The sequence below is a fragment of the Odocoileus virginianus genome, unplaced genomic scaffold (assembly GCF_023699985.2).
Source record: "Odocoileus virginianus isolate 20LAN1187 ecotype Illinois unplaced genomic scaffold, Ovbor_1.2 Unplaced_Scaffold_2, whole genome shotgun sequence".
In the NCBI taxonomy this organism is placed as follows: Eukaryota; Metazoa; Chordata; class Mammalia; order Artiodactyla; family Cervidae; genus Odocoileus; species Odocoileus virginianus.
Genome location: NW_027224264.1, coordinates 5,044,329 through 5,116,417, shown reverse-complemented (window position 1 = coordinate 5,116,417; position 72,089 = coordinate 5,044,329). Strand labels below are relative to the sequence as shown.

At 42.8% G+C, this 72,089-nt stretch overlaps 1 protein-coding gene across 5 annotated transcripts; it reads right to left on the bottom strand.

The window, feature by feature from the left end:
- Window positions 1-20,452: 20,452 nt before the first annotated feature.
- OCRL (OCRL inositol polyphosphate-5-phosphatase) lies at window positions 20,453-71,162 on the bottom strand. Of its 5 annotated transcripts, none has more exons than XM_020889683.2 (24): window positions 70,505-70,748; window positions 70,163-70,242; window positions 65,709-65,788; window positions 62,956-62,994; window positions 54,553-54,663; window positions 54,003-54,092; window positions 53,173-53,293; window positions 52,923-53,084; window positions 51,482-51,583; window positions 50,852-50,966; window positions 49,653-49,769; window positions 49,359-49,546; window positions 47,288-47,399; window positions 45,672-45,781; window positions 42,966-43,101; window positions 38,097-38,207; window positions 37,346-37,511; window positions 36,830-37,065; window positions 28,573-28,596; window positions 25,685-25,801; window positions 24,710-24,794; window positions 23,999-24,126; window positions 23,111-23,222; window positions 20,453-22,905 (listed from the first exon to the last, which is right to left on the bottom strand). In XM_020889683.2, the coding sequence occupies exons 1-24, from the start codon at window positions 70,541-70,543 to the stop codon at window positions 22,781-22,783; spliced, it is 2,706 nt and encodes a 901-aa protein (XP_020745342.2). In that variant the 5' UTR covers window positions 70,544-70,748; the 3' UTR covers window positions 20,453-22,780. The 5 variants fall into 5 exon arrangements, with proteins under 5 accessions (XP_020745342.2, XP_020745343.2, XP_020745345.2 ...); XM_020889684.2 differs by having other exon boundaries at window positions 70,163-70,233; XM_020889686.2 differs by lacking the exons at window positions 70,163-70,242; window positions 70,505-70,748 and adding an exon at window positions 71,100-71,162.
- Between the last annotated feature and the right edge of the window lie 927 nt (window positions 71,163-72,089).

The window sequence follows — 72,089 nt, the reverse complement described above, 5'->3', positions numbered from 1 at the left end:
TGGAGATTGTGATCATTGATATAATACCAAAGAAATAAACCTACTGATGATAAAGAGTGTCTATGTGGTGGCTAGGGGAGGGTGGGAGACTTTATGGCTTTTTATGGGTAGTCAGACCTCTATGAGGTGGTCTGAACTTAGACTTGAAAGATGAAAAGGACGCACACTGCAAAGATCTGGGAGAAGAACATTCCAGGGAGAGGGAACAGTAAACACAGAGGCCCCAGAGCAGCCAAGGGTTTGAAGTCTCTGGAAATAGAATGGAGGCCAGCGAACCTGGGTCTCTAGGCAGAGGGGTGAGGTTGGAGAGGCAGGTGTGGGCCCTATGAGCCTCCAGGAGGGAAGCCGTGATCCATACTCTCTCCTCAAACAACCTGTCAGAATACATTGCTCAAGTATCTAGTCTTTAAGGCAGCTTCCTGAAGACTTGTCCTTGGCAGCGTTTGTTAACTCCCTTGAATGTATATGTGTAGTGGAACATGAGGGCTTCCCAGGTGGCGCTAGGGGTAAAGAACCTGCTTGCCAATTCAGGAGACACAGGAGGCTCGGGTTTGACCCCTGGGTCAGGAAGATCCCCTGGAAGAGGGCATGGCAACTCACTCCAGTATTCTTGCCTGGAGAATCCCCATGGACAGAGGAGCCTGGCAGTGTCTACAGTCCATGGGGTCACAAAGAGTCAGACACAACTGAAGTGACTTAGCACGCATGCACGCAGTAGAACATGAATTTATAAAAAATAAGAAACAGAGCTTTGGGAAGGGAAATATGCAATATGTCAGTTTAAAAAAATGGAATCCAAAGCCTGTCTCTGCCCAATTCATCTGAATTTCCTGAGTCCCTATTGATATAACTGTGAGGAAACGTTTGTGTCCACATCCTGGGCAGGAGACAGAGTAAAACCTCAAAATATCCCAACCACAGGGACAAGTTTCCTACCTTCCCACCCCCACCCCCAAGAATCCTATTCAGAATTGGGTTCCATGTCTTGGCTCCTCAGACCTGCCTGGAAGGTCATGTCAGGAGTTTGTTTCCTCCCTTATATCTCAGTGCTGCTGCTCTGACTCTCAAAATGTTTCTTCTTCACCTGACCCTATCCAGCAGACCATGTGTGAGAAGCATCGTGCTCAGCAGATATCTGCTTGCTCCCCTATGCTTCCCAGCCTCCCTTGGAGTTAAGTTTGGTCTACGTGATGAATTCTGACCGAGGGAGAGTTGTTGGAAGCCATGTACATCACTTTGGGAGCTGAGGGGCTTAAGACTTGTTATGAGCTATGACTGATTTGTGTCTCTGCTTCATATGTTGAGGGCCTAACTCTCAGGGTGGCTATATTTGGGTTCAGGAAGGAATTACGGTTAAATGAGGTCATGAGCAGGGGACCTTAATCTGATGGGACCGTTGCTCTGATAAGAGGAGACACCAGGAAGCTCGCAGTGAGAAGGTGGCCGTCTGCAAGCCAGGAAGAGAGCTTGTTGTTGTTGTTCAGTTGCCAAGTCATGTCCAACTCTTTGCGACCCCATGAACTGCAGCACACCAGGCGTCCCTGTCCTTCACTGTCTCCCGAAGTTTGCTGAAACTCGTGTCCATTGAGAGTTTTTACCAGGAATCAAATCAGCCAGCACCTTGATCTTGGCCTTCCCAGCCTCCAGAGCTGTGGGGAGTAGATTTCTGTTGTGTCAGCCACCCAGTCTGTGGTAGTTTGTCATGGCCGCCCCAGATGACTAAGATTCGAGCTTCCCTGTCTCTCCTCCCTGCTGTGGAGCTCTCAGAGGACACATGTTCCAGACAGCCCAGATACCTGTCACTCAACCTGCATCACACTCTGGGTGAACAAGAAACAAGCCTTTCCTGTGGTAAGCCACTGAGATTTCAGGGCTTCTGTGTCTCTGCTGCAAATCTGGCCTACCTCAAGCAACACACAGCGGCAGAGAGAGGACGCGGAGTAGACCATGTTTCTCCAAACAAGAGCAGAAGTGGAGGAGCGCCACCAGTGCTTCTCCCTCTGGCCCAGCTTGCCCCTTACGACTGTGTGTGGATCCAGTGAGCCCAGGGTATTCAAACAGACTCAAATCAAATCATGCTTTCTGGGTCCCAGGATTCAGCCAACAATGAAGATGTAAACTGCTCCAGGAATTCATGGAGCTCTCAAGTGAGAAAACAAGAGTTCTTGCTACTAAAAAGTTGGGAAACCCTGGAAGATAAGGCATTGTCTCCAGACAGCCCCCATTGAAATGCAGACTAGTTCCCTGGAAGGGGTCACTCATTTATCCACTAATGATCAGGAGGCACTTTCTTAGGGATCCATTTCTCAGGGAGGGCTGGAGGGACAGGCAGACCACACAGCTTGGCCCGGGATTACCCCTCCTCTACCCATGGGGAGCTTTGAATTTCATCAGGAGTAGGAAGGTCATTTCAAGACTTCAGTTTCCCTGTGACTTCTCAGTGGTATACCCTTCTTGGGTCAGGCCACCTGTGTGACCATGTCTTCAGGCCATCCATGAGAGAGGATGGAAGTGAAATTTGAGGCCTTGCTTTTACTTACTTATTCATTCATTCATTCATTCAAATGCTTGGCAAGATTTACAAGAATCTTCTTCTATCTAACCTTCCAAATTCACCTCCCCATTTAAAGCCAAGCTTAACCCTAACCTTCCCTAACAAGCCTTTCCTTACTCCCCCTTCCCTTCTTCTATCTAACCTTCCAAATTCATCTCCCCATTTAAAGACAAGCTTAACCCTAACCTTCCCTAACAAGCCTTTCCTTACTCCCCCTTCCCTTCTAATTCCTGCTAATCTAAGACCAATAGCTCTAACCAACATTTACCTCATACCACTACACACCAAGCCCTTCACTAGTTCATACGACCTGAATGCCATCTCATCTGATCCTCTGGATCCTAAGTGGGGAGGGTGTTATCAACCCTACTTTAAATCTGAGATAATAGGTTCAGAGAGGGCAAGTGACTTATCCAGAGTCACCCAGTAGGGAATTCCCTGGCAGTCCAGTGGTTAGGACTCTGAGCTTTCACTGCCAAGGGCCCAGGTTTGATCTCTCTTTGAGGAGCTAAGATCCTGCAAGAGTGGCATGGCCATAAAAACAAAACAAAGCAAAAAAGCTCAAACAAATAAGGTCATACAGCAGAACCTGCAAGATTCCAGGTGTATCCAATTCTAAGACCCCCTATTATAACCACCACACTATCCTGCCCTTCAACTTCCGTTATCATCTGTTTTTTTTTTTTTTTTACAGTTGCAGATTTTATTTTCTTGGGCTCCAAAATCACTGCACACAGTGACTGCAGAAATGAAATTAAAACGTGCTTGCTTCTTGAAAGAAAAACCATGACAAACCTAGACATTGTATTAAAATGCAGAGATGTCACTCTGCCAACAAAAGTCTGTATAGTCAAAGCTATGGTTTTTCTTTTTTTCTTCCCAATTATTTTTATTAGTTGGAGGCTAATTACTTTACAATATTGTAGTGGTTTTTGCCATACATTGACATGAATCAGCCATGGATTTACATGTGTTCCCCATCCTGAGCCCCCTCCCACCTCCCTCCCCATCCCATCCCTCTGGATCATCCCAGTGCACCAGCCCCGAGCACTTGTCTCATGCATCCAACCTGGACTGGCGATCTGTTTCACACTTGATAATAAACATGTTTCGATGCTGTTCTCTCAGATCATCCCACCCTCGCCTTCTCCCATAGAGTCGAAAAGTCTGTTCTATACATCGGTGTCTCTTTTTCTGTCTTGCATATAGGGTTATCGTTACCATGTTTCTAAATTTCATATATATGTGTTAGTATACTGTGTTGCTGTTTTTCTTTCTGGCTTACTTCACTCTGTATAATGGGCTCTAGTTTCATCCACCTAATTAGAACTGACTTGAATTCTTTTTAATGGCTGAGTAATATTCCATTGTGTCTATGTACCACAGCTTTCTTATCCATTCGTCTGCTGATGGGCATCTAGGTTGCTTCCATGTCCTGGCTGTTATAAACAGTGCTGCGATGAACATTGGGGTACACATAACATCTGTTTTGAATTGCACTCCCCCTACCCAATCCCTATAAGCTCTTTGAGGAAATGAACAGTTTCCTCTGGGCTTCCGTGGTGGCTCAGTTGGTAAAGAATACGCCTACAATGCAGGAGACCCAGGTTTGATCCCTGGGTGAGGAAGATCCCCTGGAGAAGGGCATGGCAACCCACTCCAGTATTCTTGCTGGAGAATCCCGTGGACAGAGGAGCCCAGTGAGCTATAGTTCATGGGGTCTCAAAAGAATCAGACATGACTGAGCCACTAACACACACACACACACACACAGCTTCTTCTAATTGGTTAATAATTAGCACTTCTCCTTGGACCAGCACTTCACAGTTCCTATAGGGCTTCTACATACTTGATGTCATTTGTATGGCTGACCAGCTTCTTCCACTTGGGAATTCTGACATGGGGAGGCCCCCAGACGGTTCCCAGGTTGGGAGTAGTGACTGAAGAAAAAGAAAAGCTCTGTGTGTCTGTACCCCACTGAGTCAAGACTCCACAACAAAGCAGTTACACGGTGTGAGGCTCCATCCCCGAAAACCTTCCATCCCTCTGAGCTTTTTTCACAGAGCTCTCGTTTCCTTGTGGCTGTGGTTTTCTTGTGGCCCCACTGGGGTGAGGCTGAGCCAGCAGCTGGAGGAATGGAGGACAGGGTCTGGGGCTGGCATGGCAACCGACCTTGCCTTATACGTGCAGGCCCAGAATATAGACTTTCCTTCAGGGGGAGCCCAGATGAGGCCTGCAAGGAAGTTGCTGGAGAATAGCACCCCTTACCTCTAACCCTCGCACTCTCAAAAAAAGTCAAGCAAAGTTTTGTGACTGTGAGGGAGGTAAGAGCAGTGGAAAGGAAGGTTGGAGACCTGTGTCTGAGGCCCAGCTCTCCCACTGACTGACTCGGCTAAAGAACGACTTCTCTGTGTGTGTCCTCAGGCGGAAGGTGACGGTGGTGCCGCCCTCAGAGGGCGGCAGGAGAAGCCAATGAGATGCCATTGGCTAAACCGTGGGCCACAGGCCTTCTTGTTTCATCTCTTGCTGTATAATTTGTAGTAGGTCTCCTAAGCTCCCTGTGATAATCTATAAGAAACCAAAGAATGTTTTAAACTATCTGAAGTGAAAGTCGCTCAGTCGTGTCCGACTCTTTGCCACCCCCATGGACTATACAGTCCATGGAATTCTCCAGGGCAGAATACTGGAGTGGGCTAGCTGTTCCTTCTCCAGGGGATCTTCCCAACCCAGGGATTGAACCCAGGTCTCCCTCATTGCAGGCAGGTTCTTTACCAGCTGAGCCACCAGGGAAGACCAACTGTCTGAAAGCAGCTATTAAATGGAAATACAATTTTTTTAAACTATCTGAAAGCAGAGGGCTGGTCTGTATAGTCTCACAAGGTCCCTTCCTGTTCTGTGTTTCCATGATTTCAAAACAAAACAAAACTAAACATAAACAAAAACTTGGAACTGGGAAAGGGAGCCGAATGCCAGGGAGGCAGCTTTCTGTACCACTCCTTCAAGCCAAACAAAACTGAGGTTATTCTGTCCTCTGGTGGACTGTCCTGCTACTGCAGCCACTGCCGGGGCCTGCTAGGTTTCAGATCTAGAATCGCTTACGGCCGTTCACCCATTCATTCAGGCCTCACAGGAATCGAGAGCCCCGCTCTGGGTCAAGCTCTGCTGTACACTGTAGGAACAAAGATGAATCACGTTAGGACTCCTCCTTGAAGGGGCCTTGTTATGATGTGATTTCCTTTGTCTTGTAATTCCTACTCATCTTCTGTGAAACACAGGATTTAAGATATGTTTGTTCAGCTATCCTTATGGCAGAAAGTGAAGAGCTAAAGAGCCTCTTGATGAAAGTGAAAGAGGAGAGTGAAAAAGTTGGCTTAAAACTCAAAATTCAGAAAACTAAGATCATGGCATCCGGTCCCATCACTTCATGGCAAATAGATGGGGAAACAGTGGAAACAGTGGCTGACTTTATTTTTCTGGGCTTCAAAATCACTGTGGATGGTGACTGCAGCCATGAAATTAAAAGATGCTTACTCCTTGGAAAGAAAGTTATGACCAACCTAGACAGCATATTAAAAAGCAGAGACATTACTTTGCCAGACAAAGGTCTGTCTAGTCAAGGCTATGGTTTTTCCAGTAGTCATGTATGGATGTGAGAGGTGGATTATGAAGAAAGCTGAGCGCCAAAAAATTGATGCTTTTGAACTGTGGTGTTGGAGAAGACTCTTGAGAGTCCCTTGGACAGCAAGGAGATCCAGCCAGTCCATCCTAAAAGAGATCAGTCCTGGGTGTTCATTGGAAGGACTGATGTCGAAGCTGAAACTCCAATACTTTGGTCACCTGATGCGAAGAGCTGACTCATTTGAAAAGACCTTGATGCTGGGAAAGATTGAGGGCAGGAAGAGAAGGGGACAACAGAGGATGAGACTGTTGGATGGCATCACCAACGCAATGGACATAGATTTGGGTGGACTCTGAGAGTTGGTGATGGATAGGGAAGCCTGGCGTGCTGTGGTTCATGGGGTCGCAAAGAGTCGGACTCGACTGAGCGACTGAACTGAACTGAACTGTTCAGCTATCTTAAGCAGTTTAAATGGAGTCACAGTGGCCAATGTGAGCTTCCATATTAGTGGTTTTAAAGCATGTGGTATAGGACTGCGAGTGTCTTAGAGTGTCTTAAATCAAAGAGTGTTACTTACATAAGAAATTTGTTTGGCAATGTCCACAGAAAGACTTCACTGGAACAAGAGCAGCTGATAGAGACAAGACACCCTGGGGCATGACTGTGACGCCCTACTGATGGGCTTCTTTAAAAGGGGCCACTGAGCTGAGCGACTTGAAGTTTCCTCATTGGAAGACCGGGCTCTGTGTTGCTGAGAGCTGTTCACAGGGTCGCTGCTGGAGGCACTATGCGAGCAGAGGGTGATCCCCGCTCACGCATGTGAGACCCATGGCCAGATCTGTTGCTGAACCTGAGACAGTGGCTCCTGTGGTGATGCCTCATCCCCGGGCTCCTCCTTGGAGCGGTTCCTTACTCCCCTTTCTATTTTCCCCACTCTGACCAACCTGTGCAATAAACTGGGTGAGTCGTGAACTGAATATTGGCTACATCGCCTTTTTATCTACAATTCCGTACTTCTTCCCTGACTTCATTGCTGGGCCTTGATTAGGGGGCTGCAGTCTTGAGGGACAGACAGACACACAGAGAGATCATTTTGATACAATGAAATAAAGGCTGTTAAAGGTCGTTATGTTTGGCTTGCAGGAGGGACATGGAACATGTCAGGAAGAGCTTGGCAAGAAGAGGTGGTGGTTGAGTTTGATGACTGGCTTTATGTTCTCAAGGGCCTTCTGGACAGAGATGGGTGTGGGTGTGAAGGCATGGGACATATGCAAGTGATGACAGAATGTTTCATATGCTGGTGCCATAGTGTGGGTTGGGGGGAACAGTGGGAGATGGCTGGTATTCAAGGGGTGGAGGGTCTCATGTGCCATTTGGATGGCTTAGACCCTATCCCAGGGCAACTGGGAAATCCTTGAAGGGCTCCGAGCAGAGTAGTGACAGGTGAATTTCCATGAGTTCGTTCTGGCTGCTTTGTAGAGAATGGGCTGTAGGAGTGTAAGGCTGGTGAAGCTCTTGGGAGGGTGGCCAGATTAAAAAAAAAAAAACAGAAGAAAAAAAAAACAGGATGTCCACTAAAATTGACATTTCAGACAGAGAACAATTTTTAGTGTAAGTCTATCTTAAATGTTGTATGTGATATACAAAGAATCATTGTGTATCTGAAATTCAAATTTAACTGAGCATCTTATATTTTATCTGGAAATCCTATCCTAGAGTCATCAAGGCGAGATGATGGAGGCTTGGACTAGCGTGGAGGCAGTAGAGTTGGGATTGAAGTGGAAAAATTCAAGAAGTATTCTGGAGACAGAAATTGAAGAACTTGGAGATGCCGTGGATGAGGGAAAATGAGAAGGAAGCATCAGACATCATATCCACTCTCAGTCTGAGCTGCTTGCTCTGTGTCTGGTCCTCTAATTGCACCCCATCCCAAACACCACACACACCGAGGTCAAGGGTTCTTCCTAAAACCTCCTAGATATCCCTGAACCCAGGAGCCAAGATACCCTGCAGGTTGCCGTACGCCTCTGCCCAGCTCTTTCGCTTCCGTATCTGCTTGGTTCTGATTTTGGTCCCACCCTTTATTTGGTCCAGTTTATCAGCCATGGAGTGTCATCTGGGCCACCTTCAGGCTTCTGTTCTTTGCCTCTCTGTTCCACGCTCCACAACGACTGGCATGGGGTACCCAGCCCAGGCCTCTGTGGTTGATTAGGACACATCTTTCCTGCCAGGGAGGAAAATCCCAAACAATTCCCCAAAGCCACAGGTTTCCTTAGGGCCTTTCTCACCACCCAAGGCTAGGACTGGAATGGTGGCCAGGCTTCTCAGAGCTTCTTGTGAGCCAGCAGCACCTCCCAGTGGTCACACAGCACACTGCAGGCTGAGGTGAGAGGACATGAAATTCGCTCAGTCCTGTCCAACTTTTTGCGACCCCATGGACTGTAGCCCGCCAGGCACCTCTGTCCATGGGGATTCTCCCAGGCAAGAATACTGGAATGGGTTGCCATGGCCTCCTCCAGGGGATCTTCCCAACCCAGGGGTCAAACCCAGGTCTCCCACATTGCAGGCGAATTCTTTACCGTCTGAGCCACAAGGAAGCCCGAGGTGAGATGGGAGACTGGTCTTTGGACTGGTTTACGGGGAGAGGTTAACCATCCTGATCTCTCCCCTGGCAGGATGCAGAGGTCCTGCCCCTTCTGGTGGCCATTCATCCGGACTTCTGCTGGCACTCCTTGGCTCTTACGGATCTGAACAACACATCTGTTCAGTGAACCTGCTGGTAGAGAGGTGGCCCAAGGTTACACCTGAAGAATTGAACAACCAGGCCCTGAGGTCTCTGTCCTTGTCAGGACTCACGGTTGAACTGGTTAGAGTCCCTTAAATTCTCAGTCTTCCATATTTGATAAAAACCAATAAAGGTAGCTGTGTTTGAGGATCCCCTCCCCATACATGCCTGTGGAGGGGTGGCGGCTCTGACAGATGGGTTCCCCACAGTGGACATGTTGCCAGCTGCGCAGTGGGCCTTGCCACCGTCAAGGGCGACTGTCCAGCTCTCCAGCATGCTGCTACCCTCTCTGGGGTCTTGGCCAGAGAAAGAAAGAAACAAGCAAATATCCTGCCCACTCTCTCTTCCACACCAGAGGCTTTGAGTGTGCAGCCAGAGCCAAGGTTCTGGGCCTCAAGCTGGGGAGCTGAGAGACCTGGGGCCTCAGATGACCCTGCAGGCAGGAGCAGAAGACTAGTCTGGAGGAATTTAAAAAGGAACTCAGCTCCAGAAATTCAGCTTCTAACCTTTTCTCTCTGACTCAAGACACTTGCTTGGGGCCTGGGAATACCCCAGGCTGTTGGGGGTGGAGGAGGCTGAGGTGACCACTGACCAAGTGCTATCTGGCTGGAGATGGTGAACTACCCTCCAGGAATAGCACACCCTTTGCTTTCTAGCAGGATTTTGGCCATCAGCATTTGCCATGACCCCTGGGGGCCCTGGACTCTATTTTCCAGGACTTTGGACAAATATGCAACTTGTCATGTGCCTCATCTGTAAAATGGGACTAACAATAACATTCACCTCATCACTATATGAGTTAATACCTGCTTTGTTATTGTTGTTAAGGCGAGCACTTCTCAGAGTCTGAGATTGAGTCTCTGCAAGGATGTAGACACCAGCTAGGGTCTAAAGCGCCTCAAGCTCTCTCCCTTTCACTTCATCGCTGGGTCTCCAGTTGTCCACTTGAAAAATGAAACAGCCCATCTTTTCCGTGGACTGAGAATCTCTCAGAATGAGGACCCCTTGAGGTTCTGTGTATGTGGGTGGGCTGTGGGTGGAGACCATGGTCATGGTCATCGAGCAGTGCAGCGTCCCAGTTATCACCCAGTAACTCATGAGCAACAGTTTGCCTGACCTCCTGGGCTGACGGGCTGCGATCTGCTTGTGATGTTAACATATGCTCTGGAGTCTTCCACCTTGCATGAGCCACTGGCCTGCTCCATCCTAGATGGTGTTTTAGCCCCACTTCCTGGCCAGTGCTGAGAGATACACAGGTGAAAAGCCCAAGGGGGCCATGTTCTATTCAGCAAGGGGGCCACCTGCTGCAGACCAACTCCATCAATGCAATTCCTTGCCATCACTGGGTTCCACAAGGCATCAGTCATCATTCATGTCTCCAACCTGACCTCCTCAGGTGGGGAAAGAATTTCTCAGTCTCTGATGAGGGGCATTTATCTTGGTTTATGTGCGAGGTCTGGATCCAGCTCTATGGTGCCCCAACACGGCTTGAAAGTGAGAGTGTCAGTATCTCCGTCGTGTCTGACTCTTTGCGACTTCATCGACTGTAGCCCACCAGGCTCCTCTGTCCATGAGGTTCTCCAGGCAAGAATACTGCAGTGGGTTGCCATGCCCTTCTCCAGGGGATCTTCCTGACCCAGGGACTGAACCCAGATCTCCTGCATTGCCAGTGGATTCTTTACTGTTTGAGCCACCAGCGGGTAGCTTAGCTAAGAGTCAACACTAGAATTGTGCACAGCCCCGGGGGAGTTGCTCATGCAAGGGACGTACATGAGCACTGAGACAGAGGGAACAGCAGAGTCATAATTCCCATGAATCTCATGCTCTGCCGAGCTATCTGCTCGTTGAGTGGTAGAGGGTGAAATTGCTGCCCCAAATAGTGATTTTTATCTCTCTTTCTGTTCTGAGCACTTACATGTGAATTCCTGCAGTTTAAATGCCATGCAATATGTAACTACCACCAGGGCCAACCTCTGGGTTTGCGGGTACTTTGTTAAGGGGACACAGCCTCTAGTGGTGGGCGGCTCAGACCACCCCAGTCTAGAGGAGGGGTCAGCAATTTTTTTGTGTGAAGGGCCACAGGTACTACATATCTTAGACTTTCTGGGCCATATGGTCTCTCTTGCGACTACTCAGCACTGATTTTGCCACACAGCAGAAGCCATAGACAACACACAAAGAAGTGAGCATGGCTGTGTTCCAATAAAACTTTATTTACAAGAACAGCTGGTGGGTCTTCTCTGGCAGTCCAGTGGTTAAGAGTCCACCTTGCAATGCAGGGGACACAGGTTCCATTCCTGTTCGGGGAAGATCCCACAAGCCTTGCAGCAACTAAGATCCTTGGGGTTAGGACTTAACTCAAATTTATTGGAAGTGGGGAGACATAAGTCAACCCATAGCCAGCCATTTGGTCTCCTTTGTTTTCACTTCCTCTCCAACTGGCTGGCCAGAGATCATTCTGTCTCTCCCCATTCACATCTGTGTCTCCCCCGCCTCTGACCGCTTCATCACCTCCAGCCCTCTTTCCCAGGTTACCTGTCTCCAGAGAAGATCTAACTCCTCAGCTTGCAGTGACAAATTCGCCTCCCCACTGACTGTCCGAGAAAATTTCTAAATAACTTGGAAGAGGGGCGGTGGAGGAGCCAAGGGAGGAAAATGCTATTTAATTCCACCTGGTTTTCAGCAAAAGAGAAGGCTGACACCTCTATGGACTTTAGATGATTACAATGTAGTCTTGAAAAGATGTTTTTGTGGATTTTTCAGGCCATAAGTAAGAGATTATAAGAATAGTCACACTCCTCCAAATAGAAAGAAATGATCAGAAAATGAGAAGACTCTGCAACTTTAAATACCAGTTTTACAACTAGGGACAGTCATTCTCTGCCATCTACTGGCCACAGCTGCAATCGGTAAATGATCTTTGCTCTTTGGAGCCAGGGCCACCATAATTAAAGGTAGCGCAGTGGCCCAAGATCACTGAACGGCCCTTGTAAGTGTCTTTGTGCATGGACACAACTTACGGTGACATGTCCCATGGAGCCCCATGGCCCACAGTCAGGATGGGACCCTGGCCAGCCAGGGAGCCCTGAGGCTGCCTGGTGGTGCTCTGGTCTGAAGCGCCAGAAGCCAGAGGAGAGAAGGCTGCGGATGAGAAGGACAGAGCAGGCCTGGGATGCGAGGAAGCCGCGAGCAGTGGGCCCGGCTTTGTGCCCAGGAGGCCCTCTCCAGCCGCCTACATGCCTGAGCAGGACACTGTGTCTGTTCATTCAACACACAGACATCTCTTTCTTTTATGGAGTAATGTTTTCTTTAATCTTTTCCTGATGTAAAAAGTAAAGCATGCTCATTGTAAAACATTTAGAAAACCAAACAAATATAAAAGTAGAAAAACATCATTTAGCTTGGCACCAGAGGGTGGCTTGGGGGGCTTTACCACAACCTCCATCAGCACCCCCAAAGTCACTCCAAATACACATGCAACTTAAGGGAAACCTCTGCTTGCCTAGCAGAGCAGCTTGCAGTTTGAGGAGAAAGTCCCTAGCCCCTCTTCGAATGGCTTCTAAAGCATCCATTATAGACTTCCTGCAGGGCCCACTGCCCACAGTGCCACCAAACCTGGAGGTGACTACTGTCTGTCATTTTTGTGCCTGCGTGTTATCTTTTCTTAAATTTATTTTTTATTGAGATACAACTAACAGATAACTATATTAGTTTCAGGTGTACAACATAATGATTCAATATTTGTATATATTGTGAAATGATCACAATAAGCCTACTTAGCATCCATTGCTGCACACGGGACTTCCATGGTAGTCCAGAGGTTAAGACTCTGTGTCTAAGATCATACCTGCCGAGTGGCCAAAAAAAGAAAAAAAATTCCACTGCTGCACAGAGTTCCATTTTTTTTCCTGTGATGACAACTTTTAAGACTTAGTCTCTTAGCTACTTTCAAATATACAATAAAGTATTGTTCACTATGGTCATCATGCTATACATTATATGTCTTATTTTTATATACTATCTTTATATCTGATTTTTAAAGATTTAGGACATTTGGTACATATCTGCTTATGTTTTATTTTCCACTCAGTGGCACATCTTAGCATGTTTCCATGTCACCATTCCTCTGAAACATTATTTGTAAAGGCTACATAGTATTTTATCCATAAAAATCTGCCATGTGTAGATTCACCTTACAGTTTGGTGGAAAACCTGCTTACATGTTTTGCCCTGATGGATAATGTTGGAATGAACTTCCATGAATCTATGTCTGTGTGCTCCTCTAGGATCATTTCTTTTTTTAAAATATTTAATTCATCTATGAAATTAATTTTTTAAAATTTATTTGGCTTCATTGGGTCTTAGTTGAGGCAGAGAGGGATCTTCATTGCAGTGTACAGACTCTCTAGTTGTGTCTTGCAGGTTTCAGAGCATGTGGGCTTAGTAGTTGTGGCACACAGGCTTAGTTGCCCCTTGGCATGTGGGATCTTCCTGGACCAGGGATCGAACCTATGTCCCCTGCATTGGAAAGTGGATTCCTAACCACTGAATCACCAGGATCATTTCTTAAAAGAGGAATTACCATCAATAGTACAGATGTTTCCAGGCTCTTTGATATACATGGCCATATTGCTTCTAGCAAGGTGAGTCTCCTTTACCCTTTGACAAACAGTAGACGTGTGGATTTTTCTTCGCCTGTGCCTATGCTAGACATATGCTACTGGGTGCCAAACAGTAGGCTACGTGCTGGAGACACCTTAGCAAGAAAATTACAAAAAAAAAAGAAGGTGGTGTCTGCCTCCCCAGATTTTCTGATTTGGCGGGAGAGAGCAACCCTGATCAAATAATGAATGTAGAATTACAAACTGGGAGGAGTCCTCTGGGAGAGAGGAAAGGGTGTGAGGAGAGTGTAGGGCGTGGCGGGGGTGAGGGAGGCAGAGAGCAGTCAAAGACAGAAGTTCCAAAGTTCCATGTGGCTGAAGCCCAGAGGATCCGGGTGGCCGAATGTGGGTGGAGGCTGCAGGCGAACTGCTCAGAACCGCTGGGCCTTTTATTGACAGATCCCAGGAAAACTTCCAGAGAACCACTAAATAGTTTTAAACACCAGGGTGGTGTGGTCAAAATTGCCTTTTGAGGATCACTATTTTTAAAATAAAAAATTTACATAGTGGTTAAAAAAAAACAACTAACATAAGATTTACCACTATTGGTTGATTTTATTTTTTTCCCTTTTGAGTGGTTAGGGTTCAGTAGTGTGCAACAGATTCCCAAAATTTTTCATCTTGCAAGACTGAAACTCTGTCTCCATTAAATAACAACTTCCCACTTCTCCCTCCCCTCAGTCCCTGGCCACCACCTTTCTACTTTCCATGTCTATAAAGCGGACTATGCATCTCAGGTAAGTGTGATTATGTAGTGTTTGTCTTTTTGTGGCTGGCTTATTTCACTTGGCACAATGTCCTCAAGGGTCATTTATATTGTAGCATGTGCCAGAATTTCCTTCCTTTTTAAGGCTGAATAATATTCCATTGTATGTATATATCACATTTTGTTTCATTCATCTGTCAATGCACACTTGGGTTGCTTCTGTGTTCTGGCTATTGTGAATAATGGGTGTGCAAATATGTGTTTAAGTTCTTGATTTCAATTCTTTTGGATCTATTCCCAGAAGTGGGATTGCTGGATCATATGACTGCCAGGGAAATCTCTCCTATGGTAGCTCTATTTTTAAAATTTTGAGGAACTTTGAGGACTCTTAGGAAGCAAATTCAGCAAGGCTAATTCTCTTGTCTACAAAATAATAGAAAATTGTACTGGATATTGCTGAAAGCTATCATCTTCTTGTATTACATTACTATACTTTACTAACTACACAAACACTTAAGTGTCTCCAAAGTTAAAAGAGCTCAATTTGAATAATTAAATGTTTACACATTTCAGGAACACCTTTTGTATACAGACTTGTGTCTTTAAGTGCTTTGAGGGACAATATTTGTTAACCAGATGTTGTTGAGCTCTTGGTCTCTGTGAGGCATCATGGGGAAACCCGAAATATGCCTAGCTTGGGTTTCTGGTAAACCCCCACTCTCACGAAGGTGGCAACACCACCCTTTGTTGTGTGGTGTGTTAGAAATAGAGGTACAAAGGGAAGGTTCTAAGAGTTCAAGGGAGGCAGGAGTCATGGGGAAAGGCTTCCAGGAGGAGGTGACAGTGGCTGCGGTGGGGTTTGGGCAGGTGGAGGGGTAGGGGCCAGAGGGTTCTAGGTGACTGACACAGACATGAGAAGATCAACAGAGGGAGATTCTGTGGGTGAGATGGGCAGAAGAGATCCAGAGCTTTAATGCCAGGCTGAAGAATTGGAACTTCTGTGGTAAGCAGGGGTGAGGGGCCCAGAGGGGTTTAGGGGAATGACATCAAGCTGTGCAGTGATGTGTGCAGAGTAGACTGAAAAGGAGAGGTATGGGCAGCTGAGAAATTAGTTAGAAAGGGATTAGGTAATGAGGGTTTGAGTTTGGTGGTGTGGCACAGGAGGTGGGGAGTGACAAGGAGGGGCCGAATGGAGACTGTGAATGACTTGACCTTAGCTTCTTTTCTGTGGATGTCCCATCCCACCTTTTCTCCCTTCCTCTCTGCTCTCCTCTCCTCCTTCCCTCTTTCCTTTCTCCCTCTTTCCTTTTAAAAAAGTATTACATGTGTCTTACCTTATGATAATCAGACTTACTCATCTAGGTTTCCTTCTGAACCTTGCATAGTGGCCTACACTTACCAGAAACCTAATACTTGTTGGATTGCCAGTGGTGACTGATTAGAAGTGGGGCAGGTGCCAAGGCATGGAGTCAAGTCTGAGTGGTGGGAGAGAGCAGGATGCCAGGGAAAGCTGGTCAGGATCAATGTCAGGTTGAATCTGAGCTACTGGCAGGTTACACAGCTGACTTGAAATCTTGGGATGTGCTGGGAAAGATTGAAGGCAAAAGGAGGAAAAGGGTAACAGAGGATGAGATGGTTGGATGGCATCACAGACAGGGAAGTCTGGTATGCCGAGTCGGACTGAACAACAACAAGCTAGAAAAGAGAGAGATTTTAAGGAACATTGCTGCCTTCACCCCCACTCCAGCTGGGGTGATAGTGTCTGTTTCAGAGCACAAATTTTGGTCTGGGGTCATATTTTGGTCTGCCACTATCCAAGTACCAAATTAGGTAGTCTTTCTGAGCCTCTGGTGGCTCAGATGGTAAAGCGTCTGCCTACAGTGCGGGAGACCCGGGTTTGATCCCTGGGTCGGGAAGATCTCCTGGAGAAGGAAATGCAACCCAACTCCAGTATTCTTGCCTGGAAAATCCCATAGATGGAAGAGCCTGGTAGGCTACAGATCCATGGGGTCACAGAGTCGGACATGATTGAGCGACTTCACTTTCACTTTCTGAGCCTCAGGTTTTTTTTCACCTGTGAAATTGGGATAAAGTGGTACCCTATAAGGTGGTTGTCAAGGCTAAGGTGAGGTTAAATGTATTCATACAGCACTTGGGGCAAAGAATAGCTATAGTTATGAGTTATTACTATTATTAAGGTTTGGAGAGGGAGCATAAATCCCATGACTCCTGAGTAACACCATCACGACTTCCCGCTGCATGGTGAGTAAGACAGCCTCCTTCCCGGGCTCCACGCTTGGTCAGGTCCCTGCCTGCCTCTTGTCCAACCCCTCAGCTGTGTTCTGCCTGCCTGCCCCCTGAACTCGGCAAGCTCTCTGCTGCCTTAGGACCTTTGCATTTGCTCCTTCCTTTGCTTGGAAGGTTCTTTGCCAGATCTTGTGCAGCTAGCTTTTTTCTGGGACAGGGGAGTGTGTATGCTTTGTAATCCTCATTGAAATCGAGATATGGGATCTTTTGGCTTCCTGAGACTTAGATCTCAGCTCAGACATCATGACTTCAAAGCAAAGGTCCATGAGCAAGCCCCCTTGCCATGCCCTCTGGCACATCATCCTGCTTTATTCTCTCTAGAGCACTCATCGCGATCTCCAGTTACCTTGTGCATGGCTTACTTCTATGTCCACCTACCCTGCTCTGCCTCACCCTCCCGGAGAAAGTACCGCAAGAGCAGCCACTTTACTGTGTTTACTTCTACATCCTCAGCACCTTGAACAGCACCTGCTGCAAGGGAGAGACTCAGCAAACACTTGAATGAATGCCTGGTGCAGAAGATGAGAAAGGAGGGGTGATGGTGACAGGAACAAGGCCAGTGAGGGTGGAGGAGGTGGGGAGGGAGGGGTGGCCTGGGCAGGGGAGATCACTGACTTCCAAGACAGGAGGGAAGGGGGAGGGATGAGGGGACCCTGGAGATATTTTGATATGCAGTGCAGGGCTTCAAGTGCGCTGCTTCAGCTGACCGCTTTGACATTTTCACAAAGGAAAGGGTGCAGTCACCTGCTGAGAGCTGAAGGGCAGCAAAAGAGGGGTCTGGGCTCTGAGGCTGGCGGAGGGTTTTGGAATAATTGTACTAGTTGCCATTTATTTAGCACTTATGCACCAGGCACTGTTCCAAGGCTCTCAGACTAGTTGATTTCATCTCGTGACAATCTTGTGAGGAAAGGTACTATCATTACTTCTGTTTTAAGATGTGGAAAGTGAGGTCCAGAAAGGTCAATTCACTTTTTCCCAAGGTCAGACATTTAGGACATGGCAGTCTGGCTGCTGGAGCCTGGTGAAGAACCTCTGCAATTCCCTGCCTCCCTGGCCCCCAAGGCATGGGTATATGAAGGATCAGGAGGAGATGAAGAGGATTGTGGAATAAGTGGCGCATGGCAGGCCCAGGGGCAGCCAGCCAGCCAGTATGCTGTGCCAGGAACCTAGGAATGGGAGCACAGAGTGAAGGGGACCACGGGGTGGGGCAGGTGGTGACTCACAGCTAACCATGGCAAAGATGGAGGCTGAGGCTTTCTGAAGTACATGAGGGAGGGGGTTTCTGGACAGAGAAAACAGCATCTGCAAAGGCCCTGGGGCGGGAAAGAGCTTAGCTCACTGGGAGGAGTGAAAGGACAGTGTCACAGTATAGTGGCAGGGATGGGGGATGGTGACTGGTTGGCATGCAAACAGTCCAAAGTGGAGCCCAGGCATTGGTACTTTTTAAAGTACCCCAGGTTATGCAGTCAGTGTTGAGAACCGCTGATTTAGACCAGTTTCCAGGTATTGGTGGTTGGGGGCCTGCTTGTAGATGGCAGGGATTATATTTATTGAATTCATTTCACAGTGCTCAGCATGGTGGTTTGGGGCCCACTCTTTGAGAAACATGGTCTAGATGATTCTAGTAAGTAGCCAAGATGGGGTCATTGACCAGCACAGAGCCATGGCTTCAAAGTGTGATCTTATCTCCTCCCAGGGAACCAGCACCGAGGTGAGGAAGAAGGCAGCATCGGTCGGGAAAGAATCAACTTAGGTGAGCAGCAAAGGTGGTAACTGGGTGGGGGGGGGGCACTTTATCCCAGGCACAGGCAGAGGAAGTGGGGCTAGGAACCAGGCACTGAGGGTGGACAGTGCAGGAAGGAGCAAAAGGAAGCCAGTGGTGGGCATGGGCAGAGCCATGGGTAAGGTTCCAAGGTTCAAGGCTCACCGCAATCAGGTGTGACATGCTGGTGATGGCGCCTCATTATTCATCCTTTAATTGACACTTCAGCCCCACTCCCAAAAAGATGTGTGGTGGAACTGAAATCTGGAAGTATGGAAGGGGACTGGATGGTGTGTCTGTGGTCGGGGGAGGAGGGACGCAGAGCAGGCTGAGCAGGTGTCAGATTTTACTGAGCCAAGGTTGTTAACAGCACATGAGTGCAAAAACCCTGGGTAGGGCAGCAGAGCCAGCATCATATGGTCTGGTGCAGAGTGGGGGCGGGGGTGGGGATGGCTAACATCCACACAGCACCCACTATGTGCCAGGCACCAGGTTTGCCACTTTGTTTCTTTCTCATTTAATAACGCAAGGCCGGGTGGGCCATAGGAAAGTCTGGCCTTTTTTCTTAAGTGCACTGGGAAGTAACTGAAGTGTTTTCAGGAGAGAAGTGATGAAAGTGAAGTAGTTAAGTCATACAAGACTGGTACTCTGCCCATTCTATTTGATAGGCCAGGAAACTAGAGGTGAGTTAGTCCAGGACCACGCACAAGGAGGTGGTGGCCAAACCCAGATTGAAACCAGGCCCCTCTGAGATAAAGCAGTTAGGGCAGAATGTTAACAGTTGGTGAGCACAGGTTAGGGGTCTAGCGTGTTCATGTTCTCTTCTTTCAGCTTTTCTATATGTTTGAAAAGTTTTGTAAAAAAAAAAAAAAAAATAGAAATAAGAACTAGGTCTAACTCCAAAGCTGGAGGGAGCTCTTTTCTTCCCCAGTATGCCATGCTCTGTCACTAACCTAAGTGACATTAAGTCACTCACCATCCCCTCTGAGCCTGACTTAGACCATCAGAAAAAACAGGATTGGATTAGACCACCACCAAGGTTCTCTAACTTAGCAGCAATCTTGCCGGGGCAACATGTAGCTTTAGGTTGCTAGGCTACACTAAGAGACAGGGCTTCCACCTGCCCAGCACTCAGGAAGGCCGCCATGGGTCTCCAGTAACAGCAGCTCGCAGGCAGTTTCTAATCTCTGGGAGGTAGTCACTGAGGCTGCCCTGTCGCACTGCCTGCTGCTCCATCCACTGTGTGGAATCATTGCAAAAGGAAACACCTTCTTCTGCCAAGGCTTTGGGTGGGGCTACAAAAACTGTTCATGACAACACTGAATCAGCACACGCATTTGGGTCAAGTTCACAGAGCAGACTGGAAGAGGGCCCTGGTTGAAAAGAAGCCTCCTGCTGAGGCCTCTTCAGTCCTGAAGGGAAAGGAATCAGAATGCCCAAATCCATACCAGAGATTGGAGGCAGGGGAATAAAGGCACTATGTTCAAATGAGGGGCAGCTTCCTCTTCCAAGTGATGGAGCTCAGATTCGAGTTCAAAAAAGCACAACTAACTTTATGGGCTTTGTCACCCCAAAGAGGTACTACAAGTTCAAAACTGATTTTTTAAGAGTTGCAAATGAATGATGTGAAAACAGGCTCTTTGGGAGGCAAGTCTAAACTACTGAGGTTATGGTGCCAAGGCCAATGCGGTTCTCCAAAAATGCATACGACAGAGCCTGTCAGATTCCTGGGGCTGGCGCAATCATGGATCTGACTCAGTGTGACATTTATGGCCATCAAGAATCAACATCTTTTCTTCTAACATTGTTATTTTGTTGCCTGAATCCCCAGGGTCAAAATAAGAATCCTTGGCTGGCTTCTGAAAGCACTGTAACTGCTTTGTTTATTTCTGATAATATGTGGTTTCTTCTCCTCTCCATGGGCAAGTACACTGAGAATTCTGATGCTATTTCCTTTCAAGATAGGAAATGCTACTCCAGGCATAGCTGGGGGGATGGCAGCAGTCATGTGGGACCTGGTGACATAAGCCACCCCCTCAGTTCTTCCTAAGATCACACTTTGGTTTTTCACACAACATATATTTATTCAGAAAAAATTTGCAATAAATTATAATAAAAAAGATGACACGAAATACAGAATCCCACTAGCAGCTTTGCTTAGTGACCAAGACATTTTGGGGAAATATAACAAACCATTCATTACAGGATAAAAATTAGGAAACAGTGAAAAGGAGACTAATGCAACATCATCACAAGGGGTTAAACCATTTCTTCCCTAAAACGATAGCTGCAGAGTCTTTCCTTACCAGCTGGATCTAAACTCCTTACTTCAGAGGCGCTAGGAAATAGCACATTAGAGGTACCTAGGGGTTAGAGAGTGGGGTGCTGGAGTAGGCAGGGAAACAGATTTCTTATGTCTGCTCTGTTTCTGATCTCCCGTCCCGAGAGATTGTCTAAAACCCTTGACCCTGTGTACATCCCAGGACCAGAGGTGGACAGAAGGTGGAGGCAATGAAGCAACCGAGTGCACCTGCCTTAGAGAGCAAGCCGGACGCTGCCCACGGTCCCCACCAACCACAGCCCTGACCACATGAAGGCCCCAGGTGGTAGCTGACTGGGAAATGTGTCTAGGACAGGCACTTCCCTGTCTTTGTGTGACCACCTTGCCCCAGCGTCTATCTATCACCTGCCTCTCCTCAGATCCCTTTCTGACCTAGTGGACATGACAAAAGGGTTGTGCTCAGTCGGCCAGTAACTGAGTTCAGCACCCAGCCCCTGACTGACCAGGTCTGCAGCTATTTGGTACCAATAACTTGACTCCTACTTCCATAATTCCCAGTCAGGAAAGGCTTTAGGCAGAATATCACAGGATACATACCTTTTCTTCCCCCAAAGAACTCAATGCATGGGAGACAGGGGAGTTGAAGAACCACTCAATGGCAGTGCTTTCCTGGCTCTCTGCTTCAATGCTCTAGAAGAGTCAGGAGTCAATGCCTAAGACCTTGCACACAGCCTATACACACGGCTCTGGGGTTTCCATGTGAACATGTGACAATGAGTCAACTCAGGGTGGTTTTAATGAAAGAAAACCAGGAGGAAGTCAATTACATCAGGCAGTTTTGCAGTCAGTGGCTGGTTTGCCAACCAACATAGATTAATTTTTTTTAAAAGGGCTGCCCCACAGGAGCTTGGGTAAATGACAAGCTCAGAGGGTTGTCTTGGGAGCTAGAGAAGGTGCTTGCTTTGTCCCACTGCACAGTCTCTTTCACGCAGCACTGGACAGGTGACTGGGAGCTGAGGGCAGCTGGCTGCAGGGCCCCAGTCAGTCCTGATGTGGGAGGGGGTGATGGTACATCAGGAGAGCAGAGAGGGGATTCTCGGGGTTATCCTTAATTCCCCTGCTGGGGGAAGGAACAGTTTCTGTAGAGAGGGCCACTTGGGGTGCAGCCTCCCTTTTTGACTGTGGTACAAGCGTTGCTCTGGAGGTGGATTTCTAAGTGGGGTATGGGCCCCACAGACACCCAGGGTTGGTTTTTGTGTACAATTTGCATAAGAACCAAAAGGGATGGTAGGAAGCAGGACCTGTCGAACATGAATACTCTCACTCCTGAAACATTCAAGAGTGCTTCCACTCTGTGATTCTCTCACATCAATGAGACGTCATCTCTAATAGTCCCTAATGTTCTGCTACTAAGTGTGGTCTGAGACAAGAGAATATGCTTCTACTCATCACAGATCCATAAAAGGCCAATGTTAGGGAGGGACACAGATACCATTGTGGTAGGAATGCACAGATGCATGTAAAAGCCACATGGAGATGGTTAACTCATTGTTGGAGATACCCAAGGAGTCACAGCCTCACTGACTTTCTTTGACATGGTAGTATTAGTGGAGTAGAGCACAAAGGGATGATACAGGGAGGCGGTAGGGCCAAAGTGCTTTAGACCAAGGACTGCGGACAAGTCTGAGCTACGGCAAGTAGTGCTTGTGGGCCTAGAAGGGGAACACCTCAGAATCTAGCTCTCAGGTGCTAAGGACAATCATGATGGCTGGGCTGGAGGGCAACACACACATCCCCAGGGAAAGGAGTGTAAATACAGGTCTCTTTGCCTTATGAAGAGAGAACACAAAAACACCAAAATATGGTTAACTTTGGCTTGGCAATATAAGTCTAAAAGTATCTTGCTGCGTAGGATATGGCAAGGGAGGGGTTAAGAGACTCTTTTCCTTTCACACTAGAAACAGAACTATTTCACGCCAACAGCCTCGAAATTCTGCAACGGACCCTTCCTGTGGCATGACTTTTGAAATCATTCTGAAATACTCGAGGCCCAAGATCTTCTGCCTCTAGAACCTCGGAGAGTAGTAAGAGGAAAAGGCTTATCATTAGTCTTCATCACTCCCAAGTAGAAAAGTCAGAAGGAACTGGGTAGCACGCTGGCGGTCACTTGGAGTCTGTCTTGCCATAAGGTTGGGTGGAGGCCTTAGGAGGAGACTAGTGAAGAGAGTAGCTAGAGGGAGAGAGAAAGAAAAGGGGAAAACCCTCAGTCAGACACAACCTAAGCAAAACCTCAGGGATGGGGGCCAGGGGATGAGGGCAGTGGGAGGAAGTGACTGTTACACGCCTGGACACAAAGAAGGGAATACATGTGTCCACCATCCACGGACAATCCTGACCAATGCTCCCATGTGGCCATTCCTAGGAAGTGTTCTTACCGATCATGTTGGCGTTGACATTGTTGTACTCGGAGAATTTTAAGAGTTCTCGAAGGAATGCCATCAAATAACGAAAAACATTTCTATGGCATCCTGGAAGCTGGGAAATCACCTGTATTTTTTTTTAAAAAAAAAAGGGGGGGGTGGGCAGTGAGGATAACAGATGGAGGAAGGGAATAAGAAGAGCTTGCAGCTGCCATGAAAGCAGTTTATAATTCAACCCTTACAGGACCCCTCCCTTATTAACTCATGACCAATACTACCTGTTGAATGGTAACTCACATGGCAGAATGGTCATCCTGTTTGGCCCGTGTCCACTCAATGAGCAGGCCACATTAACACATAGTCATACGCACGCCCTGCCTCAGGTGCAGATGGGTATCAGTCTGGTTTCTCCCAACCTCCCCAGGAAGGTGGCGGTGGCATCTGCCAAGCTGAATGGTTTTCCATGCAATGCCATTTGGCATGGGTGGGAGCACCTCCCGATACTCACTAGTCTGATTCAGAGGTATTCTTAGCTATTGTGCCTCAAAAGCATTTAAAGATTAAAAACAAACACCGAGAAGACAAAAAGAAAGGCTCACGAGTGTCACCCACCCTTCCTGGTCTTGCCGGCCAGAATGCTGCATGTGATCAGTTTTACCAATTTTACCCTGGAGAAGAGGTGTGCACCCTACTCAATGGGCTAACTGGAAGAGGGTGGCAAATATAATAGGAAATAACACAGACTACAGTTGAAGAGTCCCAACTTTCAATGCTGGTGTCCTGCTCTGAACAGATCGAGACCCATCCTAGTACACAGCTGGTTGTCCAGCTGGCTTTGTAAAAATGGTGATTTCTCTGTGGGAGAACTTGCCTCAAACACATTCTCAGAGCAACAAGACTCACCTGTCGGCAGATGCGGGGATCCTGAGCAGAGTCGAGGCATCGCTGATAGAGCTCATAACAGATGACAGGTTCCGGCAGGGCTTCTAGGAAAATGAGCAGTGCCTCAGCCACTGAGTGGTTACTGCCAGCTGGATGGCCTTCTGTCAAGGGAAAGAGGCTCCAGGAGAAAGGCCACACTTAGATGCAATGTGCTCCCTCCCTCAAGCTCCCTCAGGGGTGGTTTTCTTCCTCTTAATTCAGGGCACCCCGATCCTAATTGGGGTTTGATATTTTAGTGGTCCAGGTATGCTGCAGCTGAGTTGTTAGAGGAGTGATCGAACACCCTTGGGAGGTTTGGCCTGACTCGAGAGTCAAGGGAACGTGGCCTGCAGAATGACAGTTCACACTGGAAACTCATCACCAAGGTTTCCCATCCTCCTCCCTGTGGTGTGGTGGCAGGAGTGATCACTGGCCTAAAGCAGAGCAGCACCACGGCTGTAGGTTATACGTCCCATGCCAATTACAATTCATGGTTATCTACCCTTTGATTCCTTTTCATAAGTGTCTCATACAGAGAAAGCGTGAAAGTTCCTAAAGGGAATTGAAAACTGTACAGTCAAAAGACAGTTACAAATAAAATAAATATGGAAAACACAAAAATCACACGCAGGTGGGAAGAAGAGATTGAGCGAGTGCACATCCAGCTTCCTAAGCCTTTGTCGAAAAGGATACGGATTGTCTTGGGAATGCTGGTGTCCAGACAATCAATGATCTGCTGTAACTCCTCCTGCATTCCAGGGGTTTGGAACAGATCCTCCTACCAAAGAGGTTACAATGAATGGAAAAACACAAAATGACCAGCCCTAAGGTTCTGATGATTACCCAGGGATCAGGAGAGCAGCAGGAAGTGAGGGGAAGGAAGAGGCATCATCCATGATGAGGAACAGAGGTGTGACAATTATATCATCTCTATAATCCGTGTGAAATTTTCTTTCAAACTGGGAGCTTATTGTCAAAGGTTTCAGTCTGCACCTGACAGGGCAGGGGACTGGATGACTTGACGGGGACATCAGGCATTCCCACTTCCAGGCTCCTGACAGGTACAGAAGGTGGAGTCCAAACAGGGGACCATATCCAAATATCGACACACAGACTGCTAGGGCAGGAGTCAAGGGTATGTCCGCATCAAACCTTGCTTTCAAGTTCTGTTACTTTTCAGTAGTAAGACATTATATTTCAATGTAGTCCCAAGAAAATTTTCTTTTTTGGGAGGATGGGTTGGGGATGGTAGGTATTTTAGATGGGACTGAAAAGTAAGGACAAACTTTAAAAATGGGATGGAAGTTTGCTTTGGACTTTGAAATCTGTGATGCCAAGGTGACAGCTGAAGCAGGTGCTCCAGACTCAGGTGCTGAGTGGTCCAGGGGAAAGCGTGTGTGGCCAGGGGACAGGGGAGCTCACTTGGGCCCTACTCTGCCACTACACTTATGCCATGGTCTTAGGTAAATCCCCGAGCCTGCCTGCTTCAGCTCTCACAGTTATACATGGGAATACTTCCACTTGCCCAGGTGCTCTCATGTGACAGTGCTGTTCTGCAGAAGTGGCTTGGGAAAGTTAAAAGCACTATCTATACTGACACGAAGTACTATCATTTCCCAGTGGACTCAGGTGCCTTCCAAAGGTGCCCGGAGGCCTGCCCTCACTCACCTGGTGACAGGCGTATCTGAATAAATGGTCTACCAGGAGCCAGATCTCCTTGGGGACCTTAAGAGGTCTCTCACTGGCACCTTCATCCAAGGGAACCATCTGTAGAAGGGATTTCTCCTAATAGATGAAAAAGAGTGAGAGTCAAAAGGGTCTCAATAAAAATTCCTGTGTGAAACCATCTCCTCCACCCCGCCCCCTGCCAAGTTCTGCCTTTGTGGGTATTATCTGATCTTCAGCTCATAAGATTGTTTTTTTCTCACTGGGACGCTCCTGGTCACAAGGCACTCGATATGGATTTCCACAGTTAAATGATCTCTTTTTCTAACAAGACGCTTCACTTAACCGTTAAGCGTTCCTTCTGGGTTTACTATGTTTCTCACGTCGATGCACTGTGCACTGTAAATCCTTTCAAGGATGACACTGAGAACCAGCAATACAGTCACGGTAGAGTCCACACACTACTGGAGACCCACGGACCATTAAGTTACAATTGTCAACAGAGCACCTGGAGAGAGCAGCAGCTACTGAGGTTTTTTTTTTTACTTTAATTTATTCTTCTTTTAGGTCTTACCACAAGTATCAGAGCTTGCATTGTTGATTTAAATGGCATTCTCTGATCCTCAAGAATGAAAGACAATTCACATTAGACCTACATGCATGAATATTTCAGGCTTGATAGAAGATCTAATTTTAAGACACTTAAAACTCAAAGTCCCAAGATCCAAAAATAGTAAACTGAACACAGCATACCAAGAGCCAGAAATACCATGAAAAGTCTAGGCTCTGAGTCCAGAAGTTATTCTTTATAGTAACAGTTCAGCGAAGAGTTCTCAGGCCTTTGACTCCATTCACCTAACTTTCTACTCTCTCTTAGATTCTCCTGAAGGAACCTCAGAGGAAAACCCAGAAGCGACATAAGTTAGATCAGTAACTAAATCTGAACTGGAAAATGGGGAATAAACTCAATGATTTCATGTTTATACAGTCAAATATAAAATATATCACAAAGATTTCTGAAATAGGTTAAAAGGCATCTGAAGGCAGCCTTCATACAAAATCCAGTGCAGAAAATGGTGACAAGTTTTTGGCATCTTCCACCTCCTCCTACACCTCTGGCTTAAGGTCACATATTATATATACTCAAACTTAGGAAGTGCTGTAAATTTGATCCACAACCCTTAGCTGTGTCACTTGAAGGGAAAGAAGAGAAGTATTTCACTACTTTCAGAGAGCGTGTACACTAGAACAGACAGAGGGCTAAGAAGAGCATTCTGTTCTTCAACATGCACGGGTGACCTTTTAAAGCCGCTGTGCCTTTCTACGGGCATCAGGAAGAGAAGGGAGCATGACAGTTGGTGAGCATTTAAAATCTATCTTCTTCACATTCATTTTGTTTCCTTTCTTTCCCTGGGAATCTATCACTTTATATTCACATCTCCGAGAGCTGCCAGACCTCCAATCATGGCTCATCCATTAACTTCTTTCCACTTGCAAGTATTAAATCCAGGCATCCACATGATACCTGAGCCAAAACACTGTCCATAATGCACTCTGCTCACTTTCTGGACCAAATGCAACACATGTACAGATTCTTCAGCAGAATAAATTATTCAGCACCAATTCATGTAGTTTTTAAAAAATCTGACATCCAATTAGCACTTTGCCTGTACTAAGGCATTAAGGCAACACGAGGCACTGTTCAAGATGAAAAGACACATGGCCTGCTATTAACAGGAAAGGATTGGGAAGCAGAGCCGTCTCAATCCTTAGTGGTTTAAAAAGGTTAATAAAATGCCACCAGGTTACATACACCATCCACTATCCATTTTCAAATTCATGTGTGCTAATATGAAATGTCATGCTTGTTGTCTCTTAAGTCTAGAGAAAGATTACGCCCAAGAAACAAACTTTAAAAAAAGTCCACAAATGATCCTGAACTCTAATTTTTCAAAGAGAAACCAGGCATGCTGTGTCTTCTTTCAATGGGAGACATTCAGTGCTTGATAAGTCCACACTCTGTAACCTTCGTGATATTAACTGAAGCACAAAAACAGTATGCCGTGCCTACCATCAAAACACATTAAACTCCACCAAATGGGGAGGTCACATTAGATACTGTGTGAAAGTGTTTTAAGAATGGTTTTCAAGCCCATGTTTCTCTATTAGATGACCCTCTGTGGAGCTGGGCACCCTCCAGCTTGAGGATGGAAAGGTGGCAAAGGACCATAGAAGGAGTGCTCACTTGGTTCCTGCACTGGATATGCAGGAGACCCAGGTTCTAGTCCCCTGTGCCCCACACCCTTGATGTCAGGAGCAGGATGACTTCAGCGAGGATCTCAACCTTCCTGGGTTGTCTATTAGAATGGAGATGACATCTTACCCTGTCTGAAGGCAGGGAACTCTACCACATGATCCCTATGATCTCATTCAGGTCTAGGATTCTATTCAATGCTCTATTCTTGACCACATCTGTGTATTCTTTTGGTAATTACTCTTATCACTTTCCCCAAATCACTCTTAACGCAACAGAAATTCACTTCTGCTTTTACTATCATTGAAAATGGAGAATGGCTAAGCGGTACCCTCCTCTATCTTATGAGCTTTCATATACATTGAGACAGATCTTCAGTTACTTCTCATTTCAAAAAACAGTAATCTGGAACTTTGGGTCCTATTGCTTTCATGTTCTGGGTCTCAACGATTTGGCAGGTGTAATAAGTATCTTTCCTGTACTTTAGACACACTTAAACACAGCTGGCAGAATTTGGGGGAATTCTCATGGAGTCAGAGATCTCTGATATGGGAAAGCTGAGGGATAAATTCCAAGGACCATGGTTAAATGTTAACCAAGTACAGGGAAATGCATAATCACCAATGGATTGCATTACCTTTTCTAGGAAGCTGTCTTCTTCCTGAGAGCGGAGCAGGAAAAGAAAGTCATTGACAGATAGAAAATGATTAGAATTAATTTACAGAATTAGAAACAGATCAGTATTATTAGAATGCACTAGCTTACTAGATACATGTATTTTAAACAGCTTTAAATTCTTCAAATAAATTCTGTTGAAAATGGAACACATTCTCACATACAAATTTCTTGATTATGCATATTCAATTTTGGGCAGTTTGTTGAGACTGTCGCTTAAGAAACATACGTGTGCAGTCCTAGACTCTGGTGTCCATTTGCAGATGACAGCTGACCAGCCAAACGCCCACTGGGGTTTCCTCTTCCTGTGCTGCTGGGCGGCATCTCGCTCACCCTAGTGCCACTTCAACGGAAGACTGTGTTTGTGAGCCCAAGAGCAGCCATGCAGAAGGAGACGGTGAGCATCTCTCCTCTCCGCTGCCGTGCCTCTCAGCCTAGCGATCGGGCTCTCTCACTCCTTTCCCCTGCCTGGTACCCTCTCCCCTCCTCAAGGGCCATTAGAGTCCCCAAGTATGAAGTCTCTCTGAAATACAAATTCATTTCATTCCAGACCTTTGTGGACCATAAGATCCATCATTATCCCCTAGTGTGTTTTCCTATAGGGCATAACAGAAAAAAAGAGAAGCAAGGAAGAGGGAAGAAGGTATCTTTTTAATCATCTTTGTGTTTCACCATTATTACCATCTAACAAAGACAACAGCAACAATAACTACTGCCACCACTTAAGGGGTATCTGCCATGTAGCAGTAACTGCAACGGGCTCATATACAGTGCCATTTAGTCTCTGCACAAATGCAAAGTAGATACTATTCCCATTTTACAGATGAGGAAACTGAGGCTCTGGGAGATTAAATTATTTGCCCACGGCCACACTCTTAGGTATTAAGTGGCAGAATCAGGATTAGAACGCAAGTCTGACTGACTCCACAGTCATGACCACTATGTTCCCTTAGGTAACTCAGAAAAGGATAAACTGACTGCTTCCTAGACAGAGAGGCGGAGGAAATCTTTGAGAATGTAGTCTATTCTCTGGCAGGCTAAAGACAGTTACAAGGCAGCAGGGTTAGTGGAAAGAGTACAGGCGTGGGTGTCAGGCAGTCCTGGGTATGAATCTTCATTCTACCTCTTATTCATTTTGTATGGACTGCAGGCAAGCTACTGAACTTCACAGAGCCTCAGTTTTTCCATCTCTAACCAGAGACAACAACATTTATCTCACAGGCACCCAGAAGTGGCCTAAAACTCAGAGTAGGGGAGGGAGGTAGAGGGCGTGCAGTGGTGGTGCAAAAGGCCGGCAGCAGGCCAGGTCTCTCAAAGCTCCCTGCACCTCCCCAACAATTCCCAACCCTGTCAGGGGCCACCAAGAATCTGAATAGAAATCCCATGCCTCGGTCTGAGAGTGAAAGGAGAAATCCTGATCTCACCATCAGAAATGTGCAGGAGGTTGGGGGTGGGGAAGTATGTGTTCCCTGACACTCCAACTAGTAGTGCTGAGTGCATCTGTCCCACATGACTGTTCCATATGATGGGTAGAGTTTTTAGTATTATTAGCTACATTATGAGTTAAACATACTTTTGTAGCATAGATACAATGAAATATCATATATAGAATGAAACAGAAGTAATCAGAATAACAGTGCTTTATAAAGGATACAAAATTTATAGTATTGTAATTATAATACTTTGGAAGTTAATTCTGAGGGCCAAACGTCTAAGTTAACTCAATTTTGGAGTACAATCTTTTTTAAAATTTAGAGCTACTTATTAACAAGCAGAGAATCTTCCTGACAGACTTCTCTATTTTCCCTCCCATGAATATGTGCCATATGATGTGATAAGTAAAACCAGGCAGAGTTTTTATATACTAATCTGCCAAACCATCAAAAAGGTCTTCTTTGAGCACTGACTGTCTACCAGTGCAAGACACTGAGCTAAATGTCTTTGAGGGGTGGTGGTGTGGGGCAGGTATGAAAACTGAGGCTACACAGAGGGGAAAGACATGGTTTTTGACCTGGGTTTGCAACTGAGTTGGGGTAAAGAGGCCCAGAATTTATGGCCTGGCGTTATTGTAATTCACCAATCTGAGTTCTCAATAAATGGTAAAAATAAATGAACAAAAAATCAGGGGTACAAAGAAAGAAGTCCAACTAGCCCTTAAAAGAGTCACAGGATTTTAAAGGGTAGAGACGAGGTGGGGACATTACAAGTGGTGGGGGGGCAGAAAGAAACAAAGGTGGTGAGATTAAGAAAAAGTCGGTAATATGGTTCCTGGGGGAGGATAAAGGGGGAATGAAAAAACTATCAGGAAATAAATCTAAAAAGGTATGTTGAAGTCAGACTCTGCAGGGCCTTGAATGACAGGTAAAGCAATTTGGATTGTATTCAGCAGGTGTGGGGGAGCCAAAGGTCTGCCTTTAAGCAAGGAAACGATAGGCCCCATAGCTGTATTACAAAAAGATCAGTCTGACAGCCCTGAAGAAGGCAAATGCAAGGTTAGGGAAATAGAGGCAGAGGGAATCATTAGAAGGCTAAGGAGGTAGATCAAGTGGGAGAGAGTATGCACCTCACCTAATAATGGGAACATAATATTTTTTTTAAAAAATGAATGGATACAAGAGACTCAACATGAGTCAGCCATGATATTTATATGTTTATTTTATAAGCAAAGTAATATCTTAAGTTAATAAAAAAGGCGAAATATATGAAGCAGTTATAGCATTCTGTATACTATTAAAAAATGAAAGTGCAAAAAAAAAAAAAAAAGGTCTCTGGTATTGGTGGAGGTGCAGCAGACTTAACATTGATAGTTTATTCCTCTGGCTTCAGGCAGAAAGTGGGTGTAACTTATACTTATTCAACTCTAGGTTCAACTCTGAAAATAGAAACATCACTTAGCCCCCACTAAAAAAAAGCATTCTCCTAAGGCAGGCCTACCCTTGCTGCTAATCACTTAGTTCATCTGACTTGATTACTGGCTGCAAAAGGTTACATGTTGATCATATTATGATCAATGTTATGTGGCAGCCAAGCCTGGATGGGAGGGGAGTTTGAGGGAGAATGGATACATGTATATGTATGGTTGAGTCCCTTCCCTGTTCACCTGAAACTATCACAACATCATCAATGGGCTATACCCTATACAAAATAAAAAGTTCAAAAAAAAAAAAGGGAAAAGAGCCCAGGAGTCCCCAGCAGGAACACTGGCTTATCACAAATACACTGCAAATCATTCTTCACCCCAGCATTCAGCCTTAGAGAAAATTTCCCAGTAATAAATGCAATGAAAATTATGTAAAAAAGTCATTTAGAGGCAGATTCAAATTTAAAAAGCAGAAAACTGAACAGATATTGAAGTTCTAGAAAGGATTCATTCATGTGAAATCTAAAAAGAAACACAAACCTTAAACTTCACAGGGTAAGAAATGGGTCATTAGGTCAGGAAGACAAAACAAACATCTACCGAAGAGATCACTGGAAACAAATTAATTACCAAATTGTTATTCATGCTATTTCAGATTTCTGATATCGTTCTGTTAATAGACATGTGATGTGCTTAGTCGCTCAGTCGTGTCCGACTCTTTGCAACCTCATGGACTGTAGCCTGCCAGGTTCCTCTGTCCATGGGGATTCTCCAGGCAAGAATACTGGAGTGGGTTGCCATGCCCTCCTCCAGGGGATCTTCCCAACCCAGGGATCAAACCCAGGTCTCCTGCATTGCAGGTGGATTCTTTACCATCTGAGTGACCAGAAAAGCCCTTAATAGACATGTCCCCAAGCAAATACAGCTGGTTCCCTCATCCCTCAACTTTTTCCATCTCTGTATTTACAAGCCAAACCTTTAGCTAAATCTGATGGGTTCAGGCCTACTCTCCTTTTCCACTAGTCCAATCTACATGTAAACTAGAATGCCCCTCCAAATGTGTCTGTTTATAACCACCTACTAATGCGACCATTTACAACCACATACTACTCATCGAAGACTTCTGATGGGTCTAGATGCCCTCTGGCTCCAGTATAAACTCATGTGTTGACTTCAAGACTCTCCATCCCCCACTCCCACCCTATCTAGGCAGCTTCACACACCAAAATAGGCTGATTCTGAGACTGATTTTCACAGAAATTAGCTCATCAATCAATAAGCTTTTACAGCATATAAGGGCTTGAGTGAGCAGCACAGGAAAGGAATCTATTTGTTAGTATAAATTACAAGTTCCACATTCTAAATGACTCATTTTAAATAACTTTCTAAAATACTGACTTACCAAACACACTGGACATGGGTCAGTAAAGGAAGTTAAGTTTAGATGATCTCTAACCAAACTTCCTATTAACCTTGGTTTAGAATTTAGCCATATTATAAATACAAGTAAACTTTCATCACCACTGAATTATAGGAACCCAATAAACTCTCTAATACTTTGTATTCAATATACAATGAATACATATTGACGAGTATATGCTACTTAATAAACCAGAAAAATCTACCTTAATTCTGGAAAAGAATAAAGATAATTACAAAGAGATCATCCTGTTTGTCACCTGTGCTAATCCTAATAGCTCTAGTAGCAGCAAAGTCACTATCAGGGAGAATGAAAAGGATTTACACCAGTTACTTTATTCTGCACTTGTGGGGAAGAGCATGTAGCAGAAGGATCTTGGTGAAAACAGCACAGGAAAGTCAACACAGGCACTGAACTCATTTCTGGTTTCACTCAAATTTTAGAGTAAATAATACAAAAAAGGACAATGGGTACCATCTCATGGGATTTGAACTATCATCTTGGGTCTTGGAACAAGCATGAACAAACAAACTGAAGCATTTCAGATGGTCAAAATCAAGCCAAAACAGCATGGGAAGGTATTACAAATGGGGTATGATAATCTTAGATTTCTTGTTTGTTTCCTCACACTAATATGGATAATTTCTTCATCAATGAGATCCAGGAATTTAATAATAATTAAATGCAAAGGGCTGTGAAAAGAATCGGGACCCTAAATCCTACAAAATTAAAGCTTTAAACAGAGTAAATTGTGACCACACAAACACAATTTAAGAAGAGCTCAAATGATCAGGGTTTTATTTAAAAAACAAACTCTGAATCATGTGTGCACAAAAAGAAGGAAAAAGGCTTTCTACAGAGCCATTAACTCCACTAAAGACTTTGGCTACTTCCTATTCATGGTCAAATGTGGCTGAATTACCTGATAATATCTTAAAGAAACTTTCCTTAATGCTGCTTAAGTCTCCTTCCCATCCCTTTAATTAAGATGGGACAATTAGAGTAAAGGGTAGTATAGTGCCTGAACTAACTCTGAGCAAAAGGTTCCAGTTAGAGGGAGTACAAAAGGATAAGTTTAAAAAATCATTAAGAGGAAACAATCAGACAAATTTTTAAAATGGCAGGCCCTTGACTGGACAGTTGTCTTGGATTCTTAAAAAGCCAACGTCATCAAAAGAAAAAAAGGGAAGAACTGTTCTCTAGAAGAGACTGCAGAGACCTCACCAAATGTACTGCCTGAATCTGAATTGGATCTTGGCTTTACAAAGCTATGAGAGGAATTATTGGGACAAGTGGAAAAATCTGAATATTGACTGGCTAGTTTTCTTAGGTGTCATTATAATGGCATTGTGCTGATATAGAAAGTGTCCTTTTTCTCAAGAAGCAGGTCAAAAAGTCTACAAGCAATAAATGCTGGAGAGGGTGTGGAGAAAAGGGAACCCTCTTACACTGTTGGTGGGAATGCAAATTAGTACAGCCACTATGGAAAACAGTGTGGAGATTCCTTAAAAAGCTGGAAATAGAACTGCCATATGACCCAGCAATCCCACTTCTAGGCATACACACTGAGGAAACCAGATCTGAAAGAGACACGTGCACCCCAATGTTCATCGCAGCACTGTTTATAATAGCCAGGACATGGAAGCAACCTAGATGCCCATCAGCAGACGAATGGATGAGGAAGCTGTGGGACATATACACCATGGAATATTACTCAGCCATTAAAAAGAATTCATTTGAATCAGTTCTAATGAGATGGATGAAACTGGAGCCCATTATACAGAGCGAAGTAAGCCAGAAAGATAAAGACCATTACAGTATACTAACACATATATATGGAATTTAGAAAGATGGTAACAGAAAAAGAGACTCAGATGTATAGAACAGACTTGTGGACTCTGTGGGAGAAGGCGAGGGTGGGATGTTTCAAGAGAACAGCATCGAAACATGTATATCTAGGGTGAAACAGATCACCAGCCCAGGTTGGGTGCATGAGACAAGTGCTCGGGCCTGGTGCACAGGGAAGACCCAGAGGGATCGGGTGGAGAGGGAGGTGGGAGGGGGGAACGGGATGGGGAATACATGTAAATCCATGGCTAATTCATTTCAATGTATGACAAAAACCACTGCAATGCTGTAAAGTAATTAGCCTCCAACTAATAAAAATAAATGGAAAAAAAACAAAAAACAAAACAAAACAGAACAAAACAAAAAAAAAAAAAGGAAGCAGGTCAAAGTGTACACTGGGAAGTGACACATCACCACTTAGTTTTGAACAACATAGCAAAAAAAAGGTATATGTCGGTATACGTGTGTAAAGCATGTGGGTATTGTCTACTGCACCATTCTTTCAATTCTTCTGCACATGTGCCAGTTTCATAATAAAAGTTGGGAACAAGAAAGCTGGGAAATGGCGTTTGGGATGGAGGCAAGCTGGTAGGAAAAAGAAAGGGAAACAACTTCATTTAGAACGTATTCTAAAAGGTGAAATAATAAATCTAAAAACACAGGAATATGATGATAGAAGAAAAAAATAAGTATCATGAATAATAATACACTCAGTCATGAGGGCTCTAGGGAAACAAGCATAATTCCAAGAAAGAATGCTGCAAATGAGCTCAAGGGTTTTAATCTGCCATCTGAGTCATCGCTACAACAATTCCATGGCAACAGAATGGATCCTACTCTGACAAGCCAGCAGCCTGCCCGCCGGTCTAGTCCTCCCTGCCAGATGATACAATCACTGCTCCAGCTAAGCCAAAAGGATCAATGTGAATACTGGTGGTAATGATAACATATGGCTGTCACATCATTTAATTTTCTGTGGTAAAAGACCGAGTGTACTTCCCAAAGAGGTCTGCACACAAATACAATATTTTCATTCAGAAGAAAGGTTCTTTTTTTGTTGTTTTTTTAAGTTCTACCAGTTTATTGCTACCAACCCATCTCCCTCCACCCTCCTCATGCATGCATGCTCAGTCATGTAACACCAAGGACTGCAGCCCTCCAGGCTCCTCTGTCCATGGACTTTTCCAGGCAAGAATACTGGAGTGGGTTGCCATTTCCTTCTCCATAGGAGAAAGGTTCTAATAGTTGTTAATAGATAATTTATGTTCCTGAAGATAATAAGCATTTCCTCCATAAGTACATAGCTTGGTGTTGGGAAACGGAAATCCTCTTCTCTTTTCTCCAGTTGAGTCACATTAAACTTGTATCAAACTTCAGTGCACATTATAACCATCTGGGATGCTGACAAAAACACAGATCCCCAGACCCTGCACCCTGAGATTCTGATTCCACTGCCACAGGTGAGTAGGGGGAGGGGCCTGCACTTGGGTAAGGACCCCCGGGGGCTCTGAGGCAGGTACCCTGAGCTTCATTTTGGTCTCGGCTCCAACGAACAGCCAAGAACAGCCAAGTTTGACGTGGATCAGATATGATACAGTGAGAAGTTCTGGACTGGGAGTGAGAAAATCTGGGTAACAGATTCATCACTAACTTATTCCACTTTGGGCAGGTTATTGTTTCTGTGCCTCAGTTTTCTCGTAAGTTTGATGAGGATAATATTGCCCTACCCCTCACTGGACCTCATGTACATGTTAATTTATACAAAAATGACTTGAAAATATGAAGAGTGTGACAATTAAGCATTGCATCTCTGAAAAGGGAGGCTTTAATCTCACTCAGGGAACTTTGTATTATCTATTATAGTCACGACAAGGGTCAATTACAGATTACTCTCTTCTCTTTCCTTTTAGGCTTAATCCAATGAAAGGCAGGCTAGAGTAAAGTGACATTCTTATTCATTGCTTGTGGTCCACCCCCCCACCTCCTCCCACCAGCCCTGCCCAAAGAGAAAGCACAGAGACAAGGAGGACATCACTGAAGCATTGTTAAATTTCCAGCTTAGGGAGATTTACGCCTTACGATGCCTCTTACCAAGTCTATGAGTTTGGTAACAGGAACTTCTCGGATTGGTCTTTTCATTCGGCACAAAGCCTCTAAGGATGTACCAAAACAACTTGGGAGGTAATTTCCACTGATGGTCAAGAAGTAATCTTTGCCTCGATCCAGGTGGAGGACGAGAATATCTTCAATTTTATCCTCCCCTGAGTTCAGGATGGTCACAGAGTCCTTGCTGACATACACATCAAGGGAGATGTCCACAGTCTCATCTGAAATGTAAGAGATGATACACGGTAACTTCCAGTGGAAAAGCAGAAAGGGGATGAGAACCAACAGAAGAACTGTCCTCTAAAAAAATCATCAAGTGATGAAGGAGAGATGGGACACACAAAAAAGGGAGAAACCCCAATATAATGACAGTGAAGGTGAGAGACGTGTGGTTAAAAAACAAGAAGTTAAACAAAGGGAGGGGATGGGAGTCGGGAGGGGATGGGAGTCACGAGGGGATGGTACATCACAAGCAGAGACAATGGTAAAGGGGAAACTCACTTGGCTCCAAGTAGCCCTCACAAGGTTCAGCCCGAAGCCATGGCTTGCAGTACTGGCTGTCATTAAGCTTAGGGATGAAAGAAAAATGGCAGGGAACCTGTCCATTGTTGCTGATCTGGAACTTCTCCTTTTGTAGTTGCCGAAACTTCACATTCTCAAACACAAACTGGGGAATAACAGACAGACACAAACATGCATCACTAGTAGGGGAAGAAAGTCAGTTGGATTATTCCATAGAGAATATGAATAAAGAATAAGGTCATTATTAACCATTATTAACTGCCGATGTATTCGCCAAGCGAGCCAGCTGTCCACCATCCCCTCTCACAATGGCAGAGGAGTGAGGCAGGTCTCACTACTTCTCTAGGTTACTGAGTGTTCCTGGGATCCTGAGAGGATAACCTGACCTCGGATCAGGGCATGTATCCTGTGATCAACTTCTGGTTCCTAAGATATGAATTAACCAGCAAATCTGAAATATTAAATAAGAGCAGCTAACATCTGAGGGCTTACTTTGTGCCCAGTGCTGTTTTAAGGGCTTCGCGTGTATTAACTCAAGTAATCCTCACAACTGTCCCTTTATTCAGAAAAGGAAACTGTGGCTCAGAGAGGGTAGGACAGGTGCCTGCGGTCAGCACAGGGACTGGAACAGAGGCACTCTGCCTTCAGCTCACACAGTATTCACAACTCTGCTAGTTACACAATTTCCCCTGTGCTGACCACTATGGGCAGGAGACAGGTGGCTGCTCACCTCCCTCCGGCTGAGTTCTAAGGAAGGAAGGAAATCATTTTCCATTCTGTCCATGATGCGTACAATATCTTCAAACACTTTCCGGTACCTCCGTTCATCCACAACCTTCACCTGAAAGAAAATGAACCCTCTTTTCAGTCTTGCATGCTCGCAGCTCATAGATTACCTAACAGCTTAAAACCGGTCATTACAGCAATCATTTCAAATAAACTGTGGTGCAAACAACCTCCTCCAACACTTTCTGAAATCTCATTTCATTCACACCTTATAATCTGAAAAAAAAAAAAAAAAAAAAAAAAACCAAACCAGATAGATCCTTATTTAGTTTTCTGTGCTCTCAACTCATATATCTCAAAGAGTCTAACTATCTTTCAAAGGTCAGTAAAACAAACAGAAATTAAATAAACGTTACAGAATCACACACTGCAAGGTAGAGGTAAGGTTAATTGGTTAACTTCTTGGAAAAGTTACACCTTTGTGCTAAGAAGCTTGGCAATAAATATTTAGGAAGAATATTCTTTGCTCCACTGTTAAGTAATTTAGTGGTGGAGAAAATGTGATGACTGTGCTTAAATATTATTTCCACCATTATACAAATTGACAGTGTCAAAACATACCTGTTTCCAACAATGATCATGAAGCACTGAAATAGCAGAAAATAATTACTAAAGCATTTAACTCTATTAGCTGTTATGCACAATGCCAAGAATCATATCAATGCTCAGATTATATGATGATAAAGGTATGTTAGTAAATAGACCCTACAGACATTTTAGAAAACAGCCAATACAAAATGTCCCAGAGTAAAAGCATGACAATAGACAAACAAATCATTCTGACTAACAGATCAAAAAACTCCCATCTGACACAGCATTTTCAGCTTCCTGACACAGCTGTGCCTTTTTTTTTACTGTTAAAACTTTATACAAATCTGGGTCTTCCCAGTGCACCAGGAATACATGTAAATTCATGGCTGATTCATATCAATGTATGACAAAAACCACTACAATATTATAAAGTAATCAGCCTCCAACTAATTAAAAAAAAAACTTTATACAAATCGATGCTCCAAATGAACAAAATTAACATAGCCTTTTCACTTATTAAGATCCTGATTTCTTTTTCAGAATAGAAAACTTTACAAATTCAATTAAAAAAAAAAACAGATTGATGCATGCAGTAGAGGCTGTAAGGAAAGCATGAAAAATAAAGCTGAGCCAAATATCTCAAAGGTTTTTACATATCTGAACCATACTTAGAGAACTGAGGGGTAACCCATCGTTAGGGTAAGAGGAATTTAATACTTCTTAAGTTATTTTTCAACATTTTGCAAGTTTTATTTCAAAAAGTATTCTACATATGTCATCTTATTTTCACAACAACCTGTGAGGTGACCAAAGCAAGGATTACTGTTCTCACTGTTGAGAATCTCGAGGTACAAAGAAATCAACCAAGTTGCTCACTGCCAGTTAACAGCAGAGGTGTTATCTGAACCTCTAGCATAAGACCCTTTCCAAAATACCAGGTATGTGACTTGGGTAGGTCTTAAAAACACAGTGCCTCAGCCCATAGATCAAAATCTCCAGAGGACAGGGTCCATGCATTTTGAAGCTCTTAGGCAATTCTGACACCCACCAAAGTCTGAGAACTAATGCAACAGATCCCATTGCCAAGTGCAGGGGTTGGAACCCCATCTCAGCTTAATCTCAGCCAGCCCACAGCAAGTCTTAAGTTAATTGGCCCCTGAGCACTTGGTCCCTTTGTTAACAGTCACTGATGCGAATGGTGGTAAGAAACATAATGTGGTTCTTAAAGCCTCTAATCATAGCATGCCTAAGAGTACAAAATATGGGGTGGTTACCCAATAAAATCAAAGCTCTTCTCAGAGCATTATCATGATCAAAACCCTTAACGCACATGAAGGGTAACGAAGGGGAAAATGTCACCACAGAATGTCACCACTTGGCACACCCATTTTAGAAAAAGAAATTACCAACAAAATCAGAATTAAGTACAATGAGCTAGATCTTTATATAAAGACATGGATAGCATTTTAGACTATACCACTGAATTAAAAAATAGTAAGTTGTATACCAACACATACAGTATAAGACCATTTATGATATATACACAGCAACACACAAATAATACCATATTGGGTATGGATAAACAGAAAAGCAAATGCAAACATTGAGAACTGTGCCGACCAATATAACAGCCAGTAGCCACATAAGGAAATTTACATTTAAATAACTCCAAATTAAATCAAATCGAAAATTCTGTTCTTTCAGTCACACTTCAAGTGGTCAGTAGCCACCTGCAACTAGTAGCTACTGGATAGATTTAGACAGGACAGGATAGATTTAGAACATTTCCATCATCACAGAAAATCTATTGGAGAGTGCTGATCTAGAAAGAAAAGAAATTCATAAGGGTAGTTGGCCTTGCTAAGGAGTGGGGGCTTGGGCAAAAGTGGGAGTGGAGGCTAGAATGGGTGCTGAAGATCTCAGCTTTACCTGTGAATTTTGCTTATTTTTATTTTAAAGAGAAAACATGTTTGCATCTCTGTGTAATTCAAAAAGTATTAAAAACTAGAAAGGTAGACCTTTATTACAGATACACAAATATACACAGAAAGCATGGAAAAACTGTAAATATCCTGCTGGGAGCTCTGCATTAATATGTATGTGTTAGTCGCTTAGTTGTGTCTGACTCTTTGTGACCCCATTGACCATAGCCTGTCAGGCTCTTCTGTCCATGGGATTCTCCAGGCAAGAATACTGGAGTGAGTAGCCATTCCCTTCTCCAGGGGATCTTCCCAACACAGGAACTGAACCCAGGTCGCCTACCTTGCAGGCGGATTCTTTACCATCTGAGCCAAATTTATCAAAGATACACAAAATACACAGAAAGCATGGAAAACCTGTAAATATCCTTCTGGGAGCTTTGAATTAATATGTATGGAATATTAGAAATATTCTGAGGTTCTGGAAAAAATATACACAGAAAAGCTAAGCATAGCTGATGAAACTAAAAAGGTTAGTGTTTGGGAGGAAGATATTCTTCTAAAAATGGATTAAGAGAACTCAAATGAAGAAAACATGGCAGTCTACAAGTTTAAGCTAGAAATGAAGTGGGCAAAAAGTAGTATCTGAAGGTACATGTACTCAGTAAGTTCTCTGGACCTCTGGAGGCCTTGCAGGGGTAGTGGAAAGATCATCTGTAAGTTTGGGAATTAGACAGGCTTAAGATTTGAATCTCAGCTCTTCTTCTAGCTAAATGCTTTTTAAGAAAGTTTATTAAAACTCACTGGTTTTTCACTTGCTCATCTGTTAAATGAGAAATATTTAACTCAAAGCATTGTTGTGAGGAGCAAATGAGATGTGTATAGATTGCCTAGCACGGTGTCTGCTACATACTAGTTACTACTTGAGAAACACAGACTATTATTACTCATTATTATTTTAAAATATCAAAATGGATGAAAGTCAAGTCATGATTGACTCAGTACAATTTAGAATCTATTCTAAGACCAAGAATTAAATTTCTACATAAAGGAAATGCTCCAAAATCATTCCCCTCTAAGACAGGAGCTGGATAAGACATATTGCTGAGAACCAATCTCAGAAGTCAAAAAAATTTACATATGCACAGAGGAAAGAAATCCATCCTACTGTGCTCTTGGCATGTCTGAACTCATTAATCCTCTGGAGGATATACCATTATCCCCATTTTATAGAGGAAGAAGCTGAAGTACAGGGATGTTGCATAGATTTTCCATGGTTACATTTAGAAAGAGTTTGAGCTGGGATGAGAGTTTAAGCAGCCTAGCTGTAAGGTCCATTCTATCAAGCACTGCCCTGTATAGATTCTGTCAGATTATATGACCTCAGGTCTGGAAAATCTACATGGAATAATCTATATGTATTAGCTGTGCTAAATTAAGTCAACAAGATCCCAGAATATAACCTGTGTACTAATAATACACACCTAGAAAATACTACAGGAAAACAAAAACTTTATTCTGATAACAGAGACAAAACAATTCAAATATTGGCCATTACTTCAGCCCAGGATGCAACAGAGTTAAAGAGAAATTTAAAACCTGTGCTCCTGAGAGGGGAGGAGAGGGTGAGATGTATGGAAAGAGTAACATGGAAACTTACATTACCATATGTAAAATAGATAGCCAATGGGAATTTGCTGTGTGGCTCAGGAAACTCAAACGGGCTCTGTATCAACCTAGAGGGGTGGGATGGGGAGGGAGATGGGAGGGAGGTTCAAAAGAGAGGGGATATATGTATACCTATGGCTGACTCATGTTGAGGTTTGACAGAAAACAACAAAATTCTGTAAAGCAATTATCCTTCAATAAAAAAATAAATTTTAAAAAACAACAACAATAAAAACCCATGCTCCTGGATGGGAAGACTTCAGTATCTTAGTTAGCAGGACTGACAGTATGCCTCTTAGGGTTACATACAGATGATGTATTCTGACCAGTCTGTGCCTCCTTGCTTCTGCTGTCCCCAGACCTCCACCAGGAACCTCTCCCTTTTCACTATCTTTCTGATGCAAAGCTATTCATCATCCTTTAAAACTTGGCTTCAAGCTCTTCTTTATGTATAATAACTTTAGGAGGTGACGGGTGCTACGCAGACATTATGCAGCATGAGAAACATCTGTGTTATTAAAAGGCCATATGGACAGCATTTAGGAGGGTCAAGGGCTCTAACTTCTCAATGTTGCAAACGATTGTTCGGTTATGAACTGAAAACATTTATGGTTCACCAAATTACTGATCCCTAATAATGCCCTAAGAATAGATACTTAACACACAAACAACTGTGTGAACAAACAAGTGTTTACCCCAATATGGAAGAGGGCGCTAACAGGCTTGTGGTCACTGGTTTTTAGTTCCATGTGACTCCGGTAATGAAGTTGATTAACATTAATGCCTCTCCAGAGAATTCGGTCACACCAGGCTGGCACCCGACATTTCCCACTGCAAAAAAAAACAGCAAGGGATTAGAAGGAGAACATACCACACAAGAGTGGAGTATCTACCACACTAGTTCAGACCTGAGTTCAGCCCTCTTATTATCTGCTTTTCCTTTCCTAACGACTTCAACTATTCCCTACTCTATTGCAAGCTCTGTGAAGGGACTGTCTTGTTTGCCACTGAATTCTCAGCCCCTAGCACAAGATCTGATGAAAGCAGGTGCTCAGTCAAGTGAAAGTCGCTCAGTCGTGTCCGACTCTTTGCAACCCCATGGACTATACAGTCCATGGAATTCTCCAGGCCAGAATACTGGAGTGGGTAGCCTTTCCCTTCTCCAGGGGATCTTCCCAACCCAGGGATCAAACCCAGGTCTCCTGCATTGCAGGCAGATTCTTTACCAACTAAGCTATCAGGGAATGAATAAACAGTGCTCCTAAGGTCAGGATTTACAGCTTCAATAATGTTGCCCCAGGGGAAAGCAGAATAGCACCTTCTTAAAATAACCTCAGAAGGGCAGGATTATATTCAGAATACTTCCTCTTTGTTTGCTCTATCAACTGCAATGACACTTCACAACAGATAGACAACAAATGAACTCTAAAAATTCAATTCTGTATTTCTAGACTGGGTTGAATCAATGGAGATGGGTAATAGCAGAGATTTCTTTAAACCTAGACTTTTATGGACAAGTTGAGCTTCTTCTAATAAAGATGAACTAAAAAATCTAAGCATGCAAGCTTGAACACCTAACAGCCTATAAGAATACCAAAGGAAGGGAAAAAGTGTATTCATCATTCTATTAAAATAAGCAACACTGTACACCTGATCCAGATGGTGACACAAATAAATTTCATATCAGTAGCTCTTCAGTTGACTCTCAAGTCAGGCGAGTGGAAGAAACAAAGCAACGTGCACAAGATCTGTCAGAGTCACTTTTCACTTGCTGAGCAGCTCCCTCCCTCAGAGGACAGGGAGACAGGCTCCTCCCTCCCCACCCTGGCATTCCAAGTCTAAAGAAGTTGATGATGTCTGGGAATTTTCTTTTTCTTTCAAACTTCTGGGTTCAAACAACTAGGAAACCATACTGAATGAAGAAACAGTAAGAAGACACACAGCCACCAGGCACATACTGACAGGGGCACTTTACTAGGGGTGATCAGGAAATCAATAGCCCCCCACTAGACAGGATTCTCAGCTTCCTCTGGCAGTCGTGCAGGCCAGGCTCAGGCACTGGTATTATTAGAAGTCCCCCAAGAGGTTCTAGGGTTTCCCTGGTGGCTCAGTGGTAAAGAATCTGCCTGTAATGCAGGAGATGCAGGAGACACAGGTTTGATCCCTGGGTCAGGAAGATCCCTTGGAGAAGGGAATGGCAAACCACTCCAGTATTCTTGCCTGGAGAATCCACGGACAGAGGAGTCTGGCAGGCTACAGTCCGTGGGGTTGCAAAAAGTCAGACACAGCCGTGCATGCACGCGCACACACACACAAGAATCTAATGTACACTCAGGATCAAGAATCACTGTGCTGGAAGAACCTTTCATGCTGCTTTGTTTTCACCTCTGGTATCCTGAGTTAAAGAGCTGAAAAAGAGTTTGGGCAAAGCAGCAGAACAGGGCACTAGGTAAGGAAATAAGGGCAAGATGAGGAGGGCAAAAATCAAATAAGGAGTCTGCTGAGGTGAGAGAATAAGGCGCTGCAGGCAGCTCATAAAACTTCGAGGAGAGGGAGGTGGGAGGGGGGATCGAGATGGGGAATACATGTAAATCCATGGCTGATTCATGTCAATGTATGACAAAAACCACTGCAATATTGTAAAGTAATTAGCCTCTAACTAATAAAAATAAATGGAAAAAAAAAAAAAAAAACTTCAGAGCAGTTCACACCCTCTTAAGGTGAGCTTCCTAGAGGAGGAAATGGCAACCTACTCCAGTATTCTTTCTTTTTTATTTATTTATTTTTCCATTTATTTTTATTAGTTGGAGGCTAATTACTTTACAATATTGTAGTGGTTTTTGCCATACATTGACATGAATCAGCCATGGATTTAACATGTGCTCCCCATCCCGATCCCCAATCCCGCCTCCCTCTCCACCCCATCCCTCTGGGTCTTCCCAGTGCACCAGCCCCGAGCACTTGTCTCATGCATCCAACCTGGGCTGGTGATCTGTTTCACCCTAGATAATATACATGTTTCGATGCTGTTCTCTCGAAACATCCCACCCTCGCCTTCTCCCACAGAGTCCAAAAGTCTGTTCTGTACATCTGTGTCTCTTTTTCTGTTTTGCATATAGGGTCCAGTATTCTTTCCTGGGAAACCCCATGGACAGAGGAGCCTGGTGGAGTCGCAAAGAATTGGCCACAACAGAGCAACTCAGCAGAAGCACAAGCAAGTAAGGTGAGCTCACATGTGAGTGCACAGGGATGAAAAACTCTTCTCTAAGAGCACTGAGCCACTATGTTTTTATCTCTGCTTCTGGCAAGACCCCAAAATTTCCCAATCCCTCAGCAATTCAGAGGGACAGAAGTAAGATTAGGTCTTAACCTATTCCATAATGAGGTTCTTGTTATTTTACCTGGAATCCCATCGGTCTGTTTTAGAATCATACTTATATGTGGGGATAAACTTGATTTCCCCTTCCATGAAGTCAGCAAAAGCTTTTTTCTGTGTGCGTTGAATATTTAGCTAGAGATAGAAAAATGTATCATATAAGCAGGGTAACACCATCTTAATAGAAGTGATAATCAGGTTGATCAGCTATTTTTCTATGCGTCTAGTTTCTGTATCTTTTGCAATTGTCAGAGTACATAGATAATATTTCTGTGCCTTATGAATTAAATTTTGACATTCCCACAGCATCTAAACTCACCCACAGACAAGATGCTCATATAAGCATGTCACTAATTTTTTATTGCTAATGGTGGTCAGGGTACAATGGAAAAATGAAACCTGAATAATCATAAGTTCCCTGAAGTTAGCATGTTTTTCTTAAAATTTATTGAAGCATAGCTGATTTACAATGTTGTGTTAATTTCTGCTGTATAGCAAAATGACTCAATTATACATATATTCTTTTTCATATTCTTTTCCACTATGGTTTATCACAGGATATTGAATATAGTTTCCCATGTTATACACTAGGATCTTGTTTATCCTATATATAATAGTTTGAGTACAGCTTTTTTTAAAAAGCACACAAATGTTGAGTGGATAATTCTAAAAGCCAAATTCAGTAAAGAGTTAGAAATCATTTTGAAAGTTATCCTCACTCAAGTATTTTACCAGAATTACATAAGATTCCAATTGTACCCCCTTTGGAGGTAGGACAGAGGAAAAAATGCAAAGAAGTTAGCCAGCCAACCTCAATGTGAAGGTAGACAGGGTGAAGATAGGCTCACTATAAAACACCGGAATTCTGATCATATCTGAAGGTTAAAAGCCTCATATTAAGATTTAAAGACATTAAAAAAATAGACATTCAAATCAACTTGAAACATTTTCTCCCCTCAATAAGAAGCATTCACTTTTACCAGCAGTATCCATATGCTGAACTAAAAAATTCAAGTCCTGTGCCAGGTTCTGAGGCAAACTGCCAGAAAACTAGGTTCCTCAAAATCGTTTTATATAAATGCTACCATATCAATGCTTCCCTGACAAGTTTTAACATCTATAAAGCAGCTAGTCCCAACTTCTCCATCAGTTCCCATTAGACTGCAGTTTGTGCTATTTGTCCCAGACAAACTTCTCTTCTGTGCTCCCCAATCCCCTCATAGGGCCTCCCTCTTTTACTCCAAGCTGTTGCTGAGCCTGCCAAGTAATCATAGAGCAGCTTTCCCTGTTTCATCTGCCAAACCACATCAACATAGCTGAAGGCCTGCTTCCTCCAGGAAGTGTTTTCCAATTAACCCCACCCATTCTCCAACTCATTTACACAAATCTCTGAAATCTCTTCTTGATAAAGACTTAATGAATAAATGTTACATTGACTATTTATCACTAATATTATCTCCCCTCCTCCCATCCAAGTACTTCGTAAAAACCTTGTGTGTATTCACTGCTTCACTAGTCACAATGTTTTCCCAAGACAATGAGACCTTTCCATCTACTTCTAGATTAAGATACACTTCCCATGGGGCTTAACAATTTTATCTGCTATGTAAGAAAGTACCTATAAGATAAAATTTTACTTACTTGGTCAAATTTCAAGAGTCTCTGAAGGTCATTCTTGTTAATAAGACTCTTCACTTCACTGGCATCAGGCATGCAAAGCCTGTAGTTCAAATCTCCCAACCAGATGACGACGCTGAGGATCAAGAAATATATGAGTAAGAGTAGTAGTAATTAGCATAAAAGTCAATGAGAGGAGAATGCAGAGAAGGAAAATGGGTAGATTACTGATAAGCATTCATTTATCATTATCTGACAAGGGGTTTGAGTGCTAACTATCCTTTGGGGATGAGGACTATCAATGCCTGAGAGGGACAAGGGGATGAGAAAAGAGGTGGGAGGACGGACACTGCCCGCATGAGGAACAAAGATGGAGAAATATGGGGTGTGTGTGGGACTCGGGAGCCAAGGAGTTAACTGCCTCAGAGAAGCATGTAGTTTATTTGCTGGACTAGCTTCAAAATTTCACCTGGCTGCTTGCCAGGTCTCTAGGGGAAGAGAATCTGAACATTTTCTGCCTCTCCGAGCCCTGATGTTCTACCGGCTCTCCACGAGGGTCTGCACAGTCTGAATGACATCTCTCTTGGGCAGGGCCCACTAGCAAACAGAGGTCCAGGGCTTTCTGCTGTCGCCAGTCTGTCTACCCCTGCCCGGGAACCACAGTCCCAGGAAGGAAGGAGACTGGCAGCCCACAGGGGCCACAGGCTCCCAATCACAGCAACAGACCCCCAGGTATGCTTAGAGCCCCACAGGGGAGACCCTGAAATGACTGCACCAAAACGGGCTATTTCAAATTCTAAATGGGTCTCCTTGCCAATCTTTGACGCAACATGAAATTTAAGGAATCCCAGGTAAATAAATTTATGGAATTTCAGGTCAATATTATGCCCACTGATGTCAAGGCCTTGCTTTACCACTGTGAAGCAGAATTCCGTACGATCCTAAATGTTGAGACAATATGGAACAGACCAACATCACTATCTTGCCCTACTCTTTCTTCATTACCCCACTCTCTACTGATTATAATAACCCTCAAATTATCTCTTGTTTTCCTGCTAATTCCTATCTCAAACTACTTATTCCAAGTCTCATCACCCTCTCAGAATTTCAATTACTAGTGTTAATTTCCTTACAGCTATTTTCTACTAACAATCCATTCCTCAAGTGATTTTTGTTTCCGTTCTTATTAAGTCCCATTATTCACTAACCTTTCATATTAACCATTGGTGTCTTTAAGTCACCATGGCCCCTTTTCTGAATGATTCACAGTCAGTGAAAAGAATAATGTAGATCTATGTTTACTGGCTTGGAAAATAATTCACAAAATATAGGATAATACAGTCCTATATGAATATGTGTGCATGTGCATAGATAAAAGTCTAGAACAGCACTACTCAGAAGAAATAGGACGCACATCACAAATGTAATTTAAAATTTTTTAGTAGCTGAATATAAGAAATGAAAGAAACAAGTAAAAATAACTTTAATAACAAATTCCATTCAACTCAATATATCCAAACTTTTGTCATTTCAACATGTAATCAGTATTTTAAAAACTGAGATAGTTTACATTTTTCCCCATAATTTCAGTGTATAGTCTATGCTCACCACATATCTCAATTTGGACTAGCTACTTTCAAGTGCCCAATAGCCACCTATGGCTACTGGACTGCCATTCTGCACAGCAGAGATCTAGAAGGATACACACTGAATTGTCCACAATGGTTTTCTCTGGAGGGAGGGACTGCCTGGGGAAAGCAGAGATAAGAAATGATGGATTTTTTTTCCTTTCACCTTTTATTATATTTATGATAAACATTTCTATTTTATAATAAAAAATAATGAAAACTGATTACAACTGACAGACTCCCTCCACCACTACTCAGATGACCGCTGATAGAACTAACCTTTCCTCTGAGAGCAAATCTAATTTCTCTGACTCATTGCATCTGCTAGTCCTCAAAACCTTCCTCTTCTTTGTGAACCCAATCCCTTAACAGTAATCTCTCACTCTGCACATTTCTATAGTTTCTCATCATGGTTAGTCTCTTCTCAGCTCCACTACTCAAAGGCTAAAGAAGACTTAACCACTCACTCATGTTTCATGATGTTCAGTTGTGGGAGGGTCTGATTTGGGACCACAAAACTCATTCGTGCGCAGATGTCCTTATAATCTTGATTCCTTCTCTCAAACTCTTCCACGTGGGCAGCCAGGTGGGAATTGACAATGCAGAAGGTAGTGTTGTGAAATACAAACCTCACAGCTACCCCACCTTTGTTTCCCTGTTAGCAAGAGTAATTATTTACAGTTAGTACAAAAGACACAATGAGCACCTGAACTTCATATGGACATGAAATCATAATCAAGCTCAACTCCAAAGTAACTCACCATCTTTCCCATGATTCCAGTTCCAACTGTTTCTGTAGCAACATCACGGATATATCGCAGCTGATCCTTTCTGGCAAATATCAGGAGCATCATCCCAACAAGGCGGACTAGTTGAACCTTTAAGTTCCAGGGAATTAGAAGAGGTTTGTGCTAATACCACTCTTTGCACAGATCTAACTTCCCACAAGTAATTTTCCACCAAGAAGATATAATCATGCCTCAATTTGAATCTAAATCCTCTAATTTCCCAATGGACCTCATAAAGAGGAAACAAAATTTTTCCAGGAAAGCTCTAATCTGGCTCTGACCAGTAAAAGTCTTCAGGGACAACGAGTACCCTCAGCTCTAGATTCATTATTTTAATCACGTTTTAGCCTACCATGAGTAAGCAGTATTAAAAATTTGAATAATAAAGACAAAGCCTCTATGCCAGCTTGTTCCTTTTGGCTCTCCTTCCTAGTTTCTGATTTACAATATCCTAATAAAATGTATAACAAGCCTATTGACTTCTTTGTGAACTAGAAATATGTCTGAAATATGTATTAGTCTATATGAGAGGAACAAAATCTTCAGGAGTCTTATCACCTACATCAGGTGTAAGAAGATGCAGATGAAAATTACTCAGACAGATGACTCCTTTTGAAGGGCTTGGTATGGTAGCTGCGTAAGTAAAATAACTCTCTTGGTAGCCTCTATTATGTGCCTTCTAAAGACCAACAAATTGGGTCACCTTGCTAAAGTCAACTCTACTCTTAACTTACAACCAAGTTTTAAACTCATTTAAATTCCACAACACTCCTGTTCTTGCTCCAGTTCCAAAGCTTACCCAATGCACCCACATGCTTCAAACTGCTTTTCTGTAAAGCATCCAGTTCTGACCGTGTAAGCAAACAATTTCAATCTTAAATTCTTATTGCAAAAAATCACTTATATGTCATTTGAGTTAATTATTGTTATGAGTACAGTAAAATTCTTCCTTTCTCTTAAAACTTAGTCAAGCAATGAAACTATAGAATCGAGAAGCTTAGGGAACATTTTTTCTAGGAAATAGGAATGAAAAGCATTAGTCTGCCCTATCTGGTATTACACATGGGGGAGAATTCAATTAATCCATTCTTTTGGAACAAGCTATAAACAGAGTAACTTCCAGTGAGTGGTATTTAGTCATATACTAAAAAAGATAATTAAATGCGGCTTACTCTCTTATACTTGGCTTTGGAATGCAAACTCCTCTCTACCGCCAAGGACCACTCTTGTTCTTTCACAGATTCAAAGTAGAAAAAGGCTTCTGTGCTCAAGTCCAGCTCTTGGAATCTGAGAAAACAAGAGGATGTGAGATCTACGTCCCATAATTATCTCTGACTACCTCCTGTCCCATTTTCTGAGACATTAGGTGAAAAAAGGAATGTGAGAGAGAGGAATTTTAGAGAACTGCTCTACTGATTCAAGTGATCAGTAAGGACAAGTAGTTTTCTTTTCAAAAGACTCCCCCACAAGTATATGCATAGGCCAAGCAAAACACAAAAAAACTTCCATAATGGGTAACAGAGCTTTGCTTATATATCCTAGGAATAGTCACTATAAGGATTAACCTCAGATGTCAGTTTCTATGAAGAATATAGTTTTCTATGTGTTTTGAGAGGACTAGATGCTTCCTCACACTATTTTAGGTATCTGCTCCTTTATGATCTCACAAAATTGACCCACAAGTTAGCTCTCATGTATAGTCTACAGTAGGTTTTTACAAACAGTGGGGGAAAAAGGGCAAAATGTCACATAAGGTAACACCAAACATATAGCCAAAATGAAATTCCAGACATGTATTTTACCCAATGCAGTAGATATCAGGAGGATTCAGATCACAGTTCAGCCAAGGTTCTAACCCACTATCTGGAGACTGGCCATTCACGTTCCACGTTCCAACAAAAAATCTAATACATAATACCAAAAAATAATTTAGAGACAAAGGTAAAGTGTGAACTAAAGAAAGTTTTCTCATTACTTCTATATAAGTGTATATTTACAATAAGCCAGTGTAATTTCTCAAGCTGCTTTGCCACACATACCAAAAACCCCTTCTTGCCTGTAGAACACAAAGGCAGTGGGCTTATTCTCTCTAAATTTCACATCAGGTAAACCTACAGAAAGGAATCAAGTTTCTATTTAATAAACACAAATTTAATGGCTCTACCACATTTCCTTCCTCTTACATTCCATCCAAACATATTTGAAGGGAGAACTTCTGGATGGGAAAGAGGTATCTTCATGCTGTAAGGATGTCTAATATGGATAACTGTTCCATAAGGAACCGTAGTTAAATCCAAAAACTCACTTCTTGAAGGATTACAAGGACATCTGTGGAGGAAATTCTGTTGAGACAGATATAGTATTAAGGGGGAAAGCAGAAGGGAAAACTCATGACTGTCTTAACTGTTTACATACAAACATAAGCATCCTGGAGAATCTGAAGAACTGGAGGCTTCAGCACAGGGATATAGTCATGACTGAATTAGAATAAATGAGGCATAATGGGATAGCAGATGGGACTGGAATCTTGGACTAAAAGGGTACATGCTGTTCGCAAATAACAAAGAAAAGTGTTGCTGCTCTGCACATCGAGATACACGCCACACTACACCACTCCACAAGCCACACACAGTGAATCCAAAAAACAGGATATCAATAAGTAAAGATGAAATGAAAAATATAATAGAGGAAAGAATCCAAGATAGGCCTCCCAATCAAGACGACTGGGCGAACTTCCTTTAGTTAACTTACCAAAGTAGGAAAATGAAAATTAAGGTCTAGTGGTAATGGTGGACTTAATTTGCCGATACTGGCAAGAAGAAATTCAGCAGGTCAGATAGATAAACACACCTGCTTATGGAATGTGCTAGGAGACAATTCTCTAGTACATGTGAGCTTGACTTCGTTCTATAAGAGTGGATAGTATTAGTAGATGTGGTATCATTAGTAATTAGAAAATCAATGCAATTGAAATTAGAAAAATTAGAAATTAGAAAAATTAGAAAAAAAAATTTCTAATTAAAAATTAGAAAAAAATGCAAATTAGTATTTGCATTATTGTGGATATGTAGGTTACTGACCGCATAAAGACAGGCGCTTGAATCAGCTCACCGTTCTTTTTTATTATGCTTTTATTCTGAAATAAGCTAATTACACTAATATCTTAAATACCAAAAGAACATTTTTTGCTATACCAATTAATGTAACTAATGTTTCACCTTCATAAGTAGAAGAGAGACTAACCTGAAAGTCTGAATGTTAACATATTCTTTTTCTCGCTTTGCCAGGATGTGTTTGATGAGACCCTCCCGTTGTCCAGACTGGGTGTTTGGTACAAAGAGCTTACGCATGGTGTTGGTCACTTTGGGGGGTTCCTTGTTAGAAGCTTCTTTTTCACGTGGAAGCCTAGCAAATAAATGAGCAACTCAGAAGTGAAACTGTCTTTACCAGGGAGGTCTCACACATGGGAAATCTGTTTCAACACAGGACTTACATTCTATTCACTGAAGGGGGTGGGGGTGGAGGTTCCCGGTGAACCCCTATAGGCTGATTCTGCAAATTGATTTTCTTGTCCAAATTCATAGATGAAAAATTATCCTCAAATCCAAGAAGCCCTGAAGGATGCAGAACCCAGAGTCAAAGGGAGGGGGGAAGATAACATCCAACTTGTTCAGGATAGATAGGACTTTGCTTTGGTCAGCGGTTTTGGTCTGACCCCTATTTGCTCAGCAGCGTTACCAAACAGAAAGGTATATGAACAGTGATAACGTAGATGGGAGAAGAAGCACATCTGTCCCTGAACCACTGACACATTAACTAGAATGATAAACATAACTAGTAAGTTACATTAACTTGGAACGTGACTAAAAGAGCGAGTATTTATAGAAGACTTTAGCACAATGCCTGGTTGAAAATTAGGGATTATATCACTATCTCATTTAATTGTCACAAAGACCCCATAAGATAGGTGCTATTAAAAAAATCTTCCTAAGTTACAGAAAAAGAAACAGAAGCTCAGAGATGTCAAAGTAACTTGACCAAGGTCATACAACTAGGAAGTCAGAGAACTGTGATTCAAACCCAGGCAGTCTGCCCCTGGAGTCTGCGTTTTTTATCCCTCTGCTAAGCTGGCTCTGAAAGAGCTAATGTGCCACAGAAAGTACTAGGAGTGAACATGAGGTGGTGAGTACAGACTTCAAAACCACTCCATAGGAGAAGGTATCCGACATTGACATTACTCCACACTATCTTATCTGCCCAGATAAAATCTGCTGACTGCAATCATCATAGCAACCAGGGGAAAGAAAAGAATCTTTTCAGTACCTGAAAAAACAGAAGAGTTGTCCTTAGTGTCTAATTTCTGGTACCAGCTGGATGACTCCTTTTGGTCTGGAACAAGAAGCTGTGACTGAGCTGGAGAGATAAGAGTCATAGAGTGGAACAACCATTCCAGTGAATGGAACTTACCATAACCAAAAGAGGAGCCTGGCAGGCTACAGTCCATGGGGTTGCAAGGGTCGGACATGACTTAGCAACTAAACCGCCACCACCACCAAAGGCCATTCACTTAGCACCATTCCTGAACACAAAGGAAGAGACTAAAAAAATGAGAGCAGCTCTGGGACCATCTGGGGCTGGAGGAGGATCACTGTCTGCAGTAAGCTGGCCATGGCAAGAAACTGAAGATTCTAGAAACTGACTCAGGGTCCTTAAAGCTGAATAGACTTACCCTAACCTATCCCTGGGGTCATTCCTGAACAACAAAAAAAATCACCTATCAAGGCTCCATGGGCAAGGTACTCTGCTAACGGCCACCTGTCTCTGTATGCATGTCCCATACAAACAGAAAGAAAACTGCTGAGGCCTAAGTTACCTTCCTGAGCAGCGAGGACCTCTGAGACAAACTTCACACAGTGATCCTCATCAGGGATTTCAAAGCGTCGCTCTGTGGTCCAGTCCCCTTGAATCCGAATTTTGCAACCATCTAAAAAGGACAGAAATCCATCTACATATAATGCTTTCTTGGGATCATATTTTCAACTTACCAATTTAATAGAAGAAGGTCCAGATCGCAAACATTCCAGACCTCTAATGTATGAAGCATACCTATAAGATTAAGGGATTCGTGGTGGTGGTGGTATTGGGGGTGATGCAGAGAAAAATTTAATGTAGGCTAATGAATTGTGTAAATGAGCAGCCCAATATAGTGACATGATGCATAATAAAATCATAGTTTCCTACATTCTGATATGTTGCTCATATGTCACTGTAGGAACCTTCAAATTCTAGCAAAAGATCAATTCCCCAACCACCCTCCTCACACCTCCTAGCTGGAAATTCCTACCACTTCAAATCCAAATCACATTAATACGAATCTCTGAAGTGTGAAGGGAAAAACGGAAATAGCATGGTTTGTTCCTTAGGTACAGACTGTACTCAGGCAACTGAATTCATAAGCTAAGTAAAAAAGAAAAGCATAATGGGATTGGCTTGAATTATTCTGAAAAGAAGCATCCATACCTCATTTACCTCTAGTAAAAAAATCTGTCTTGAAAAAAACTCACAAAAATAATATAATGACCCATGTCCATGAGTGGTCTGGTTCAAGTATAGCCAATTAGAAAACAGTGTAATTAGAAGCAAAAAAAAAAAAAAAAGAAAAGAAAACAAAACAGTGTAATTAGAAGCAAAGTTATCTGAGATAGTTCAGTTTCTTATGTACATAACATACTGTCTCCCCTTTTCTAAAGCCTTACATTTACCATCTGTATCAACTGTCTGGCTATGGTGATCCAGGAAACCTCTGTCCTTGTTTATATTCTTATTTTAACTGATTTATTACACATACTGCTTTCTCATGGCCCTCGAAACTATAAGCTCTTTGAGGGCAAGAGACAGGCTGCACATAAGGGTTACCCAACACAACACTCTCAATGGTCTCCCGGGGCTGTCTGGGACAGAGGGGCTTCTTAGGACTCAAGACTTCTAAAGCTAAGACCAGGAAAGCCCCAGGCAAACTGGGCTCATCAATTACTTTATTGATAATAATGACATCAAACTTCACAGACAGAAGGCATTTAATGACTATAGAACTGGACTTGTAAATAACAAAGGGATGAGAAAATGAAATGAAAATCGTAGTTTCTTATGGCAAAAATCCACTTCTGAACTTTTGACTCTTTCTTTGCATTTCTTTATGTTTCTATCTATCAGATTTAGTGATCAGAAGAAAGAGATAAACATAGAGGATAAAAATGGGGGGAAAAAGCAGGCAAGAGGACCAGCAATAAGAAAATCAATGAGGCTGCCACTGTAAGGAGAAAAAGAAGGGCATGAATAAGGACTGTCAATTAGAACTGCCTTCAAGATACAGGGAAAACCTCCTTCAGGACACAAACAGTCCTCTCTTTTTCTGATAATTTATGTTAAAAGTAGAAAAAAAGATGTAAAAGAGCAGCTTGTTATCAGATAGAAACTTAGAACAAGAACATGTGTTCTCTCTGTCCCAGGATCTTGAAAGATACATTTTAGCAAGTATAAAAAAATAAACTGAAAAAAAAACCTGATCCATTTAACAGAAGATTCCAGAAACTGCTTACAAAACAAAAAACACTAGATGCTCTCTCACCATGTTGCATGGGAAAGAGAACAAATTACCCCCTCCACCCAACCGTCTACTCTCTTCCCTGCCAGCCCTTCTGCCCTCTGAGATCAGCTAACACTCCTCTTTCCTCAACTTCTCTGAATACTCCCTGAATCTCTCAGTAGTTCTCAACTCAGGGAGCATCAGAATTACCAGAGGCACTTTCAGGAAATACTGACACTTGGGCCCCACCCCAGGCCTAGAAAAGTGAATTTCTGGGGGTGAAGCCCAGACACTGGCAATTTCTAAAAACACTCCCCCAGGTGATCTAGTGCATCCAGAAAACCAGTCACCTGCAAACTGGCTGGCCCCTGACAGTAGCTCCCCCTGTGGCCCTCCGAAGTAGAGGCTATTTATAGTCTCTCACACACTATGTAATTTAAGACTGGTGTCCTTATTTGTCCTAATGCCATCTCCAGTCCATTCCCTCTCCTCCTCCCTCAGGAAAAATCCCTTCTCCTTTGAGGCTCACCCACTGGACTATGCCAGCGCCTTCCCTTCCCTCCTCCATGAGACCAGGTACTAACCTCCCAGAAACTTCTGAATCCAAGCCTGATTCATAAGACTTTCTCTCCACTCATGCTTTTGCTTTAATTTTGCATCCCTTTAAAATTAGCACCGAAAACTCAGTCAACACCTTCAACTTCCTCATCCAATGACCTCGCCCCTCCACCTCAGCCACCCTACTCCCTCAGTCTTACTGGGACTACCTCAGTTACACCCCGGACCTTTTGTCACAGAAACACCATCACCTCATAAATCTTTAATTCAAATACCCACTCTGAACTCCTTGCCGCTTACCTGCTCTTAGAGGAACCTCGGACACACTGATCCCTTCACTTTCTCAGTATTCATTCACTCTCTCTCTTGCTTTCACTACCCTCCCCCACCTTTTTTTGTGAGGGCATTAACCCTGCAACTGTGCTTAAGGAATTTTCCCAGCGAGAATACTGGAGTGGGTTGCCATTTCCTCTTCCAGGGGATTTTCCCCGACCCCAGGATTGGACTCGTGTCTCCTGCAGCTCCTGTATTGGCAGGCAGATTCTTTACTACTGAGCCACCAGGAAGCTCTTCACTTTCCTTTTTGTCAAACAGAAGCCATCATTTCACTCTGTTGCAAAAACCCAGAACCGCCTTACCACTTACTCTGTTCTGGCCATGCCTATCTGGCTAACTCTCAACACTCAGAAATCCAACTAACTGCATTCTCTGTACTTATATCTGAGGGAGTAAAACCAGATACACAAGCACACACACACTCCGTTATAAATTGACTGCTAACCTCAACAGGGCCCTGTAGCTAGGAATCAGTCTAAGTTTCCATAGTCAACTTGTCTCCCACTACTATCTGGAAAAACAATTCACAACTTCACATTTATCATCAGTCTTTGAATCCCACTCTTCTCAAGCTCTTTTCTTCCAAGCAGACTGCTTTACCTCATACTTCAAAGGAAATGGAAGCCATCATATAAAACCTACCTGTATCTCTATTCATATTCTCCTTTCCCTTCTGGTACAAGGAAGAAGATCAGAGGAATTACAACCCCTTGGGTTCTCTCAGGAATCTTACCCTTGCAATCATTCTCTAGACACTGCCCCTCAGTATCTTCAACCTCTCCCTCACATAGTGTCCTTTTTATCAGCATTTAAATAAATTGTGTTCTAAATTCTCCTCATTTAAGACAAAAAAACCTTCCTGGACCTCATATCCCCCTCCAACTCCAGTTCACCTCTACAGTCCCCTCTGCAGTCAAGCTTTGAAAGACACATAGTTAAGTTACTACTTGCTCACCTTCCATTTCTCTCTTTAATCCACTCCAGTGTGACTTTGGCTCCCACTACTCCTCTGAAATTGCTTTGTTAAGGTCACCAATAATCTCCATATTGCTAAATTCAATGGATATTCTTCAGTCATATTATCAGATCTATCAGCAGAAATCAACAGTTGATCCCTCCTTGAAATAAGTTTCTTTAAAAGGTTTCCATGACACCATACTCATCTAGTTTCTCTCTCTCTTTGGTCAAAGCGCAATTTTTATTGTCCTTTAAAGTATCTTCTCCTCTACCCAAACTTTAAAAAATAGAGTGAGTTCAATCCTAAACCTTTTTCCTCACTCTGTATCAGCACTGTCTAATAGGACTTTCTGTGATGATGGACATGTTGTATAACTACACTGTGCAATATGGTAAACAATGACCCCATGTGGCTAATGAGTACTTGAAATGTGACTAGTGCAACTGAGGAACTGATTTTCTCATTTTGTTCTAATTAATTTAAACAGGCACATATGACTAGTGGCTACTATAACTGATAGCACAGCTCTACAATGCAATTACCTAATCTCTTATGGTTTCAAATACCCTCTTTGTGCGAGTGACCCAGACCTTACTTCTGAGCTTCAGATGCATACATTCAACTGCCAATTTATCATCTACATTCAAATGTCTCAAAGAAATTTCAAAGTAAACATAGCTGAAACCCCAGAAAAACTCATTCCTCTTGCAATGTTCTTATTTCTGCAAATGGTACCACCAACCACATTCATGCCAGAAATCTAGGATTCATCCTTGACAACTTCTCTTCAGCTTACCCGCTACCCCCACACCAACCCCTGTTGATTTACTCTTCAAAAACTTTTATCATATCTGTCCACTTCTCTCCATTCTTACTGCCACCATACTCTCTAGCACTCTAGTTTAAAGCACTGAAAGAGCCACCTGGCAACCCAACACGGGCATAAAATCCTTCATATTCTTTCAATTTTTAAACTCTAAAAATCCAGATTCCTCATCATGGCTTACAAGATTCTACTGGATCTGGTCCTAGCCTGGCCTACCTTAGTGCCTGAGACTTATTTCAGGCATCCTGGCCTTCTTTCATTTCAAAGAAAGTATCAAGCTACTTCCCAATTTGGGGCCTTTACCTGTGAGGTTCCTTTTACCTGGAATCTTCTCTTCCCCATTTTCACCTCTTACTTATCCCCTCTGGTCTCAATTTAAAGGTCACTTCTTCAAACAGGCCTTCCCTGAGGATCTTGACTAATTTAGTCTTATCAACTTTCTGTATTTCTCCCTGATAGTATTTATCAAAACTGCAACTATGAGGACTTCCCTGGTGGTCCAGCGGTTAGGACTCCAGGGTTCTGCTGCAGAGGGCCTGGGTTCAATCCTGAGTCGGGGAACTAAGGTCCCACAAGCTGCGGGTGATGAAGCCAACAAAAAAACCCCCCTGCAACTATGTAACCATACATTATCAGTTTAAAAGCTGTCTCCTGCACTAAGTTTCATGAAGTACCATGCCTATGCTGCTTTTCCCTGTATCCCTAGAGCATAGTGCCTGGCACATAAGAGGTGTTCATAAGCTTATGGAAAGGATTAATGGATTATAGCCATCAGTGTGACACTAGTACCAAATAGCACAGAAGCAAGAACCAAAGCAGGAGCAGCAACCTTATCTATGTTGTTTTCTACTGATTGTGCAGCACTTAGAATAGTGCCTGGCAAATAGAAGGCACTCTGCAAATATTTGTTGAAGAATGAATAAAAGAGGGCACAAGCTGTGGGTGATGAAGCCAGCAACAAAAAAATTGCTGCAACTATGTAACCATACATTATCAGTTTAAAAGCTGTCTCCTGCACTAAGTTTCATGAAGTACCATGCCTATGCTGCTTTTCCCTGTATCCCTAGAGCATAGTGCCTGGCACATAAGAGGTGTTCATAAGCTTATGGAAAGGATTAATGGATTATAGCCATCAGTGTGACACTAGTACCAAATAGCACAGAAGCAAGAACCAAAGCAGGAGCAGCAACCTTATCTACGTTGTTTTCTACCGATTGTGCAGCACTTAGAATAGTGCCTGGCAAATAGAAGGCACTCTACAAATATTTGTTGAAGAATGAATAAAAGAGGGCTCAATATTAGGGAATTAGTATTATACTGTCCATCAATAGGTCAAATAAGGAAGAACAATATAATCATCTCTATACATACTAAAAAGACATTTGATAAAATTTAATATATATTCATCATTTTAAAAACACAAAGAACTTCCCTGGTGGTCCAGTTGTTGAGACTCCATGTTTCCACTGCAGGGGGCATGGGTTCAATCCCCGGTCAGGGAACTAAGATCCCACATGCCCATATGCCATGGTCAAAAAATTAAATAAACTCATACAAACTTGAAATATATGCAGTTTCTTAACATTTTTTTAAATAAAACTATCAAATCAATAAGCAATAATGTCCTCAACAGTGAAGCACCACTTGAGGCATTCTCACTGAAATCAGGAGCTAAACATAAAATGTCATCATCATCATCATCATCATCATCATCATTTAGCATTGACCTCCAGATTCTTCTTGATGTAATGAGATAGGAATCAAAACTAATAGGTATAGCTACTAGAAAGACACAAAACTATTATTTGCAGATGACTAGGGCTATCAAAACCAAAAAAGAAAATAAAAGGTTCCCCCAAAATAAAATTCTGTAAAGTGGCTGGATAAAAGATAAATATCTAAAAGTCAACAGCTGCTCTGTGTACTAGTAGTAAGCAATAGAAGAGAAAAAAGCTTCCAAGAAAAAAGTTCCACTGACAATAGCAGCAAAAAAATCCACCAAAAAATACTTAATCTACAAATATTTGCTATCTATGAAAAAAACCACAATATGTTACTGAGAGATATAGAGAACCTCGGTAAGTAGAAAGAGATATCCCATGTTCCTTGACAGTGACTTAATTTTACAAAGGAGTTAAATTAACAAAATTTGATGCATAGCTATGGTGAAACATTAGCCATTAAAAATCATGTTTTTAAACTTTTAAATGATATGGGAAAGGTCACAATACCTGTTAAATGAAAATGCAGGATAAAAACTATATACAAGGATTCCAATTATGTAAAAATATAAATAAAGGACTGGAAAGAGATACATAAAAATGTTAATTACAGTGGTGAACTCTAGGTCACAGGAGTGTAATTCTAATTTGATACTTTAAACTTTCCCGAACTTTAAAAATTGTACATAATGAAGGATGTATTATCTCTATAATCAGAAAAAATATTTTAAAATGTTTACTACCAACATCCAGACATGGGAAAACATAAAGTTTCAGTAAAATCAGGCTTGCTTAACAAACCCAAGGTCTCCTCCAGCAACATATTGTGTGCTCTAAAGGTTTATATGTGAAGCCTAAGGATCAAGACAAAATCTAGTTTCAGTACAAATATTAATAAATAGGCAGAAATGAAGGATTTTATTCAAGTGGTTACTTAACTCCTTCCCATGTAATCTAGTAACTTGAACTCTGGACACAGCAACACATGGTTAATTTCCATGTAGGAGAGGCCAACTAAACGAATGTCATAAATTAGGTGTTTGTAAGAGAAAAGGCACAGCTCAGTTTAACTTTTAAGCTATGGAAATACCTATTTCCATACTAAGAACAGGACATTTAGGTATCTAATTTCAGCAAATTTCAGCAGCAATGTGAGTCACTGCTGAACAAACTTTGATCACATTTTGCTTTATTAGTATTGCTCTTGGCTTCTCCTTTTTAAGTACAGCAAGACATAGATATTAGGTTACTTGCTATCCTGGATATCTGCAGTAGAAGCTAGAAGTTGGAGGTGCTTAGCCTTTTAGGATCAGCCCTTAAGAGTTCCAAAATTTATGACCAAAGGAAAGAATAATAAAATCCAAATCAGAAGAAGTACCTAAACTGTGTAATACAAAACAATAGTGCCAAGGACGGGGACTATGTCTAAGCAAAATTATGTATGAACTGATAGCCCCAAGCTAAGGGCCAAGTCCCAGGCATCCAAGGACTCAACCAAGAGGTAAAGCACCCCATTTGACTTGGATTCATGTCGTCACATACTCTTTCCCACGGCAACCACAGAGAAGACACAGTAGCATTCAAGTGCCCATTTTTTCCTCCCCATATTAACAAAGCACAATTTTAGATGATAAATGGAGAACAGCTTGCACAGACAGTCAAAGATGATATGTTTCAAACAGATAAAAAATGCAAGAACGGAAACAGTGAGAAGGAAGACCGTGTTCTCTCTGATAAAGAAATGCCTTGAGAAGACAGTCTTAAATAAAAGACCAAAACTATTTTACGAAAAAAAAAAAAGGTATCCCTGGTACAAAAGGGACTCTGTAGCCTCCCAAATAATATAATAAATTAAGGAAAACATTATGATTTAACATGTAAAAATCAAAAGTAGGTAGGGGAAAAAAGCTTAAAACGTAACAGCAGTTAAAAAAACCTCATAAACCTTTTGTGCTTTAAACACTTTATGGCCCTTCCTACAATTTCCTACTCCACAGGAATGACTTAACTGATAGCAACAAAAAAACTGGTATCTCAAAGAAGTTCAGCATCAGAAAAGCAGATCACGTTTTCAACTTTTTAAAGACTCTTACCAGCCACCTGCTTTTTCTTAAGCTTAGGCTAAGTGTTTTGGGGAGGCAATACTAACATGTATGGCTGCCTTATGAAAATAGAGAATACAGGATAAAATGGTAAGATAAAAATTGTGCAAAAAAGGTGTCTTACATATAGTGGATCTTCAAGTACATATTTGTTGAATGAAAATCAACTCCATTCAGAAAGATACTTACTGTTTGAAGCTATGTCAATTAAAAGAGTTTCTTCCGCTTCTAAAGGAAAAGAAGAAAGAATAGGATCAGGGAAGAGAAAACCATTCATTATAACCCAAAGAAGTACACACCTAACTACTTCTTTCAATCATCACTCCGAGGTTTTAGAACACATTAAAAAAAATCCTTTGCGTTTTTGTTTAGCACTTTTAAAAGGGGATTTTAACAGCACTGTGTCCTAAAGATTATAAGCAATTCAACTAAAACAAAAATGCATTGAACAAATAATCACATAGAATTCCTCAAAGCAAATCAAGCAATGACAATAGTAGGGAATATAACATGTTAATTCAAGTGAAGGTGAGTTTAATTCCCCTCAACTATAACACACTAACTTAATATAATTTAACTGTATCATTTAGATAATTCTTATAAAAAGCCAAGAAAGTGACCCCAAAAGCCTAGAGGTAAATTACTTTAACTCAAATCTAGTCTCTGAAAATTTTCCAATGACCTCATTACCACCACCCCTGCCCCATACAGGAGCAGAGAATACATGAAGTTATCTTCAGGCTACCATTAACTACCAAGGCTTACCACACCCAACAAGTATAAAACGGGTCAAGTTCAAAGTTCTATTTTCTCTCCATGGCTCACCTAGACTTTCTCTCTTACCTCTAGTGGCTAGATCCAACTCATCACTTCCTCTTGGATTTGGCCATTGGCACCTGTCAGACCCTCCTGGCTGGTTAAACTCTGGGCACTCCCTCTGGGTACTGACTCCTTTCTGGAGGAGGAAATGGCAACCCACTCCAGTATTCCTGCCTGGAAAATTCCATGGACAAAGCCTGGCAGGTTGCAGTCTGGGGTTGTAAAGAGCAACTGAGCACAAAGGCACTGACTCCTTGTGATGAGTCTGGATCTACCTTGGCCAGGAGTAGTCTCAGTCTTTACTAGCTCCCTCACTTGCCTGGATTGTAATTTGGCTCCATTATTCAGGTGCAACAGAAGAACTGATAATGCCCCAAGTTGTCTAATATTAGAGAATAGTCTCAATACTTTTACTAGCTTGATGAATGAAGCAAGGGACAACAGTGCTTCAAGACAGAGGTATTAGTTCACAACTGCTCTTTGGTAACTTTAATTCTTTAAAACTCAAGTACTCATAGATTTTTCAAAGTAGATGTACAGGTTGGGAAACAGAAAGGATGTGAAAACTCAAGGAGGTATCTGTTCCTTTTGTCATGAGGATTACTGTGTGCATGCACACAAATTTTCCTAGATTCCAACCTAGCAATCTGCCATCTATTTCTTATTAAAGACAATACCAAGAGAAACAGGGTAAAAGAAATTCTAGAAGTAGCACAAAGAAGGTATAGAGTTAATAGGATACTAACATCATTGTCTTTGGCTTTTCTCCTCCTTAAAGGGCTAAGTATGTAACAAAAAGCACTATGCTATCAGAAGTGAGGTGACCACAGTAACTTATTTTGGCACTCAGGTGCCTCCTTCAATGTCTCTCTTACACAGGGCTTCTAAATAAAAGACTTCATTCTACTACACAATATGGATTCTATTCACAGTGGGTATTTTTAATTCTTAATACATGCTCTCTTAAAAAGTCATGCCCACTTAGTATTTCTACTTATAGGAATAAATCCTAAGGAAGTAAGAGACATGCAGGAAGATTCATTATTTATACTAACAAAAAACAACTCAAATGTCAAACACAGGGAATAACTACAGTAGAGCTTACTCATAAAATTGAATAGTATACAACTATTAATAGCATGTAAAAGCACTCAAAACATGATAGCAAATGGAACGGACAAAAAACACATATATATGAGCTCCACCCACCCTAAAAGTTACATGTGTAGAAAAAAGGGAAATGTTAGGTATTTATCTCTGAAGGACGTGAATTTACTTATTTCCTTTATAATTTTCTGTTCTTTCTCAACTTTTTACAGTACATACATTACTTTTGTGATCAAAAAAGTTGCATGTAGTTTAAGAAAGAATTTATGCAAGTCAGGATTCAAGTTTTCCAAGAAGCTGTAGCTGACACAGAATGCCTGTTTGATAAGCCAATGGAGCCACCAGAAACATAATGCATTTGTTCTCTAATAATCAATTTCCTTTCTAGGGCAATGTGAAATGACAGAAGCAACACCTCCTACACAAACCTCCCAATTTTTGAGTCTCATTGTAGCAGATGAAACAACAGATTTTCTGTTCTCTTTCCCCAAATTTGAAGGCAGGAAGCCAAGTATTTCCTCCCTAGAGTCGATTTTCTTATGATTCACCAATGTCAAGGTTTGAGAATCAGCACAATTAAGTGTAAGGTACTACAATCTGGCAAGGCGTGTTGCCAAATGTTTTAATTTCAAATAGTGTGGGGAGAAAGTGCTGAATGTATGTGAATTGAAGTGACCTTGATAGTCTGCAATGAGCAGTTTATCAGTTAAGCCCAAGAATGAGATTAAAATCTACATATAGGTTCATCAGCATAAAAGACTACCTACATAGATAACAGACCACATCTATCTCTAACCCCAGCCAGGGTGGCAGGTGAGAATATATATATTTCAATATAATCCTTCAGTACTCTTAGACAAAGAATTGATCATCTTCTCAATGGTAGATTATTTACAGAGGGTAATGCATTTCATTTTATGTGCAGTGACAAATCTAAATATGTATGATGTTATACAATGAGATAACGACCAAAGGAAAAAACATTATAAAACTAACTAAGCAATTAAAGCTAGTACCTTGAACACATCTAAAGTGGCTATTTATAGGAATGATATCTTGAACACACTGTTCCTTCTTGTGCAACCGGATTATTAGCCTAGGAAACAGAAGAATGCATCAATGAATAGATATTGAAAAACTAAAAAAAAAAATTAACAACAAAATACATTGCTGTATTGTTATACAAATCCAGTCTGTATTTATTAGACTTGTTGGATCTTGTTCCCTGGATCTGAGAATCATGGTAGAAACTGCTTTAGGTCTAAAAGGATATGAGTGATGATCAGTACCTGAATACCCACAGTTCAGTGCCATGGAGAACACAGTCTATGTCCTAAAAACAGTTTACAATTTTAAGAGCATGAGTTATAGCGCACACACCTTCAGATTACACATACCAGGGTGAAGAACTAACAGTTAGGTGTGAAGACCATGAGGGAAGGGACTATGGCTGTCTTTTCACCACAGTATTTCTAGCACCTAGTACAACACCTGGCATGTAGCAGTCCCTCACATTCGTTGAATAAATGGATTATAAATTTCATCAATTAGCTTTCTGATTTTATTCCCATGGCTTTTATCAAAGAATGATTCTATCTTTTCAAGTATACAGGCTCATGGAGAAGTAAGAGGGGGTGCCCAGCCAGCTGCACCAGGCAAAATAATCCCAGTGACCAATGAGGTAGCAGATACCACAACCAGATTGCTTTTATATCCCTGTGTTTCCATCATGGTTTATGATTTAATGCTAGTATTTCTGGTAAGCATGACTGAACTTGGCCGCTCAGTATGAAACACAAGACTTCCAAATTCCTATGTACTCCTGAAATATTAATTTTCACTTACTACTTAATCTTAGTGGTCCAGAATCAAGGTGTAACCTACTGGTAAAAGGTCATCCTGAACATCTCCTAACTTCCCCCAAAATCACTCTTCAGGTGGTTCCTTGAGCCAGGAGCACTATTCTTTTCTTCCCTGAGACCTAGCTCAAACTATCAACTCCTCTGTGAAACTCCTCCCAAGTAACCTCAGGCAGAACTAGTGGCCTCATGCCTTTGCTTGTCCCTCAAATATAGCACTTAACACACTCCATTATAGTTACATACATAACTATATACATACATACAAAAAACTATATATGAATCCCTCAGATTTGAACTCCATGAAAGCAAAGACCCTATCATATTCAGTTTTGTCTCTTACGTAATAGCTGATCAATAACTTTGGTTGAATAAACATTTAATTAAGCTACAAAGAGAGGTGAATTTCTAAACATACTTGGTCAACATTTGACCTTAGAAGTCATTCTTTAGAAGGGCTTGATTTCTATTTTGTTGTCTTTTGGGGGGCTTGTCATTTTAGCTTTTTGAATTTTTTTTTTCAAATGTGTTAACTTTGAAGGGGTAACTTGGGGGAAAGAAATGCTTAGATAGAACTAAGGGAAATAAAAGTATTAATGCTGTTTTTCTGCTCTGATTCTACTTGCCTAACTTTCAGGGATTTATAGTTTAAGGTGATTAGAAAGAAGAATATAGGGGCAGGTCCTTCTCAAACTGCAAAGTTCATGAGTTGAGTAGAGTCCTATAAACCCAGATGTAGACCAGAAACTAGATAAGACTGACAAAGCAACAGTCAACGAGAAAGACCTTGCTTTAAGGAAAAGGAACACAAACCAATGTAATTCCCAAGTAAAGTAATATAGAAATGATGTTGAACATTTGAAAGTTTCAACTGGATTGTCTTGTTAAAAACCAACACAAAACAGACAACACGGATGGACCTTGAGAGCATATGCTAAGTGGAAGAAGTCAGACAGAGAAAGACAAATACCATATGATCTCATGTGTGAAACAGAAAAACAAAAACCAAAAATACTGAACTCAAAGACACGGAGAACAGATTGGTAGTTGTTAGAGGCAGAGGATGGAGGTGGGTGGGTGAAATGGGTGAAGGGGGTCAACAGGTACAAATTACCAGTTATAAAATAGTTAAGTCTTGGGGCTGTAATGTATAGCATGATGACTATAGTTAATAATAGTGTACTCTATATTTGAAAGTTGTTAAGAGGATATGTCTTAAAAGTTCTCATCAAAAGAAATAAAAATGTTGAAGGAACTTCCCTGGCAATTCAGTGGTTAAGACTCTGTGCCTCCAATACAGGGGGTGCAGGTTCAATCCCCAGCCCCAGAACCAAGATCCCACATACCACGCGGCACAAAGATAGAAAAAAAGAAAAAAAAAAACTGTTAACTATGTGTGGTGAGGAATGTTAATAAGACTTATGGTGGTCATCATTTCATAGTATATACAAGTATCAAGTCATTATATTGTACACCTGAAACTAACATAATGTTATAAATATCAATTTAAAAAAGAAATGCAACCCCCCCAAAAAAATCAAAAAACATAAACTGGGAATTCAAGTCAAGTCCACAAATATTTCCCTAGGAAATACTCTGATTTGTTTAAGGGAGGTTAAAGATGAAACAACAGGTTGCATCATAATCTATTTACCTTGAAAAAAAGAATGTCAGTGTTTGATTCCTTGTGTGCACATTAAGTCGTTTTCAATTGTAATTTTAGTCTCTCAAGTAATTTTCTCCTATGGTTAACAGAAGGAACTACAAAACTAAAGAAGGCACCCAAGAGACAAGGATTATACAGATGGTTTGACAGTATTAGGTGTCTCCAATAAATGATTTCAAAAGAAACTTCTCAGATACAATGTAATTCTGAGATGTTACATGGCTTTAAATCTCAGCTATGCTACTTCCTGACTGTGAACAAATGACTTAACCTCTCTGAAACTCCATATCTACACCAAGAAAAAGGGGATGATGATGATAATATTACAATTTCACAGTAATCCTCACATGAGGGTTAAATGAACTAATTCATGAAAGTGCTTAGAAGAGTACCTGACACACATCAAGCCAGTGAGTGTGACTTGTGCTCCACTCATAACTTATACAGAACTGTAACACAGAACACGATTTCTCTAGAGGGGAAGATAAAAATAATCAGGAGAGCTGCCACTGCAAGCTTAAAAGTGCTTCCAGTACATGAGACCAGATAGAAAGAGGTGTTTATCTCAAGGCCATCCACTTGTTCCCTTATCAGCTGAACAGTTCCAAACCTACAGAATCAAGGGACCAGATCCGAGGATGTGGTCAACTCAACAATGTAGCTTTTTTTATTTAATTCTCATAATTTAAAGAAGAGGAAACCGAGGCACCAAAAATTTAATGGTTTGCCCAAGGTTCACATCTTCCCATTCTATTCTTGCCTTTGGACGTGGTACTGGTGTTCCACTTTTCTCACTTTTCTGTTGAATTTACTTTCATTAAACTGGTCTTCCACTTTGATGAAATCTGGGAAAAATAAAATGAACTTATCACAAAAACAGAACTGACCAAGCAGAATCTAGGCAAGAGCTACTTCCACAGAACCAGCTGACATCCAGTTTGAATGGCACCAAGAGTTTCAGAATAGGGCAGGCTAGGCCAATGGAAATTTCTTCTCTGTAAACTAGACAGCATAGACAAAGATTGAATCTGGACAATCTAAACGCAGGGACTGAGAAAAATTGTTTTTAAGCAGAATCCATTGTTGGGGGATGGCAGGATTTAAGTGATTGACAATTCTTCACTAATGTGAAGAAACCAGCCAAGAACCAGGGGTGGCAGCTGGGGCATAAAGGGATAGGGACCTACCTATATAGGATAGTCATCAGAGATACTTTAGATGAAGCATTAGTGGCAAAGAAGTGAGATCAGCAGCTGTGGTGATGGCTTATCAAAATCTTTTGATCAATCAGTCAACAGTCTACTGAGCTCCTATGTCCAAGGTAACACACCCTGATGAAAGGCCAAAAGTCATTTACATTTCTACACATTTCATTACTTTTTCTAACAGTCAAGTCAGTAAGGGAAGCAGTTACTGGCCTACACAAAATCATGACTGAATTAATGAATATGCCTTCAAGCAAATGGAATAAAGGGGTGGGGAGACTGGAGGAACCAGTTGAATGAGGTTAAGAGAAGGTTAACAATGAAGCATTTCTACAGCACTTTTACTTCTTTGTAAACCACTTTCGTATTTATTATTCTCCCAGTTATAACTCCAAAGGCTATAAGGTAAGGCAGTTCATGTTTTTATTAAACTGATGAGGACACTAAGGCCCAGAAAGCTTTATTGACTAGCCCAGGATTACACAACCCATGTCATTTGTAGGGGCAGGAACTAAGAACCCAGGCTTCCTGCTTGCCCGCCCATAGAGCCCTTTCCTGAGCCACAGGCCAGGAGCAAACTTGGGGAGAAAGCCGGGTGGTTACAGCACTGGCACTTCACACCCGGCCGAACCTGTTGCCCACGTGGCCTCAGTGGGTGGAGGGTGGGTGGCTTGTCGCGGTTTGAGGTTGGGAGGTAATGGCAGGCTCCCCTCCTCTGTGGGTATCAGGTGGTTACTTACTCATACTGCCCGTTCCTCTGGACTAGGGTCAGCGCGCAGGGCTCCCGGAGAGGACCCTTCATCTCCATACCCTCGATAGTATGCGGGCGCTAGTCAAGGGTCTTCTCTACAAGCGCGGCCCAGGAGGGGACCCGCCGTGCGGGGTGGCGAGAGGCTCCTGCCCCTCTGCCCACCCTTCCTCCCCAGCGTCCGAGGCAGCGCCTCCCGCGCCGGCCCCCTTCCCCGGCCCGGCTCGGCTTCGGGGCCCGATTGCCCCCAGCCGCCCCTCCGCCGCGATCCGCAGTCCGGCGGACCCCCACCCCCGCCCTGCGCGGCCTCCCCTCCCCCTTCTCAGGCGGATACGGTAAGGGGCTGGGCTCCAATCGGGAGCGGCGGCTCCATCCCGGCGGCTTCCAGGCTCGGCGGGGCTGCGGACTGCGGGCTGATCCGACGATACTGCCTCCCACGTCCTCACACCCCTTAGCCTCGGCTGCGCGTCCTTAAAGAAACGGCTCCGTGCTGGGCGCGGGCAGCCCGCAGCCTGGAGCCCAGAGCCGGGAGCCGGGAGCCTGACCCGAGAGAGAGCGGCGCCTCCCACCCCCGCCAGTTTTCCAGGCCGCCGCAGATTCCGCCCCCTGCGGCCAACCTGCGGAACTGCAGGGAGAGACCCGACGGACTGGGGGCGTCTCCCGCACGTCCAGCAAGGGCTAAGCTTTCAAGGCTGTCCGGACGCCAGAATTGTTTTGGGGACTTTGAAGGTGGCCGTAGAAACAAAATACAGTTATGCCCATGAAGTAACTCAAAGGTGTTGGGACCACTAGGACCTACATCCTCCATTCAAAATATCCTTATTATGGTTAACAGAATACACCGTGTTGGTTATCCTACCGCTCAGATGTCCCCCCACCTCACTCCATCCTTCCATCCCCTAAATCGAAAAAATCCCCAAAGATCATACCTTTGCTTTCTCTGCCCCCCCTGTAAGCTCATTTGTAAGCAGGCAAACACCAAACATATTATCCCTGGCCCACATCCCTTGCGTAATATAACTCATTGTTAGCAAAGCATTGGGTGACAAAAGCCCACGCTTATGTCACACAGCGACGCAGGTTTAAAATTTCAAAGCCATGTGCTTGCTTGTGTCTCCTGCATTGCCAGGCGGCGCTAGTGGTAACGAACCCACCTGCCAATGCAGGAGATGTAAGAGACGCGGGTTTGATCCCTGGATCGAGAAGATCCCCTGGAGAAGGGCATGGCAACCCACTACAGTATTCTTGCCTGGAGAATCCCGATGGACAGAGAAGCCTGGCAAGCCACAGTCCACAAGGTTTCAAAGAGTGGGACACTAGTGAAGCGACTTATTACACATGAACCTGGGAAGCCCCATATGCTTGATTCCTCTCTCCTGATTGCTTCGTATCCAGTCAGCTGGCAAATCTTATTAATATGGTCTTTGGAATTACCTTTAGATTCTTTGTTTTCTTGCCATTCACACTGCCATCACTTGAGTGAAAGCCCTTGTGATATCTCATTTGACCATTTTACTCTGTTGACAGTCATAAGAATATTCTTCCTAATGTTTCAGTTGTGTTATTCTTTTGTTCAAGACTCTATGATGAACTATATATCAAGACTGACTTTATTTTTTTTTTAGGTTTTATTTATTTATTTATTTTTTAATAGGCTAATTACTTTACATCATTACAGTAGTTTTTGTCATACATTGAAATGAATCAGCCATGGATTTACATGTATTCCCCATCCCAGTCCCCCCTCCCACCTCCCTCTCCACCCGATCCTTCTGGGTCTTCCCAGTGCACCAGGCCCGAGCACCTGTCTCATGCACCCAATTTGGGCTGGTGATCTGTTTCACCCTAGATAATGCTGTTCTCTTGAAACATCCCACCCTTGCCTTCTCCCAGAGTCCACAAGTCTGTTCTATATATCT

What these genes read in the sequence shown, in the direction of transcription:
- OCRL (XM_020889683.2), bottom strand. Translation starts at nt 70,543, where the DNA reads ATGGAGCCGCCGCTCCCGATTGGAGCCCAGCCCCTTACC. An exon ending in ATCCCCGCATCTGCCGACAG is followed by an intron (nt 23,223 to 23,998) that starts GTGAGTCTTGTT and finishes AAAAAAATACAG; the next exon opens with GTGATTTCCCAGCTTCCAGG. An exon ending in TGTCAACGCCAACATGATCG is followed by an intron (nt 22,906 to 23,110) that starts GTAAGAACACTT and finishes CTCTCCCTCTAG; the next exon opens with CTACTCTCTTCACTAGTCTC.